This window comes from Taurulus bubalis, assembly GCF_910589615.1.
Source record: "Taurulus bubalis genome assembly, chromosome: 2".
In the NCBI taxonomy this organism is placed as follows: domain Eukaryota; kingdom Metazoa; phylum Chordata; class Actinopteri; order Perciformes; family Cottidae; genus Taurulus; species Taurulus bubalis.
This window is the reverse complement of record NC_136590.1, coordinates 5224282-5296214: the sequence shown is the minus strand read 5'-3', so window position 1 is coordinate 5296214 and position 71933 is coordinate 5224282. Positions and strand designations below refer to the sequence as shown.

Genomic DNA, 71933 nt, shown 5'->3' with positions numbered 1-71933 from the left:
AAATGTTTTCACTGAATCGGACCCGCCCGTATCAGATGTGCTCTGTGTCACAATATGCCGTTATTAGCTTCAGGGGTGAAGTACGTTTTTTTTATTTTTTATTGCAGTATGCTGGATTTTAGTAAGAAAGGTCACGTAACATTAATTTGTAAAGCTATCTGCGTGGCTACATGGCTTTGGGTGTTGAGCCTTTTACATTAGGGAGCAGGCTCCTGTATGTTTGAGTCACATGTTCAATACTCTTTCATTTCTCCGTGTAGGAATGCATCTATTATGTATCATATGTGTTTCAACAAGACTACGAATCGACAGCCGGCAGCTCTGTCAGGCTGCACCTTTGAGCTAACATGCTAACATCGGCATGCTAACATGCTGATAAAGGTCACAAGGTTCACAAGCTGTGAGTGTAGTGTGGTAGCATGCTCACATTTGCTCGATGAAACGTGAGAGAAGTTTTTTCAATTCATCCTGAGGGGAACATGAAGTTTGATAGCAATCCATCCAATAGTTGCACACAACACAGCAGCTAACGTTAGTGGGAAAAGGCTTTCACTGGATGGAAATCTCGCCACAAAAGCAGAAAAGGGGAACATGTTCAGTTCAAGTCCGCTGCAGAAGCCGGATAGTTTGCGTACTTTCCAGTTCATCAAAATGATTCTATTTACCAAGAGTCATCCTAGCGTGACAAGATGGTTAGTAGGATATGGATATCTTCACATTTCTGCTCCAGCAAACATAATACAGGACTGGAAGATTTGCATTTGATTTAATTTAATCAACACTGATGTGCCAAATGATTCTAGTCCCCGCATGATGAGGGTATTTTAGCAGCTGGAAGGCAGAACTGCACTGTGATGCTGTTATCTGCTCTAAAAACAAAATAATGGAGATAATTTCAGCATTTTTTCTTTTCTCTTGTCTTTATTTGCAAATTTGGTATCGAGGTAATCCAAAAAGAACGGAGAGTAAACATGTTATGATGCTTGGATTAGGTTACTCGCTACAGTTTTTTTACATTTAGCTAGTCATTTCTTTGGAATACATTTTTAAAGTAACGCCTCCCAACGCTGCATCTCGACCACATCTCCCACGAGAAGGTCATGGAGGACACATGATACACCTGCTCTCAACTCCAGAGAATCCTCTTGTCTAACATACGACAGGAATGTGTGGGAAACATGTACAGCCAAAGGTATAAACAATACAAAAACCAAACGTCTACGTTACCTGCCAATAAATAAACCGGTTTAAAAATGGTGTCGATTAATGACTTCCGCTGACGAGATATATAATATCTCGTCAGCGGAAGGCATGTTAAGGTGAAAGGTTCAGCTTGTAAACAGACTGTGTGTGAGATCCCGGTGCATTCCTTCCCCAGTGTTGCCAGTAAGGTGATTACTGAGTATCATTTCCTCTGGCTGTGGAAACCCATTTTCTGGGTCAGTGGACCCCACCAAAGGACTGATTGAGTCTTAAATGGGGCTCCTTCAAGCATACGTTTGCGCCCCTTGTACCCGAGACAATGAGCCCAACGGCAGCAAAGCAAAGCGGCAACGCCCTCGCGACATTACTGGGAAATGTTGTAACGTCAGAAGAATAGAGCGCTTCAGTCAACAACACGTCCGTCTCAGACAGGCTTCAGTCGAAAGGTTAGAAGAAATACCTCCACAGTTTGAACGCTACCAGTTGATTGTTAATAACATGAAGAGATTGATGTTTTATTTAAATGTTAAAAAAAGTCTGTGCTGTTCAAAATATTTTATTATATTTTTCATTATTAAATATATACAATTTAAATAAATGGATTTGTATAAATAATAATAATAATCAATTGTATTAGTGTCGTGCTTTAAATGGTACTCAAGGCACTTTACATGGTAAAACAATTAAGTTTAAGAGAGAGCGAGAGAGAGGGCGGAGTTAGAAACTGGAGTTTCAGTTTTTTTATGTTGTATTCTTTTTTTAATCTAGCGTACATTAGCTTCTCACCATTCTGGACGGCTGAAGTTAAAACAAGACAAAAAAAAGTCGTGATTACGTGAGAAAATAAGTGATTTGTGGGACAGAATTCAAAAGGTTTATAGTAAATCCAAAGGATGAAAAGTAAAAAGCCAGCCATCATAGAAAGAGACAAATGCAATACGGTTTAAAATTTGAGAATAATTATGAACTTTTTTCTTATGAGTCTACGGCCATGCTAGCGGCTGTGAGGGTTCTGCTTTGAACAGAATGCTAATGTGACGACAATGCTAACATTTTGATGTTTGCCATGTCCATCAACTAGGTTTAGCATGTTAGCATGTGTGGGTTTAGCGTGTTAGCATGCTAACATTCGCTAATAAGAACTAAACAAAGTTCAGCTGAGGCTGATGCCACGCCATTAGTTTTGCAGGTTATTTAAACATAAACCAAAGTAAAGGACAAATAAAAATCACCAAAGTCATCGGGATACATTACATTGTATGTCAATATTTAACTGGATAATGTAAAACTTTGATCTGCTGGTGGAGGAAAAATAAATAAACAGAAGATGTTTTTCAAATTCATTCTTTGGGGGCCATAAATATATGAACAACATGTAATGGTGACCCAACACAGTGACTCACCACAAGCCAGGATGTTTGTATGTGAGTCATCTATAATGAGGTGTTTATTTTTTTTATCTTTTATCATTTGCTTCCGCTTCATCTGCTCATCATTTGGCCTCAGAGTTGCTCATGCGTGGCATCGGTGATGGAGGAGTTGCAGAGAGGAGGAGGAGGAGGAGGAGGAGGAGGAGGAGGAAGGGGTGATCCGTTGCTCCCTGTGTAACGAGATTCCCAGCTAATCAGTGACCTTCCTGCCTTATCTCTGCCATCAGGACACTCGGGAGGCCGAGTAACCCAGGACGAGCTGATGTCATGCAGAGATGGGTAAAAGGGTGGAGGAGAGAGATGTGTGTGTGCGTGTGTGTGTGTGTGTGTGTGTGTAGTCCTGTTTGTTTGTAAAGAACCCGTGTGAGTGTTTTGTTTCATGTTGTTTGTTACAGTATATGCTCTCAGAGGTGTACCGTGCCCGTGCATTGCTCTTCTGTAAGCGTGTGTCAGTTACTACATGTGTTTTGTACACTTACATATATGCATGTCCTGTGTGTGTGCGTGTGCGCGCGCATGTGTGTGTGTGTGCATGTGTGTGTTTGTTTGTGCAGCAGTAGTAAGACAAGCAGGCGATCTTTGCAGTGGATGTCGGTCAGAATACCATAAAATATTATGATGTATCTTAAAATATTTAATATTATTGATAGGTTCTGCAAGACAAGACAGTTAGAATAATTGGATAAAAATACTCTTTGATATTTTGGGAGATATGCTCATTTGCTTTCTTGCCATTAGATCTTTATTGTGCGCTTTGTGCCGAGCTGGAGCCATGAGGCTAATGGACGCTAATGACGCTACTTGTATTTACTAACGATAATCATGATAAAACAATACACTGTGCAGCAAAGTGGCATGCAACATTATTTAATAATAAAGAAGCGCAAGAAACACGGGATTCTCCAACTTAACACGTGATTTTTCCAGCATGGACGTAGGGCCCTGCAGCGGGACGCCATTGATTTGTGCACCTGTCTGTGAGTTTCATTTGTCAGACCCTTTATATTCATATCATATGTGCTTTTATTTAGATTCCCACTATACGTTTAGGCATCTTGTTTGAATTGCGTCTCCATACTGAATATGGAAGGATACGTCAATAAAAAAAGGGCTACAGTAGAAATAAAGGAAAGAAAAACACGTGTTTTGGGCTGTTGATGTGCACAGAGAGACAAGCGGGGCCAGAATAAAAGCAGATAGACAGGCAGGCCGATAGACAGGCAAGCAGGCAGACATGCAACATCTCCCTGATTGCCACAAGAGGTGTCCCTTACACTGCCCCACTCTGCAGTCAATGGAAAAATGATCTCACCCCTTTCAAACACCACTGACTTCATCCCCCTGGTGTTAAGAGGGCTGACATCAGTGCAGCTTCACCTGAGCAGAGCAAATACAGCACGACACCAGACGGGAGTGTTTTGCTCAGCGTTGCCCTGCAGTACGGGTCCAAGTTTTCTCAATGGAATATTGTTTTTATTACATCATGCTGCATGGCGCGATCCCCTCGAAACATGTGCCGAGGAGGAAGAAAACAAGGGGGCATGAAGCGGCCCACACCCTGTTTCTACTTCTCTAAAGGCTGAGCCGTGCTGAAGATCATTTCAGTTTATTTCTACCTTATTTTCTTAGTTTTGCCAGTCAGTTCTATCTTTCTGTTTAGATAACCAGAGTAATTACTGTGATCTGGAAACACAGTTAGAAATGAAGTCAAATGGGAAGTGGTGGAGGAAGTATTTAAATAAATTGAAGTAAAAGTACTAATACCACCCTGTAAAATATTCAGTTCCAAGTAAAAGGCCTGCATTACAATGCAACATATCCACTCACAACGATTCCTATGATATCGTATGAAAAGTGATTTTGTTATTTTTGTACATTTTCAAAGCCCTGCAGTGACGAACCTGTTTAGGCAAAAAAGTACTAAGTTAGGTTTTGAAAAATACTTGTTACTTAAGTACTGAAGTAACGAAACAAATAAGTCAACTTAGGACACGAACAGCTGTTACCTGGATGAAAGTCATATGTTTTAGGACCCACCGGCCACTACGACCTCCTCCCTACAGACTGTATCACTGTTTGTACTACGCCGCCTGTTTTGGCTCACAGGTTCATGGGTTAGAAACAAATTAATGATGTGGGTTATATATGAATTGTGTAGGAACAATATATTGAGAACAGCTTGAAATGTTACATACATATTTCCCTCTGAACTGTTGTGTATTAGAAGTATAAAGAGGCATTAGAATGAAATACTAAGCACCTCAAATGTGTACAGTACACAGTACTTGAGTAAAGTTGCTTTCCACCAAAGCCAATGGTGCAAGAGTCACAAGGGATACTAATTCATCATCAATTCATTCATGAAGCCAGAAGGTCCAAATTAAACCAGGATGTAGCAAACTGTGGTGGATGTTTTTAACTGACTTTCGATGATGAAAGTGATAATGTTTTTTTCTATGAACCTGTGGGATCGTCTGATGGCTCATCCGGTTTCTTGTCAGCGGTGTCAGGTTTACAACTTGAGCTGTAAACACAACATTATGTATCAGAATTCAGTCCCATATTCCAAGAATAAGATACGATTTGCAATAAAAAACGGCATTGCTCGTTAAATATAAGATGTTTGATTGCATCAGCCGGCATGTGTTGATAAATACCCCGGTTTAAAGTTTTATCCAGCCTATCCTTGGAAAACCCTTTATAAGTAAGACCCCTATTTCCAGGAACTGTTTCACTACTCCTGAAATGTAAACACGTTTCATGAATCCACACTACTTGTTTATTACTTAGTACTTGCATATCCCCCCCATTTAAAAGTCCTCTTGTTCAGTCCATGACAGCTCAGGCCCCTCCTACTGTGAAATTGACAAGTGCTTGAGAGCTCCTTCTTTGTGTTTTGGGGCCCTCCGTGCACAATTTGTGCAAGAGGCAATTACCCCTAATGCGTAGCTTCATTGTGTTCAAGCCATGACGAGGAAAGTAAGTGTGTAAGTGGTTCATTTTGAGTTGATGTGATGCTTGATTGTTGTTGTTGCAGAGCTGATGTCTCTGGTCAAAAGTGCAACATCAAATAGATTTTGGTATAGTCAGTGTTGGAATGTAGTACATCTACTACTAGTACTTAAGTAAAAAATCAAGGTACTTCTACTTTACGTGAGTATTGCCATTTGAGGCAAATCTCAGATGTAAATATTGTACTTTTTACTCCTCTACATTTATCTGGCATCCCCTTCCTGTCCAATAGAAAACATTGTATCTCCAGATGGGTTGATGTTGGACGTTTATGATAAACTGAAGGATGAAGTGTTCCTTTATGTGTTGAGAAAATCATCCTACTTCTTATTTATTAAATAAAGTCTTTAAAAGGCCTTTTGCATCAGCTGAAAAAATGTAACCTTTTAGAGATACATGGTTCTCACAGGACAGACATATGATGTTCTTATAGGATATGATGCATTCATGTAGATTAAACTAGCCAACAATATGTAAAAGAGTTCAAAACCATCTACAGCAGAAAAATACGCATTAATGCAGCCGCTATATCAAGCTAGAAACATCATATACAATAGTAAAACACTGTCAGGGAACATTTTGCTGCTCAGTTAGTACGCTTTACTGTTCATAATTTAAGCACACTTTGTTGATACACAGTTTTACTTAAAGCTACTATGAGGAACTTTTATGTTGTGTTGGTTTTGGCGGTCCCTGTGGACAAAGGTGGTAGTGTTTCTGAGCACCAGAATCCCTTTAAACTAATTTTACTGTAGCAGTGGGTGCCTGCTACAGTAAGATGGGTGAGATGGGTTCTCCCCTCCAGCTGGTCCAGCAATACAGACTTTATTACGGCGGTGTAATACATATATTAAAGGATCTGAATACTTCTTCCATCACTGGGTATAGATTTTTTTTTACATTCTCAAAGTGGGAGCTTGTTGTTTGACATTCGTCCAAGCTGCCTGTGATGAGACTTTCAAATATCACACAGCTCTGCACACAAGTACGTGCTCATATCGAGGTGCCAGCCTCCGCTAAAAGGAACCCGCAATTACCATAAATGTAGCGCTAATATCCCTGAGAGGCATCCAGTGTCTGTCAAAGGATGCCATTCATTAGGGCCGCATCGCAGAGACCCGCTGGCATTTTGCACCACATCGGGACACGGCTTACGCTAATAGCCCTTTAAACCAGGTCCTCGTCGCCGTCATCGGTCCCTGCCTACAGTGAATGCACCTCCATCGAGGACGGGCGTGGACATTCCTGGCCCGGTGAAGGCCCAGATGTCACAGGATGGCACTGGGGTGTCGGTCTCGCATACCTCTACCCCCTTGTTGGCTCACTTCAAAAGGCAGCGTGGCGGCTGCCGGGCATTTCCGTGCGTGTCGGGCATTAGCTGGCGCTCGCAGGTGCGGAAGGTCGCCTTTTATCTGTTGATTCGCTTGTTTTGATTGCGTGCCTTTGGGCGGTTGAGGAGAGCCCTCTGTGTGGCGATGACACCGGAGATTTATTCAGATGACGTGTCGGTATGGACAGCATGTGTTCACTGTAATAACACCCAACCATCTCTCAATCCATTTATTATACACTGTAATCTTTGGTAAAATAACCCGGCATCTCCCTCTACAGCTGGCAGAAGCTTTGTCCCAGATACTCATGGTTCCCAGAGGATGAAGAAGGTCATCAATAGTCCAATACTTCACAACCTACCATCTACAAAACTGGCATGACTCCCATTAGCCTCGGTTGTACATTGTATTTACAGCTCTGCAACTCTTTTTCTCTGTTGCTATTGGAGGATTAAAAAAAACAATAACAAACTAAATCAAAAAAACATTGCGTCTGAAACGAAGAAACAAAAAAAAAACAGCTCATACTCCGACAGAGATAATCGCGCAAAGCTGTTAAGGTGAGTTTATCTATAACCTTCACACCCAATTAAAGTCACCGTCGCCCATGGTGGGACATCTGCAGTCAGGCTGAGCGAACCTCGTGTTATCGGGTCTCCTAGTACCGGATAAACCCAAACCAAACACAGCCACCCACTCGTTTCGGGCCTCCAAACAGGCCCGTGTGCTGTTTTGGTGGAAATATCTGGAGGCATTGTTTACACCACAGAGTTTACAAGGATTGAGAGTCATTACAAGCAGGAATCCAACAAAATTAGACAAGCTGCCTTGTGAAAACACTGACAATACAGGATTGCTAAACCATGAGTCCCCCTCTGAAAGAAAATGAAAAACAGAGCTCAGAAAAGCTAAAATAACTTGCTATTAATCTGGTTTTTGTTTGATTTCTTTAACTCTATAGTGCGTGTCGCTTTATGTTAAATTCATAAGAGACGTCTTTATCGTCAGTATGCCATCTACATATCCTGCCTTTGATTGGACAGAGGCAGTTTTGATGAAGCTGGGCCGAGCCCCGAGGCCAGGCCGCTGGTTTTCCCCCTTGTATGGACAGATAAACCAGCTGCATCACTATAAATGACATAACATGGGATTTTTTTCCTTCATGTGTCCCCCCCTCATTCCCCAAATTAGCATGGAAATGAAGTGGAAAATGGGATATAAATGGAAATGTGGGTGAAGAGGGGGCCGGTGGCAACAATAGGAGGGTTTACACAAAACCGGCGTTATGTGGGCAGCGGACATCAACAAGGCTCCTCTGTGTCTCCTTCAAGTCGTCCTGCTTTTGGAACAAAACAAAGTCTCCCTCCACACTCTTTGGTCTCCGCCATGTGCCTCCAGCTGGAAACAGAGAGCCGGTTTTACAGCCTGAACGTGTGAATACACGTGAATGTGAATACATGCATATTTGCATGTGTCTTTAGCAATGTTGACTCTAGTTGAAAAAAACAAACAAATGAGAATGTAGTCAACTCCAAAAGTGTATTTTAAAATAGATCTGTATGAATAGAGTCTTGTTTATTTAGGGTGAGACGCCCCAGGCGAAAACATAATTGTTCATGCACTGGTCAGTATTGATATTTTGGGATAATTTGCTTCCATAACATTTCTTCTTCCAGACTAGTGGATTGGAAACATCCAAAATACACATTCAGGTGTTTTATTTTACTAAATTGTTTATTTGCATCTGTAGAGTTCTCCTAAATTCATCGTTAGCGTTAGATAATGCCTAATTTATATATTTACTCTTTTCACTTCATGGGGTGTCTTAGGACTGTGTTCTTATTTCATATTATTTTCAGTAAATCCCATAAGAAAGACCAAATCAAACAATTAAATAATCCTATTAATTACGTGTTATTCATCATAAAGCAACACTGTCAAACTGGATAAAATGTTCCTTTATTGCATTAACACAGACAATGTAGTATATTTTGAGTCCTGCTGCCACAAATACTCACAAATGCATCAAATGTGTCGTCATCCACAGCTGAAATGTAGCAGGATGGGCTGAGGGACACGAACACATCGTTGCTTTTGGTCTTTTTATGAAATTTGGGGATTTATTCTATCACTTGTCAACTGACTAATAAAATCCGGAAAAGGAGAATCAATGCGAGCCAAAAATAAAGATTAAAAGGAAACCTTTCGAACATGCTGAGATGTTCAAGTTCTGATACATTGTCTCCTGTTTTGCCGCGTCGGCGTTTCGGGTGCTGGGGAGCGTTTAGAGTCCGCTTTGTGCTGCGTGTCTGGCAGCTCAGCTGGACCGGTGCAGCTGCATGGCAGCCACTTCTCTTCGGGGCTGCCAGTCCCAAAAAAACACCCCTATAAATGCTATTGTGCTCACCTGATTGATCTTTCACAGGCCCAGAGCAGGACAGACAGGCCGACTTTGGAGGGCAGTGGCGAGGAATGGCCGGCGAAACAAACAAGCGAGCCAGTGTCCGCGGCAGAGGAGGTTGGGCCGCAGGTGGCTAGGAGGCACGCTTGGGTTGGCGCACTGGCCCTCGTCAGATGCCAACAGTGACATTTCCTGACTATGGCTATACACAAGCAGGCATCCCAGCAACGGCGCGGTGTCCCGGGGGAATGGAGGACAGGGGTGGATTTTACAGCACACACCAGCAAAAGGAGGGAGGGGGATGCATGGGAGAGTATGCATTAAACATGACGCACTTTCTCATAAACACACTAATAAAGATCTCTTTCTGTCTGTTTCTTCTCTCACACACACACACACACACCTCCACTGAAGCTCATCTGTTGCAGAGAGCAGGCCCGGTTTCAACTGTCTGCTGACTGAACACTCACACTGCCAGGAATTCACCAGGGGTGGGAAATCATTCGCCGTGCCTCTCTGGGGCCTAAACCCCGGCAGGCGGTGGCGATCGCCCCTGCACAACGTCAGGAGGAGTAAATCAAAAAATCCTGTAACATCTCCGCTCTGACAGCCAAGCATGTCACCCGAAGTGACTCAGAAATCTCACTTTTAGCTTTTTAGATGTACAGTATATGCTCCCTGTTTAGGCCTCCCCTTCAATATTGAGGCACTATCAGGCATCAACCTCCAGTTCTGAAGAGTGAAGCCAATGCTGACGCGCCTTAACGCTGCATTCTCTCTAATGACCAGCAGGGGCGAATCTGAAGTCTGGTTGTATAGAAGTCTATGACAACTTCTCTCTTTTTTTAAATTGACAAACTCAAGGTTTTAAAAGGTCCACAAACCAACGTCACAACGACTACGTCCACTTCTTAGAAACAGTCCGTAGCCCGGCAGGTCTCCAAGAGCAACAAGATATAAATGACTTTACTGCCCCAAACAAGAAGATCTTTCCATGAATGTTGCAAGTTCAAAGAATCCAGCGTGACCTTTTTGAAAGGAAGTGCTCTTTCGAAAGAAAAAGCAACAAACATAGCTGGCTCTGTTTTGTCTGGAGTTATCTTCCGTTAGGTATTGTTTGCTGAGGAAATATTCTCCTGGATGTTAATCAGGCGCTTTCGCACAAGGAAACGAAGCGGCCCTGAGGTGTGTGTGTGTGTGTGTGGTCCAGATTTGGCAACGTGGCATAGTAAGGATGTGAGATGAATCAGGAAACTTACGTTGAATTTAATTTATTTTTGGTCACCGTGGAAGAGAAACCGGAGGATGAGATTTGTCTCTGGGCAGAGACATGCAAGCAAGTAACAAGGCCATGAGAAACACACACACACACACACACACACACACACACACACTCACAAAGGCTGCCCTGTGTTTCACACGATGAGTGTTTGCATTAGGAATCATTTTTCAGTTGGCATGGCACGTGAGAGAGGCCGCTCGTCCTCGGAAGCGCGATCCACACTCCAAACAAACCGGGGCTCCCTGACGGCCTCCAGCCTGAGAGTAAGTCCTGTTTGTTTTAATGCCCGGCGCTCACAATGAGAGCGAATGTACACCCACGTACAGAGAGGTTCCTGTTTTATCTCCCCTATTAGAACGTGCAATACGCACAGGACTCGGGAGCGTTTCTGTGGCCTTCCGCCGGCTCTCAACATGGCAGCGGCTTGCGGCTAACAGGCGCTCGCAGCTAACAGGCGCTCGCAGTTAACAGGCGCTCGCACTTAACAGGCACTAACAGGCGCTAGCAATTAACAGGCGCTAGTGGCTAACAGGCGCTTGCGGCTACCAGGCGCTAATGAATGCAAAAGTGCTGAGGGAGCGAACCGTATTACCTGGGGGGGGGCTAAGCTGGAGCCTAAAGGCGCATGAGAGCTAACCAGCGGGGCACGCTCACGTGCACTTAGTGTCGGCCGGCTATGTCAACAAAGCACAGAGAAGCTCTTATAACAACACACACACAGAGGGAGAGCTCATGTAGAAACCACTCCACTATATCTTTACATATAAAGACAATAGTTTGCTGCTATGTTAATGCTCTGAATGTCATATGTTGAACCTTTAAGTATGAATTAAAGCAGCTGGTGAACATTTGTATACTAACAATAGTTGCTAACTACTATGTGAAAGGGGTCTCACATACTGAATAACCCGCAAATAATCATGATATCATCAACCAGACAGTCACAGTTAGAGACCAGCTGGAGGACATAGCATACGTCAGGCATTTAGCAGCTAGAGAGACAGATATTCGTCTCTGGAGTTGGTGAAGAGAAAAAACTGACATTCACCAGAAACCATCGTAATCCAACTGTCTTGCTTCCCCCCAAAAAATGCAAATCTCCAAAATCTCCATTTTTATCAATTCTTGAACACTTAAGAACGCTTAAATGTAGCACCAAATAATAATACCCAAATAAGTGAGCATGGGAATTGTTGTTATCTACTTCTATCATCATTTTATTCAGGTTATTATTCATTTTATTTATTTATTTGCCAATTTGTATTTCAGATTTACAATCTCCCTAATTTGAACTTGTCCAGGACAACCGGACACCCATCTTGTGCCGATAAAGATCATGTGATGTGATCAAAAGCTCCACGACAACTATTTAATGCAACAATAATTTGGTTTGCGGAGCCGCAACATAAAAAAACCCATATAGATGCTAGAAAAGAATAACTTTAGTGTCAAATTGAAGAAGACTGGACATTTCGATGGTGCATGGCGCTTCCGGTAAGTCCCTGTGTGGTGTCCTTGTTTCACCCAAGGATCTGTACTTGTTATCAGTCACCATCGGCCTTATCAGGGCCGAGGGAGGAGCAGGAGGGACGAGGGAGGAAGGAGAAGCTCCAGAGAGAGGAAAGACGGAGAGGTGTTGTTGACGAGCCCCATCCCCCCCAGCAGACGCCTGCTCCTCCTGTCCTTCTCCGTCTCTCCACATCCTCTTTTTCCTTCACTCCGTCTTGCTTCCTCATTCTTTCCCTCCATTCATTCTTTAATCTTCTTTTAATATCCCTCTCCAACGTATTTCGCTCGGCCCCGTCTCCCTCCACTCTCGACACGTCTCACTCTGCCTCTCAATAGCAGCTGAGGCTATAATAACATTTCAGCCATCCATCAAGCACAGCCAGCTTTGATCAATAAGCACTTTGAGTCCACTCCACATGCACTGAACTTAAAATGTCTCCCGTCTGTCTCTGTCAGTACTTATCTCTCTGCTGACAAAGCGGTATTAGACTCAGGGGTGGATGACTATTACAGTAGATTTCACAATGCATTTCAGCACAACGTTGTGAGTGTGTGTGTGTGTGTGTGTGTGTGTGTGTGTGTGTGTGTGTGTGTGTGTGTGTGTGTGTGTGTGTGTGTGTGTGTGTGTGTGTGAGTGTGTGTGCTTCAAATGAAATACACAGAGGTGATCCATGGCAGCTGCTTATGTCCTTTACAGTTCCAATTCATCCTAAAGGATCTAAAGAAGTTGTAAATCCTGATGTGACGTGAATCAGTGTGTCGGTGTTTAACGCGGCTGTTTCTGAGCCCTTTCCTTTTTGTTTTTTCAATTTACATCTGAGTTAAAAACACTTTTCAATTTTTTTTTTTTTTTCAAATCACACGAGAGGTTGTTTTTTTTACTTCAAAATGTGAAGTAAATTTGGGCGGAAACTGACACAATAACTTGTATTTCATTCACTTTCAATCATATGATTTGTTTTCCCACATGTGAGAACATTATTCATCACAAGCGACAAAAAAAGAGAAGGCATTTTCAGAAAAAAAAGGGGAGTTTCGTGTCCCAAAAGCTCACAGGCTTTGATGTCACATGTGGTGACATTTTTTTTTTTGCAAGGTCAGGAATTTGCCAATAATGCCGTGGTAACGAACAACACAACAATGCTGAGTCATGCATTAATATCTGGGATGTTGTGGCGGAAAAATGAAGATTCATTCTCTGTTTCATTTGAAAGATTTTTGGGTGGTCTGAAGAAGTAAAAGAATCCGAATGAATGAAACAAGTGTCTGTTTTTTAAGCAACGTGGCACTTTGACCTGAACGCTAACATCAGTGTGCTAACAGGCTAATAGCATTAGCACGGCGGTGTTTACCTGTTTCCCATCTTCCTTGTTCCTCGTGGTGCACAAGGCCTTTTTTGGAAAGTTTCCAAACAGCTAGAAAAGTGATATATCACCTTCACTGTGGCTGACATTTTCTATATTTTCACAACACAAAGTTCACGCGCTTTGAGGTCACATGTGCGTTTTCATCGTTGGCATCAGCAGAATAATGTCGAGTCGTACTTTGTCATCTGGGATCAAGTGAGGTTGCACAATACAACGTCTCACCATCAGCACAAATCCGTTTATCTCTCAGTTCATACGAGATGGAAGTCTTGGTCCAGTGACAGGTTAGTGGAGTTCAACTCAACCTACTGGTTTCATTTGAAGGAGAGGAGAAGAGGTGAAATTAACCAGTATTTAACCAAAGAAAGAAGAAAAGCTACATTTAGTGTAAGCTATTATTTATTTTTTTAGACATTAGAGGTGAATAGGGTAAGGTTTTGAAGTTGTGAATATCACCATGAAATGTCCCCAGTTGATTTTGTATTATATGTTTTCTGAAATTGTATGTTTAAATGTGAAAATTATACATTATCGTTTTAATTATGTGATTCCTGGACATACATCTGAACGTTGGATGAAGGCAGGTTCAAAATTATTGTTTCATTTTGTTGACTTATTAGAGTTAAAGGTTTTGGATATCTCTTTGTATCACTCCATAGATCAGAAAATACTGTTAACAGCTATGAAAAACAATCTATATTCTCCATGTTTTTAGTAATATCATGTTGTATAAGTCAGGCTATAAATGATAAATGAACAAATCCCTCAGTGAAAACCTTCATAATATAGAGAGGAATGAAAGTGTAAAGTTTGGTGGATGTAAAGCTGCTGAAGTGGAGATTTCTAATTTAGCGAAACCAGCCTTTAAAGATATGCATCGTAAACTTACACACACTAGAGAGGCATAGGGTAAAGAAATGTACTAATAGATATCAACATGAAACTTCCCCAGTTCATTCGTGACATTAAGACAATTATTATTTGTATTGCAAGTTTCCTTAAATGTTACGTTTAAATAAGCATATGAGGCTTCATTTGGTGTTAACCGTTGGTGAATTTACGAGAAATCTACAGACTTAAATAGAAAAACAAGTTACATAAACACCTAAAAGTGTATTCTGGATGTCTTCTCTCCTCTATTCTGAAAAAAAGACGTGTTGTGGAAGCAAAATAGCTCAGAATCTCCAAAACAGACCTGTGTCTTTGCCTCGGGTGTCTCGCCTTCATTCTTGAGATGCACTGTGAGGCTGTGGTTTGGGAGCCGCTGCTCCAGCCCCATGGTTGCTGGAGAGTTTATAGAGTGGCTTGAATTGAATAACACAACTTCTAAACAACCATAATGTTTACTTCTGGGATATCCTCGAGGCCGTCCTGCTCTCTGCGGTGAAGCTGCATGCTCAGTGCCGGGGCTGATGCAACTTTTATAGCCTGAACGTGCATCTAAATATCATCAAGCAGGAAATAACATACACAGTATCACCTGCTATGGAGATTGAATTATACATCAACAAGGGAAAGAGGGGAGGAGGAGGAGGAGGAATGCTCTCAAACGGCTCGTCGTGTGCTCATCTCCGAATCACGTCCTGAAACTCAAACTCAAATCCCATCAGAACTTTGTTTCCTGTCTTCCCGGCTGCCAAGTCCCTTTTATTTATTTTTTTCAAAAACAGCTTTTTGTGGCTTCAAGTTTGGCAGTTTGGTTTCAATAAGCAGCGAGCATTCATTTTGCCATTCTGTGTACAAAGCTTTCCAGAGGAGAGCTTTAAATCCGTGCGGTCTTCTTGTGGCGTAGACTTTTTTTTTTAAACCACAAGAATGCAAGAATGCATCACCCTGAGCTGATGTCTGTCAGGTTTCTTTTATGCTAGTTTTAATGCACAGGGCTCCTGCAGAGGTGCTGCCACTTCCTCCTGCCGGGAACACCTCTTATCATATATAGGTGAAGGGTTGAGAAACGTGAAATGAAGTAAACAAAGTCAGCTTCTTTGAGTTTGTGCGGGCAGAAAAGAAGAAAAAAACATGTCAGAGCAGGTTTTTATGAATGGAAGTTTTTTTTTCTTCTTCTTCTTCCTAACTTTCCCTCTCTCTGTTTTTGTGAATGAAAAAAACAACTGGAAAATCCAGTATAAAAAGCTCGCAGTCTTTGCAAGCGAGATGATTGGCTGCCCGGGGGCGCAAGCTCCGCCCACGGTTGCTAGGATCCCGACTGCCGGGGCTTCCGATTGGCTCACGCGGGGGAACCGAGACTTCATTCATAAGTCCGCGTATTCAACCGCACAAAGGAGAGAAATTCGAGCCCTTGAAAGAGGAAATGCACCAATCACGAGCCTCGTCTGGCCCGAGCGAGAAAAGCAAGTCTCCCCATTATTCCCCCCAAAATCATGTCTGTTACAGAAATGACAGCACAGCTGGCGCTCAAAAGTCACCTCTCTTCCACATAAAGTGCTTTTAAACTCCCTATTTCTGCTGTTATTACATATCCACCCGTCGAAATAATGTTGTTGTGTTGCTTTGACGCCACTTTAAAAAAAAACAAAAAAAAACAGCTACATCTGTTTCCCGTCACAGTTTCAGGCTGGACTGTTTCCTAAAGAAACTGGAGCCATGGCAATCTGGGCAGACGTGGCAAGAAGCCCGAGGAGCAGCCTCCTAAATAACATAATAATAATAATAATTCATGCATGATGTGTGACCCCCCCGTCTGATGCTTTTAAATCACAAATAAACCACAAAAAAAACTTGCTTTATTCAGCAAATAAAAAAAATATTTAAAAAATCATAATAATAAATAACGTGCAGAAAGAGCTGCTCCAGGTGTAGAATTAACTTTACCTTAACTTAAAGGTAACGTGTCGTGCTGTCTGTCACACACACACACACACACACACACACACACACACACACACACACACACAGAAAGAGATTTGTAAAGAGGGCTGCAGCCCGCTGGGTAATCACTCGCCATCACTTCCCCTCGGCATTTTTTTGTGAATGGAGCTCATTATGCATGCAGCCTCCACGCAGCTCCATTCACAAGCAGCGCTCCCTCCTCTCTCTCTGCAGGCTGCGTGGATCCACTCCACTCAGCCCAGATGACCTCAAACGGTTAACGGATGGATTATAAAATGGATGGATATTTGGACCAGCAAGTGCCTTACACTTTAGCAAATGTACGTATGGATGAACTCTTTACGTTACTGTTTAATGCTCGTGTTTCTTTGACTCTGCTACCGTTTTATGTCTCTCTCTCTCCCTCTCTCTCTCTCTCTCCGTCTCGCGTCTGCACGAGTTTAGGCTGAAGCAGCTGTGTGCGCGCGATACAAAAAAAACTACTTCTCACCCCGCTTACAACTAACAACAACAACAACAACACACAACAAATCTCTCCACAAAACTGGAGCATGTAGTGCAGTTTGGTGGTGTTTGTCCGCGGGGTTGTGACGCGGATCCTCCGCCTGGAGAGCGCGTCACCGTGCCAAATGGTCACTTTCTTCAGACGCAAACAGCGCGTTTGTTTTCCCCCCAGATCGCCTCCACAACTGAGAAATGTGTTGTTGTATAGGAGCTCACACATATATACATATACATATATAGCTGCAGTAGGCTTTCACTCGTATAGATTATTATGAATACCTTCTTTCTTCTTCTTCTCTTTGTCAAATGTGTCTTCCCTTTGCATGCCACTTCATAAACATGGCATTTTGACACCGATGTGCTGCCCTGTCGAGAGTCTCACTTCTCTGTTCACATGTGTGGCTTTGTTTTGTGTTGGTTGCAGAAGTCGCATGGAAATGGGCCCCTAAATAGACTGTTGATGGCAGCGAAAAGGAAATACATGGACACAGAATTACCCCCTCAGGAATCCGAAGGTAAAGTAGTGGAAGTCTCTCTTTACATGACGCATGTTGACATCATATCAAACCCCAGACAGGCAGTGTCAGTCTGAGGCTTTGTTGCTGCATTTAAACATCACAAGGATAATAAGAAGAATATTATAGTGACATCCTGTAAAGTGCTGATTATTCACTCTTTCTTCTTGTCTTTTTTTGGTTCAGACCTCTTCCAGGATTTAAGCCAGCTCCAAGAGACATGGCTCACAGAAGGTGAGATTTGCCTGCAGGCTGCTTTTCTTCTTAATTTGTGCTTTTCTGTGACAAGTCTCTCATTAATGACAGTCAGGAGGGTTGATGACGTGTCTGTCGGGAAAGATTGGCAAACACAGAAACCTAAAATTCCCTCCCAAAAAAGACATTTTTTTCCATTTCATTCCACTCTTTGGGGATTATATGTCACTTTCCATCGTCGGTTGAAAGCATTTCATCACAGGTTGCTTCCAGGTTTATTCTGTCAGTCCAGCAGTGCTACAACAAACACTTATTCATGCACTTTTTTTTTTATTGAAATGCTTTCATAAAACTTTGGTGAAAAAGACAACCCTCTAAACTGCCTTTATAGCTGCTGTTCCAAACTGTCTGATGCAACACACATGCTCATAAACCATACAACACTTTAAAAAAAAAAAGAAGAAAAATGCCAGAGAGAACACAGATGGGACATTATTAGCTTTGAGCATGTCCTATTTTGGCCATGTGGCATGCGTGCCAGCCAGCGGCCAAAGCAAACAAACAGGCTGTTTGGCTTGTGTCACTCAGAGGCACATAGCGATGAAATGAGGCCCAGCCAGAGGCGATTGTCAGCTAGTAGACTTAATAAGTGCAATGATGATGTGAGTGCTAATAGAGTAATTATAATGTATGTCGAGAGGGGGAAAAAAACAACACGAGCTGTGAGTCACCGAGCCTGTTTTTGGGTGCACGACAGTGGCAGGACAGTGAGTGTGAATGTGCTTCAGGCTGTGAAGTAAAAAGGAGACGTGCACCACGAGGTGTGAGTTTAGTTTGTGTCCGTTGCTTTAATGTGGAGGCTTCACCTGATGAAACCTGCTTTTAGTTGCTCATCGTCCCTTTGTTTGAGCTCCGCTGTGCAGAATGATGGATGTGTTAACTCTCATGTTAAGAAGTTCCAACAAAGTCACTTTTTTGGGGGGCGGACGGACATATCAGACTCATTTTTAATCCAAGCAAAGTACTTGTTCTATGTCTTGAAATTAATGAATCAAGTAATGCTTCTAATAATAACTTTATTTATATAGCGCCTTTAAGCTTAAGTGCTTTGACAGACAAAGAAAACCAAAAGCGAGGCAATATAACAACAGATAAGTCCAACTAATGTGATATTTAAACTCTAATAACAGTGCAATAGGTGAAACAATAAAATCTAAAATATACAATAAGAACTACTCATAAAATACAAATTATTTTATGGATAAAAAGCAGAATTTCGACAGCGATTTCCTCATAATTCAGAGAAATATTATGTCACTTCAAAACAGCACAAGGAGTCCCAGTGTTGACTTTGAGTCACTCGCACAGTCAGCAGTCGGCCGTGGGGAAGCGCTGGTGTCTCTTCTGAGGGGCCAGACATTTAAATAGAGCCCTGCTACTGTTTATGGGACACAATGCGGTATCCTATGTTAGCTTTCTCACCTTTTCTCATGCAGCGTCTCACGCAGACAAAGACCAGAGCCAGAGCCCCATAAAACTGCAACAATGGGTGTCGCTTCAAAGTTGGAGCCTTGTTTGTATTCACAGGTTTTCACTGTAACCCCCCCCCCTTTTAAAGGTTCAGGTTTTCTCACTTACCTCACAGTGGCGGATAGCCTCTCCGGTGACTTTGGTTTTATTTGCTCAAAGCTGAGATATCGGTCTCTCCACCTCGCTGCAATGGAGTCTGTGGTGCTCAAAAACGTTGAAACAAACGGATCAAAGCATGTATTTTCTTTCAGACGCGTCTCTGAATCACAGAACTGGTGATCAGTGTTCACTGGAACTGCTTTCCCCATGACAACCGATGACAACACGTCTTGTGAGTGATTAGAAAAGCAAAGAAAAAGAGCTGGCTGTTGATATTTTTTGTTATTGAGGTGGCACTGATATTTAAAAACCTCTGCAAATTAAACAAACAGTATCTGTATGAGTAGCTACAACTGTAAAGTATGAAAAAGTATTTTTTTAAATATTATTTTATCTACGAATTGGGCGGTATCTTGTGGTCGAGTCACAGAGACAATAAATAAAAAAGCAGGACAGGAAGATGGAAGTGTAACTTTATCAAAGTGTTATTTAAGCCTAAGTACTGGCTTGTTTTCAGCTTCCCCGGCTAAGACCTCTCCTTTCCTGTTGCATTAATTAAAGACCTTATCATGACTGATTGCAGTTGTGAGGGATTCACCAAGACTGTAAAAAGCTGCGTGTATAGCTGGAGGGAGTTTTTTTTTTTCTTCACCAAAAAGCAGAGCGGAAGCGAGCGAGAGAGAGACGGAGAGGGTGAAGTACTGAATGGCAAGAGTTCAGGAGCTTGTCACATCTTGTCTCATTTTGGCCTTTAGGTTTATATGACTGGGGCTGCTTCGCTCCTCCCAGGATCTCCCACAGAGAGAGAGAGAGAGAGAGAGAGAGAGGAAGAAAAAAAAGTCATTCAAGGTGCCTGGAAGCATCGGGGAGAACATGCGTCTGCACTCATATAAACACACTTTCCTTCTTGTGCTGACTTGCATCTCAAAGCCCCTGACGAGGTGTTCCTGGAAACAAATCAGATGCACGTGCACGTGCGAGTGCTCGTGCACGTGCACGCCAGGGTTACCACAATGCCTGGTGCTCATCCTTCCCCGTGTGTGTGTCTCCTTCTCTCTCTCCGGCCTCTTTTACGAGGTCCAGCATGTTCCGCTGTGGACACGTTGAAACCAGCGCATGTGATTGATGTGATTGAACTAAATATCGGCCCCTGCTCTGTCTCACACAGCAGCTTCATTTCTCCCGCCCCCTGAGGGCGACAGACGTAAAAAGTTAAAAGGGGGCTAATATTATTATGGTATAGTGAGCCACAGGATGTGGCGTTGTATAAGAAATCGATTAAATTTATCTGAACATGCTCCAAGACGCCGTCGTCCGGCTTCCTCTGAGCAGGAAGGAGGAGTGTGACGACATGAAAGTGGATTTGAATTTCTTATTTCCTCTTTTATGTCCTCTGTCGCTCTCTCTTTCTCTTTCTCCTTTTGGTTTCTGAGTTGTGTGTCATTGTCTGGGAAACATGATTGCGAGAAGAGGCTGTTGAGGTCAGATTTAGGTTCTTGAGTGAGATTACATTCACATCCCTTGGTGCAAAGTCACCGTGGATCCGTGTCTACTTTTAAGGGGGATGCATTCTGATATTTATGGCTCTTTGTCCATTTCTAGTGAGCGAGTGGCGCTGAAGTACCCGCAACATGGTACCACTTTGTTTCGGAGCCCATTACGTCCCTGATTGAGTTCATGATATTTAATGATAGCCATCAACTTTTCCCCAGTTAGCTCGTACCGTGACGTAAGTGTGAGGAGGCCCGAGCAATGGAAACACTTTTTACATTATTTATTTTTAAACCTAGAAACCTGTGGATGGCTGGAGCGTTGCCAGATTAGAAAGGTTACTCGCCCTGGTTCTGCTCTACGTTTTGGGTGAGATCATTAATTCACAGAAAATGCCATCACGCTCGTGGTGAAAGTTGAATTTGACCTCCTCACCCCTAGCAGGGTGTTGGCAGTCAAATGATTTGAGCTGTTTGTGTGACTAAAGCTCTAGAGGGACAATTGTGAATGGGATTTAGATTCCTAAAAAAAAAGGGAGCTGCACAATAGTGTCTGTCTAGCTCTGCTGCACCTGGGCTTGGCATCCCTGACTGCTTTTTTATAATTAGATCCTCCATGAGATTCATTATGAGAGAGTGTCTGGTTCAAACTGAAACTGTACACCACTGCAAATGATTATAGATCAGCTGGAGATATCACACGTAACGCATCGCCCTATCGACTGGTCTATTTTTACAAGTCATTGTAAGCCAGCAGGATATTTGTCTGAGCGCTGCAAACAATATGATGAAGGAAAGGTTTCATTAGTGGAGCTGTCGTAGCTTCAACCTTGACTTCTACTTGAGTTGAGTTTGGTTTTCCTGGTTTCTGAACCGGGGTTTTGACGGTGAGAGCCAGATGAAATCCAGACCCCCGTCTCCATCGTTAGAGTCTCCGACACTTTGGGACAAGGTGACTCTGAATAGCTGGTTTGTCGCACCGTCTGACAGATTTAGCTTGTTTAGCCGGAACAGCCTGTTTAGTCTGTCTGGGTTTCTACAATGGGGAAAAAGGAAGAAGCTGGTTGTAGAAACCTGATTAGTTTGGGTTGTTGTCTTGAGTAGGATGTATTAGTGGAATTGCAGGGGGGGAGGATTACTTTACCTATTTAATGATTGTATATCAACCCGCCATAAGTGGGTTTGCCCTCTTTGTCTTGATTTACAGACAAAGGTTATGTGATTGTGTAATGAAGTGCTCATTGGGGAAAATAGGATTGTGAAATACAAACAATTACCTGCAATAAATGCTTTTGTTGTGAAATGCTGCAGGATGAAATACCAATTTTCCTTTCGAATTAGATTCAAGAATATTGGATTATTTCACATTTTCGTGGTTTTATTTGTGTTTCTTCGTCCCGTATCGAGCACTTTACATTACGTAAATCAAAGGGAACCAGGCTGGCAGGTTAACATCACGCCGTTCAGGAGCTCCGTGTTCTCGCGTATCGATCCACGCGATGAGCAAAGCGCTGACATGCTGCAAAAAAAAATCCTGCCTTGAATGAAGCCCAGCCTGGCTCCGACTCCGATTTCAAGAGAGAAAAATAAGACTGAATGAGGGAGGAAAGAAGAGACGGAGAATGGTCACATTTTGTCCAAAGTATTATAATAATAATAATAATAATAATAATAATGTAAAATCTTTTTTTTCCCTGTGTAATTTCAGCTCAGGTTCCTGACAGCGACGAGCAGTTTGTTCCCGATTTCCATTCTGAGAACTGTGAGTACTTTCACTTTCTGTGTCCTTTGAATGTGTGTGTCCATGCCAACAATCAGATTTTCGGACCATATATTGCAGAGAAATATCTTGTTATTAAAAAGTTTGATCACTGTATATTCAACCAGGCAACATACGTATAGCTGTGCACATGGATGGGACCGTCTCGAGCATCTTTTAGCTCCTTCCAGTTGGCCTGCTGGTGTGATTGCAGCTAAAAGTTAGCATGTCCTGAGAACATGGGGACGAAACCAGCAGTGAAATTTGGGGCTGTGAAGCCGCCAGAGGCTCATGTGGGGAATCTGTAACTCGCTGATGTTACAGTAATCTCTGTGGCCGACACAGAAGGCCTAATGAGCCGGCCATCGGGAGGGGAATTTGGGTGCCGTCCTTATTATACGCGCTGCCGTCGCCCATTTGCATGCCTTTTGAAAAGCTGAATGGGAACAGCCCAGGAAACCAGTAAAAAAATAAAAATAATGAATCGGGCCCCAGGTAAAAAGAGGGCCCTTTGTGCGTATCGGAAGGTGTAAAATGGAAAAGCAAATTCCTTGGCTGCACAACTGAGCGGCGATTTGAATGCGTTTCCCTTTCTTGTTGTGTGTCCTAACAATGGCGATTCAGGATCAGGGTGGGAATACGTGTCGCTCTGCAAACAGAGGTCTTTTTTTTGGTGTTTTTGTTTTTTCCCTGTCCCATTCAACACACAAGAGCGTCTCCATCTCTAGCAATGACGCTGAAATGCTTAAAAGAATAGGAATCAGAAGAATAATCTCATCTGACAGCTTTCAGTCCCAGTCAAAGGCGCTTTCCTCCCATGTGCCTTTTGTGTGTAAACACCCAGCGCTTTTAAAACCGGCTTCCCAAGTCACAAGCGCTCGGCCCCTCGGTGACACAACATTGTCGCCGTCTGTCGGACCAACAATGCGGGGCAGGAAGTGCAGATGAACCCCAAGGGCCCGCGGGGGTCGTGTCTACTTAACCCCGTGACCCGCCGGCCAATCAGCTGTCAGGCCTCTGCTAGCGGTTGAGCGGGGTATGATTTGCAGGGTCACGGGGGCTTCGGTTTGACGGGCAGCTCACTTATACGCGGCGGAGACACTCCCGCGTTGACAGACAGTGTCCCTGCTGGTCGCAGTCAATAGCGGCAGAGTCCGCTTTGAGCATCTCCATTCAGCGTTCAGTGATGCAAAAATCAAAGCTGACAAGCGACTATAAATATATTCATCTTTGTGTTTGTTCTAGATTGCGCATGTGGTATAAAAAGGCCCGTCCTTTTTCCTTCACACTGAGCTGAAAGGCATTCTCAGAGTCTGCTGTACTTTACCAAAACAGGTGACTCACCTGTTTTGGAAACTCGAGCACATAAAAAATAAGAGAAAAAAAAGCATAAAGCAAAGCCCTATTCCCAGGTGACGGGAAAACATAATTGAGGCTTTCAATGAAAAACGGCGCCCTGGTAAAAATTAAACGTTGTTGTTTACTGAGTCAGGTTGTTACCTGCATGGGTGTGGTGTTTAGACGGAGAGAGGGGAAACAGCAGAAGAAGAGTAGGCAAAAACACATGTAGGAATGCTAGATTGGGGAAGAGGAGGAGGGGGTGAGGGGGATTGTGCAATACCTGCACATCTGGTAAATCTATCTCATCTGGTCCATTCTCCCTCAGTTCACAGCTAACAAGCGTGCTCTGTCTGCAGGCTGCCATCGAGGGATGTGTGTGTGTGTGTGTGTGTGTGTGTGTGTCTATATGTGTGTGTTTTAAAAGGTAATTGAGCCATTGGTGATAACAGCGCACCGTAGTTCCCCCCCCCTGTTGAACTGATGTGATCGGCCTCAAAAAGCAGGATGTGATTTTTATCTGGCGCTCATCAAGAGGAGAGGAGGATTAATGTTTCATTTTTGGCGTTGACGGCACCTTCGGGGGTTCTCCTCACCCCGACGCCGGGCTGCCGGAGTGATTCCTTTGTCTGTTCGCGGCCCGCGGGGGAAGGAACACATGGAGGTGTCAGTCACTTTTATGGTGCAGAGACTTCATTAAAAATAGTTTGAACATGTCGCTGCTTTTAGTTTTTTTCCTTCTGTGTGTGTGTGTGTGTTGAAACCACCAAAAGGCCGGCGTTTGGAGCGTTTGGAGCGTTTGGAGCGTTTGCCGAGGCGCTGCCTGCGCCGAGAGCTCGTTCCTCTTTGTCCAAGTATGTTGTTTACACTTGGAGCAGCTCGAGAGATGTGACCCATTCATAAATTTTCTTCCCTGTGTGCGTAAGAGGAAGTGTGCCTCTCCCTCCCCCTTTCTCTCCCTCCCTCTCTCGCTCCTCCACTGCTCTCCCCTTCGGTCTTCATTCATAAAAAAGCCCTACAGTACTACAGACCCCCTCTCTGACACCCCCTCCTCTCCAAGTGGATACTCCAAACCCCTCCTTCCCTTCCTGTGTCTGTACAAACTAAGTCGAATTACCTCTCTCTCTCTCTCTCTCTCTCTCTCTCTCTCTCTCTCTACACACACATTGAGTGTTCCAAGATGTGAACTAATCCAGCGATTTTGGAGCTGTGTGGGACGATTGTTTAGTTGTGTGCCTTGCAGTAATTATATAGGAAGTTGTGGCTATAGAATGCCGTTACAGTTCCTCAGAAGGCAAGAACAGCAGAAGGAGAGGACGAGCACAGAAAGTCTCCCTCGTCCCTTTTTGATTTTGATTGTATCTCATAGTTTCCATCATATTCAGTTGTTAAAACTGCATTGAATCTGATCATATATGTACTGGGGTATTCTATCGTTTCCTAAAGAACAAGGTGGCATCTTCAAAAAGCTGGTTTTGTCTGAGCAGCTGCCCCAAAAACACAGATGTTCAGTTCACTGTCACGCAAAACAGCAAATCCTCGCATTTGAGACGGTAGAACCAGGTGTTTTTTTTGGCATTTTTGTGTAATAAAAAGGACTTAATAATCTAGAAGAAAGTTGCATGAACGAAAAGAGAAAAGAAAGAAGGAAACGAGGGACAAAGGACGAGAGCAACGGGAGGAGAAGGCTCCAGCGGCAGCGCTGTGTGTTCTGCTTTGTCATGAATTCACAGCCTTCCTCTTGTTTTGGGTTGTTTTTCTGGGATCAGAACCGGCCCAATCAGGCCCTGTTTTTTTGGAGCGTGGGGCGAGAACCGAGCCCCTCCCTCTCCGAAAGACAAACATGCAGCTCTGTGTTCTCCGCTTTCCAAAATACAGCTGCTATGCAACAAAGTGTGCAAAAAAACAGCCAGGTGCCTGCATGGATACCGCTCGCTCTCTCTCTCTCTCTCTCTCTCTCTCTCTCTCTCTCTCTCTCTCTCTTTTCTCTCCCTTGCTCTCTTTGTGTGTTTGTTGCGGCGTTTTTTGTTTTGCTCACGAGTGAAATGGTTGATTTCTCTTACGTGAACAGATGATTTCTTTTGACAGCCTCTCAACCACTTACTCATGCGCACACATAAACACAGTTGGTGCACACACACACACACACACACACACACACACACACAAACTTCAGCCCTGCAGTTTTATGAATGGGTTGGTTGTGAAAGACTGGCTGAGGCAGCACATTGAGTTAAGGGGAGTGAACCTTCATTCATGGTGCGGGGGAGGAGGGTGAGGGGGTGAGGGGGGGGGGGGGGGGGGGGGGGGGGGGGGGTTATTCCACCACGAACAACACCTATGAGAGGTGCAGGCCTATTTTTTTTAGTTTTTCAAGATCTAACCTCTTATCCAACTTCATGCTTTCAGTCTCTTCTGGTTTCGCAGAGAGTTTTGTTTTGAGTTTTGTTTTTCCCGAAGAAAGACCTAAAAAATGTCTGCAAGTTTACAACATTATTTGGTCATCTTTTAGTCGATCCGATCCAATGAAAATGGGTTCTTCAAGGCCAGCCGTGTGGAGTAACAGGCGTTTAACGGCTTCCAGTGGGGAGGTAAAAGCTGTTCTCCTGCGTGTTGATTCAGAACAGCCCTGTCAAAGCCGGGGGGCCGCGGGGATTTGAGCCAAGCAGCACCGCCCGAGAGTTAGCGGAGCTTTGTGAATGGACGGCAGTGTGTGTTTTATTACAGGAGAGTGAGGGCCGATGTGTGTGTGTGTGTGTGTGTGTGTGTGTCAGTACATCCCTGTGATGCTCACACGTATTTCTACGTTAGTGTCGGTGTGTTTCCTCCAGCAGGACGGCTCTGCCCTCTGCAGCCGGAGGGTTTTCGGGAAAGAAGCGGCCCTCAATGAGAAGATAGTGTCCAGTATGGGCGTGTTGTTCCTCTTGGTTGTCAGAGAGAGATCTGGAAATGAAGAGACGGGGCGAGAAAAGCTCAGACAAGGTGGGAATCAAACCAACAGGTTAGCCAAACGTATGTGGAAGAGACCAAATGGTAAAATCATGACCCAAACTGTCCGTTTCAACAATCAGTCAGAGTGTGTCTGCAGGTTAAATTCTGAAGGGATTATATGCGACATCGCTTGAGTTCTTTTGTGGTTTCACCTCCCAAAATAAAGTGCCTTAGATAATCCAGCTAAATGCTTTCTCAAGAGATCTGTACGCTTCAAATAAAAAGTGCTCGGGACTTTCCTCTCCCACCCAAACGCCTTTCCGACGGTCCAAATTGAGGGGTTTGCGCTCGACGTTATAGTTGTACCGACTTCAGGCAGCGGCTGAGCCAGGTGTGCAGAGCTCCAGGTGCAGGAGTCACCGGCCGAACGACAGCAAATGTGTAGTTTGCAACCAGTTCTGCTGCAAGGAAGTCTGTGTTTCCAGACCAGGAAATGTTTGAAATGTGGGACGGATTCTTCACAATTGAAGCAAACACACTTTTTTCGGCACTCACTCGCCGTCTCTCTTACAGCGCCGCCATGAATCAACCGAGGTCAATGTATTCGTCGTCCAGTAGTCAATGTCGGTCAGACGGTTGTTCAAAATGGCGGCGGTGTCCAGTGTAGTAGTGTAGTGTGACCAGTAGTGCAATATAAACCATATTTGACTTTTAGGAATTCACCAAAGGCCTTTTTTTAAAACGGGCCACTTGGCCACCAATGTCCTCAGCAGACTTGAACTTTTGGTCTTTATTAACTTTTTTCTTTATTCGTGCAACGCCGTCTGTCTGAAAGTGTGTGTGTGCAACGATTGTGTCTCGCCCGTCTCTATGGCGACGGGGCTTTCCACCTCGTTCTCGTCGGCTCTTAAAGCCTAAATCCTGTTCCTCGGCCCTTCAGACCGTGTTGTCGCAGCGCCACCACGTTCCCACTTCTTCCAAAGAGTCTCCAGAACCCCGAACGGCTACGGCCAAGACTATGAAAACATAACCCAGGTTGTAACAAAGCGGAATTATCCTTTTTTTAAAAGCTGTTTTCGCTCAGATCTCACTCTCCACTTTCGTAGCTTGACAGTCCAACACACACACAGGGCCTTATAGTAACCCGCTGACACAGACCGGTAGGTGTGTGGAGCGAGCTGAGAGCTGGCGTTCGGCCGTGTATCGATCCCCTCGAGCAGCGAGGGGAGATGGAGGAGGTTGATAGATGGCTTGATAAAGATAAAGCGCAGATAAATCAGCATGGAGGCAGATAGAGGGGGGGAGAGGGGGGAGAGCGGGTCAAACGTGCCGTCAAGAATTACGGTCCAGATCCTGGTAAAGAAACGGAGAGAGGGTGAAAGGGAGTATGATGTGTGTGTGTGTGTGTGTGTGTGTGTGTGTGTGTGTGTGTGTGTGTGTGTGTGTGTGTGTGTGTGTGTGTGTGTGTGTGTGTGTGTGTGTGTGTGTGTGTGTGTGTGTGTGTGTTATCTCCTTCTGATAAGGCAGATTTCGCCTTGAAAACGCCTGCTGGAAACACACATACAGGCATGCATTGCCACAAAGGAGAACAAACACTGCACACACACACACACACACACACACACACACACACACACACACACACACGCGCACACACGCACTTCCACGATACCCTGGTGGGCAGTGGGAGCTCATTATATCATTTCAGTAACAGTGCGGGGGGGATCGATCGCCACATTAAACATTAAGAGGGGACAGCTATATTGGGGGCTGAGGGATGGAGAGAGAGAGGAGTCAATATTGTGCCAGATTAATTACATCCACCCCTCGCCTGTGACGGGACGTCCCTCTCGCTGCACACGTCCCGGGACAGGGATGTATTGTCTCGGCTCCACTAAACAGCAATGGAGCGGCGAGATTTATGTCTGCTCAACGGCCATTTATAAAAAAAGCCAACGCGGCACAATTGAAAGGGAAGTGGACGACAGGGAAAACGTGGGGATGTCAGAACATTTACCGATTAATATCGTGATCCCTTGATGCTACCAATACTGTGGAAATGTGAAGTATATTATACATTTGTTGTGTGTAAATGCACTGTGAACGCTCTATTTCTATTTTCCTCACATCCTTGTTGAGGCTGAATCCTCATCTCCTCTAGGAAAGCGCAACTTAATTATCTAAACAGGGTTAAATTAGTATTCTTTACACCAACGCCGACTGATATCCAGTTAATTAGGGAAGACACAAAGCTAAAAGGTGCAGGGCTTTCTTCTGAGAAGAAAAGGAGCACTTGTTCCAACAAGAACATCCCCATCACTTCAGATAAATACCGCAATCGATTTCCAGTTGACAAACGGGAAGTGAAACCTTGACGTGTGCAGAAAAATGCCACTGACTTTCCCACGATGGGTGTCGTGCAGATCTGCATCCTGTTAGCCAACACGAGCGTTTTAACAGCCAACAATGTACAATGTTTAAAAAGAAAATCCCCGTGTGTGAGCCGTGCCACGGCGCTGTGCCGGCCAATCATCTCGTCTCGCTGATTGTACTTTCCATCAATCTCGTTAGGCTCTTTTGGCAGGTATCTGACAACCATTCTTTAAATATTCAAGGAGCCAGAAGCATTATCAGATGGGAGAGGACGACCTGTAAATCAGATAGAGCGGACACTAATGGATCCAACACTCCTGGGCTCCCCGAGCAGACAGATACTGAAGCCACTCTTGGACCTGTTGGCTCTCGTAGAGGCGAGGATGAGTTCCTCTCTCTCTCTCTCTCTCTCTCTCTCTCTCTTTATCTGTGTCTTCCTGATTGTGCAGTGACCTGAGAAGCGCACACACATGTCCAGCACATGTTTCCATGCATCAGTGGAATGACTGGATACACTCTGCAGTCGAAACGGTCTGGATCATATTGTATCGCCTCGCTTCCTCTCTCTAACTCTCTCTCTCTCTCTCTCTCTCTCTCTCTTTCTCTCTCTCTCTCTCTCTCTCTCCCTTGCTCTGAATTTTTCCACTGAACTATAACCCACAAAGCCAAAACACATTAATACACACTTCATCAAAACAGAGTGTAAACACTGTTATGCCAAAAATAATGGTATAAATGTATTTTTTTAATTCATGAAATTATTTTTTATTTTTTATTCCTAACATAGAGACTAAAGTAAAGTACAAGTATACATCAAACGTGTACTTAAGTACAGTACATTAATGTCCTTTGGTTTGGTCAACGGTTGTTAACAGCAATTTCAACTTTCGGCTCCGGAAGTCATGTGACTATGTGGAGGTCATGAGTCATGTGACTTTGTGGAGGTCATGAGTCATGTGACTTTGTGGAGGTCATGTGACTTTGTGTCGCGAAGGTAACGCTACTTTTGAATCACGCCTCCAGCTCTGAATGTATTAACTCTTAGGTTTTTCTTTTAATATTGATTTCTTTGCTACGTACGTCGCTGATTTAGGGGCAAAACGATCCGGCATGAAATCATTTATTTCTAGTTTTTCAGTCTGAAAACTTTAAATGTGTTCTTCTTCTTGTGAAGTAAAGCATTTGGTCATGCTCTCTATGTGAAGCTCAGGACATTTTATCATTTACTGTTCAAAAAAACAAAGCCAGAATCTTAGAAATCACACCTAAACTTGGTCTGAGAAAGTAAAATATAGACTATAAAATAACCACAAAAGTACATCTAACTTATATAATGCATGTTTGGACAGTCAGATACTTTCCCCCATTTCTCCTCCCTCTCACCACAATGGAGCCATGTATTCAGCCAAGCAACTAATGTCACTTTCAAGCCACGTGTGAATCAATAGCTTCCTTTTTTTAAAACCTTTTTTAAAACCATTGTGGCATAATCGGCATCCTTGTTTGTATTGATCCGTCACCACATAAGGGATCAATTGGCCGGAGTAGTGGAACCAGGTGTAGCCTGTCGCACGCTTCCAGCTTGCTTTTCGCGCGTGTGTGTGTGTGAGAATATGTGTGTCTGTGTGTGCACCGAGGCCTTGAACCGCTTCCACTGCACGTGTACGATGCATATAACGCGAGAGAAGAACCAGACCTCCAGATAGCGCTGAGATGGTTCCTGTAAGAGTACAACTTGAAATTGCATTTGTGTGATTGGACCCATTAAGTGAGTATTTACGTTACGCTCGCATGTTCTGCGCTCTAGCAGGATCCAGTCACCCGGCTTGACACCGGGGCTGATGTCCAATGAGTAATTGTGAGCGAGGCTGTCATGTTCTGCAGACTTCCAGAGGCTTAAATCTTGGCCATGTCGCGCATAAACATCCAGTGTAAGACTCTCCAGAGCCGCCGCTGTCTTCAGATTGGATTTCCCTACACAAGTGCCTTTAATGGTAGGAAACGCACTCGGACGGGGGGAGTTCACGGCGAGGTCTCGTCAGACCGCTTGAAACGGCTCATTCACAAGTGACTTTTAAAGTGTTTTGATTGCTAACGCCTGAGAGTTTAATCCTTCAGATTTGTGTCTCTTTCGATATCAATCTAGCTTTCTTACGAATAAATAAGCATCAACATTTTTAAAAGTGTACTCGTCGACTTTGTGCGATTGTAATCTTAATCCATCGCCACCTGTCATTATTCGTGCTCAAACCGAATCTTTCAGCACGAGTTGTTATAGTTTATCCCTCCGTCAGCACTGTTTGTTTCTTTTAGGAATTCGGTAGGAATCCAATAGTGTTTCCTGACATGTTCACACTACCTCCGTATGGCTCAGCTGAGGGGCCCATTATGTAGAGAAGAGTGTGTGTGTGTGTGTGTGTGTGTGTGTGTGTGTGTGTGTGTGTGTGTGTGTGTGCCATCCCTGCTCCTGCGATTTGTTTGTGGTGGGTGTCTGTTGAATGGGACCCCCCCTGTAATGATCCCTCTACTTCCTAAAGCACTCAACCATGACCATCACCTTTCACCCTGCATCCTCCCCTCTAAGAACCAACATTTACATATGTAAAAGTCCATCTCCACCCTGCCCTCAGCTGGGAGGAGGAGGTCATCAGAGTATAGGGAGTGAATGGGAGACGGCAAAGAATACCAGTAAAATAAGACAGGAGGAGATAAGAGGACGAAGTTCGGAGCGAGGAAGAGGCCTTTGACCTTATCAGTCGAGGAGGTGCTGGGAATCTGCCACATAGGCTCCGCCCCCAATGCGGCAGGAGAGAAAGTGCGCGTGAGCGCGCACGTCCGGCCACACGCGTAAATACCCATTCGTATTCTTCACTGAACGCTGTACACGCTTGTACTTCTGCGTTATCTCAAAAATTGTCTGTTTTAAAAAGGCAACGGCCAGTGTGTACCGTATCTGTCTCTCCACTTCCAAACAGCTCCCAGGTTCCTCACACTCCTCGAGTTCACGAACCTAAACTATGAAATATGAACGGGTGATGTAACATTATTTAACAAAGCAGTTAGAGAAGGTCTTATTGCCCCCAAATAAAAGCAGGAAGAGGCCGAACCCGAAGGACATCACTCTCCCCGGGTCCGTTTACAACACTGCCACCAGCGTGTAAACGGCAGCCGCACATTTTGACATCATTTGGAGAAAGTTAGATTAACTATGATGTATAACAGAGAGTTTGTACAAGTTTTTTTTTATTATTATTTATTTAAGGGATATTCTTGGAACTGGATGTTAGATTAATTCCCAAATGTGTTTTTAGCCTCTGACTTTTCCTTTAGCACCTGAACGGATGATTTGAGCAAGAGCATGAATGGAAATAAGTTTGCTGGTCCCCTGACATTGGTTTACGACCTCAGCTGTAAGAAGGTGAACACGGTTACATCCGCATGTAGATTCAGTCTCGTGTGTTTAAAAATGAACACGTCTCCCAAGTATTGTTCAAATGTGTTTCTAATCAAAATCATGAGGCCAATCGTAATCTAAATAACGAAGTGTATGTAAAGTTTGAACATTTCCTACTAATTCCGACACCTTGAGTCGGAACATCAACCTTTCTCCGTCTAATTGGAAACGCAAGCGCGACGCGACGCACAGCAGTCACCATCACGGGCAAATACACAAACACAAAACTCTGCCCGCAGCTCATTTACCAGATTAATTACTATCCCAGAAAGGTCACGCACCAATAGCTCACACACACACACACACACACACACAGCTGACGCCGTTCCCAGGCAGGACTGTTTGAAATGGAACATCCTCATAAACCGAGAGCCACATCAAGGGAAATATTCCTGCCAATCGCATTAGCGGCTCCACTTGGCTGCCCCGTGAGTGTACACTCTCCGAGGATTGTTTGCAGTTCATGACCATGGCAGAGAAAGGGGAGGGGTTGGGGGGGTTTGGGGATGTCAATAGACAAACACACTAGTATTATTAGAGCGGTAGTCATGTGCCACCCTCTGCGTACTAGCAGACGAGCTGTCGGAGACTTAAAGGAGGCTGGAATCCCATCGCGTCTGTCTGGGAAATCTGGGTAAATGCTTTCTAATCCCGTTGATCCTCCGCTAAAGCCAACACTTCCTCACCTGCCCGCCTGCCATGGGAGAGTGAGTACAGAGCCCATGAATAGGAAAGGTTACGATGATGAGCAGCGCTGTTTTTTTTATTTTTATTGTTGTTTGTCATTTGATGCATGTTTCAAGTAAAGAAATAAACGTTGGAGTAGCAACAGGAAGTAGAAATACCAGATGGATCCTTACATTTGATCACTTTTATTTGAGCACACACGATTATGTATGTGTTCATGAATGATGACCTGAGCTGTTGGATCACATAGTTATCAGACGTACTCATTTTGAATACCAATTGTAAATGTAAAAAAGTAGAAAAATGTAACTATGGCTGCAGTAAACCATTTTTATTTTATTTTTTAATCTTTTTTTTTAATTAAATGCATTTTCAGACTACTGCAAAATGAAGATCAACATTTCCAGGAATCCCAAATTTGTTTGTTTTGTCCAACTAACCACTCAAATTATTCTATTTACATTTAACTAAACAACATCTTTGAATGAAGCAAGAATCATGTGATGTTTTTTTTAAACCTTTTTTACAAATGGCTTAAACGATTTATAGATTCTCATAATTTGAACTTTTTGTTAAACTTTTTTAGTCAAGTTTTTAACAACTAATCCATCGAACTCCTGAGATTTTTTTTGTTGTCACTATAATCTCTTCTCACTTTTTGGTCACTCTATTTGTCCTCCTTTTTCTTGTTTTTTCACTTTCTATCTCTCGCCTCAGTGAAGCAATCCTCTCCCTCTGGCCTCATTCAGTCAGCCAGACGTGTTTCTTTTCTCCTCCTTTTTTAGTTTTTGTGAATGGACGTCGGTGTGTAATTACCTGGGCTGAGCTTTCAGTGTGGCCTGCTCCGTCAGTTCCACACCCACTGCACACACAGATACACATTTAAGCACGCACACACATTCCCCACCGCGCACATATAGATTCAGACTCGGCGAGATTTCGAATACACACACACACCCGTATGCATACGTGCTCGTGCGCACACATAAATACAGGCCTCCCCAGCTGGAAGTGCACAGCTGCTGCTGTTTACCCTGTCGGGACCAGAAAAACATCCTGTACAGTTCTCCGGGTGAAAACCTCCCCTCACATAATAAACACGAGCCCTCGGCACAGTTTGAAGCTCCACTTTGGGTGGTTTTTGTGGCCATCGAGGCAAAGGTCCCCTCCAGCAGTTCAGCTTGATGGACAGTTCGGTGCGCTGGAGATTGAATGAGTGGGGGGGAGGGGATTGAATAGCAGAAATGCTGCTTTAATATATTGCACTTTGATGGTAGACGTGGCATTATCAGGTTTTCCTTGTTGCTGTCTGAGCTCAAAGGCAAAAAGTAAAAGCTCACAACATCTGGATACCGACAGGAAAGAATGCAGGGACGCAGAATCGGTGTATATGCGCCACTCCAACAGAGGTGTGACATTTGCTTTCATCAGTCCACCGACGTCTCTCCGGCCCGGAGACTTGTTTAGCTTCGAGCTTCAAGCTCCACTGTGACGGAGGACGTTTTTTGGGCTGCTGTTGTGTCTGGAAGAGTGAAGAAAAGTGGGCGAGGACACTTTGGGCTTCTGGAATGCAGTCGTGTGTGAGCGTGTGTTGTTTTTGCGTGTGTGTGTGTGTGTGTGTGTGTGTGTGTGTGTGTGTGTATACGTATACGTGTCTGTCTGCTGCCCTGTGTTGTTTTGCAGCTGACAGTCACTTAAGCATTTTGGCTGGCACGTAAGGGAGATTCCTGCACAGACAGAAGTATTTGCTTTTTGCATCTGAGCTTAACGACCATATAGTATCGGGGCAGGGCTGAATGAGAAAAGAATATACAAAGCCCTGTGTGAGTGTGAGTGTGAGTGTGAGTGTGAGTGTGAGTGTGAGTGTGTGTGTGTGTGTGTGTGTGTGTGTGTGTGTGTGTGTGTCAACCTTTTTATGTCTGTTTTCTGTGTTTTGTCTCTCAGCGGTGGCATTTCACAGCCCTCCAGTCACTATCAAGAAGGAGCCGCAGAGCCCGGGCTCCGACCCCAGCCAGTCCTGTAGCCACAAGCAGAGCTTCAGCTACCCAAGCAGTGGAGAGCAGTGCCTTTATGCCAGGTAACAAGTTCTCTTCATGAAGTACATGTTGTGTCCCGAAACCTTTTGACGTGTCTTCAAAGGGGCAGTGAACCCAAACTACACAACAAAAAAACATATTTTCATAGGTTCCTCATTATATACATACATACATTTTTCTTCAAGTAGTTTTTTTTTATGGTTTGTTTTCATCCTTTTTCCCAGTTTTGCTTTCTAAGCACAATTAGGAGGTTTTTTTGTATCTCTCTGCATATTTACTGACATCCTTCTGTTCACCAAGCGCAGAACAAATGAAACAATAACTGCTTTATTTTTATACATTTTTTTTAGTGATCCAATGGCGGCACTGCTCAGCTGTCATGCACAAGTCACACTGACCACATGCTATATTACACACCAACCCCCCCAACAGAGAGCTCCCATTAGCTCTGTTTGTTGTATTGACCCTCCCCGGCGCGGCCCTGCTGTTGCATGTGCCTTTTTTTTAGACGTGTGTGCACGTGCTCATGAGTGTGTTGGTGGTTTTTTTCAGTGCCTATGAGCAGAAAAGGGCTGCAGGAGGAGCCAAGAGCTCCTGCCCAGGGACCCCCATGTCTCCTATGCAGCAGCATTACTCCCCGAAACCCGCCACGGCCGGACGGCCCGACGCCGGCTACATGAACCCGGCTGCCGCCTCGCAGCCGCTGCCCAGCAACAGTTACCCCGTCAACCACAGGTGACACGTCACAAAAGTCCCGGCGGCAGCTGTGATTTAAAACATGCACATTGCTTTTAACTAAATCTGTGCTTGTAAATATGCTTGTATATCATATAAAAATATGTTCACATCATAAAATCTATAAATGTATTAAGTTTATATACCATAAAAGTCGGGTTACAAGCCGCTACTACCTTCGGTCAGTGTCCCCGTTAGCTCCCCGCTGTAGCCAGCTAGTGCTCCAGCTAGCGCTCCAGCTAGCGCTCCTGCTAGCGCTCCGCTAGCTCCCCGACAACCACCGAAGGTAGCGGGACCAGCTCGGGCAGAGGGGACGCAGGCAGTAGCAGCAGCAGTGGGGAGCTAGCTAGCGCTGCTGCTAGCTTGCTACAGCGGCGACACCCACCGGAGGTAGAAGCTGCTTGTAACCCGACTTTTTCGGTAATGGCAATGTAAAAAAAAAAGGGTTTTGCAGCTGTTAAAACTTTAGCTCTATGAGGCTATTAGATAATTCTGAGTTTCATGAGATCCTGAAATGATCCGCTGTCTCTCATTCCTCAGCTCCAGGTACCAGGGCCCCTCAGGAGACCCCATGTGTCCCCAGTTCCCGCCACCAAGCCAGACCTTCCAGCGCATGCCCTCTGCCCCGGCGGGTCATGGCAGCAGCGGAGCTGGTGGAGGTCCGGGCGGCGGCGGCGGCGGTGGCGGTGGCGGCGGCGGCGGTGGCGGCGGTGGCGGTTATCAGCGGCAGCACTCCGACCCCTGCATGCCTTACCTGCAGCAGAGCTTTAAGCAAGAATACCTCGACCCGCTGTACGAGCGGGCGGCTCACATGGCAGGGCCGGGACACGGGCATGGACCTCACCCGCAGCACCAACAGCAGCACCAACACCAACACCAACACCAACCCCACCCACATCCGCACTCACACCCACACCCACACCCACTCAGGTTCCCACCAGCCCACATGATGGTGAAGCAGGAGCCCACAGACTACACCTACGAGCCCGGTGAGTGATTCAGGCTTTTCAATGAGACCGCAAGTGGGGGAAATATGCCAATGGGGACAATTATTTTTCTAATTGTTTAAACAGTAATTGAGTCATCAGTCTCCCAGACATAAGGTCACAATTTGAAGGTTAAGTTGCTTGTTATGTCCGAGGAACATTCCAAAACCCAAAGACATTTATAAACATGACTGAAGACGGACAAATTCTCCCATTTTAGAGGCTGGAACAAGTAAATGTTTGGCGGTTTACATCAGCAACATATCATATTCTTTAGCTAAGGAAATGGATATTCAATTAACTTGCAAGGTCACTGTAGGTTTGGTGCTACAAAAAAAGTCAATCTCACGGCAATTTGTGTGTTTTGGATCGTAGTGTAGAGAGACAGAGAAAGATGGACTGATCAGTTTCATCTCATTTGGGTACACAACATGAAGCACATCATGTACCTGTGCACTAAAGCTTGAATCTTGACAAAGGTTGAAATGATTCATGAGGAGTGTTTGGCATTATAAGCTGTCTCAAAAAAAAAGTCCCTTTTTTTAAAGGGCAAACTCCTCCCCAGTGTGCAAAGCTAACTCAAGAACAAAATGTCCAAAAGGCAAACAAACTTCTTCACTGTATCTACACCCTCACCCGGCTCCCTCCCCGCCTCCAAAACCCCTCCTTTCAACTCTCTGACACTTTGCAAAGGAAAGGAGAAAAAAAATACTTTTTTTTTTCTCCTGCAGCTACACTACTCCCTCCTTCCCCCACCTCTCTCTGTGAGAGAGAGAGAGAGAGGCTGAGGAATTTCATTGAGAAAATGGAGGGCACTGGAAAGACTAGAGTCCCTGGTGGAGTGCTCCAGGGTCTCAGGTTGCACCAGCGGCTTCCTTTTTCTGCAGGCAGATGAACTCATAATGGAAAAATGAGCGTGGCCGCAGTAACCCGAACCTCTCACTGGCTGGAGAGGGTTAGGGGTGAGGGGTGAGGGGTGTGGGGTGTGGGGGGGTACAGGGTGGGGTGGCCAGCGCAGGCGCTCTGACAACGAGCTGAACCACTCTGGAGAGCACAGAACCAGCTCCTCCACTCGCCTCTCTGAATCTAAAGCAACAGAGAGAAATATAACATGCTCACCATGTCCCCGTTCACCTGCATCAAAGCTGCAGGACCTAAACGCTGCTGTTGAGTCACACAGGTCCACGTGAACGCTAGTGGACGCCTACAAAGCGTGCCTTCCAGCACTGAAGCCAGCACGCTTTAATGCATCATCAAAACCCAAAGAAAAGCGAGCTAATTCTTTTCACTCTTGTGGTTTTATACCTGTACCTTTTCAATAGGGACTGGATAGACAGAGACAAGGAATGAAACAACCTTGAGAAAGTGAGAGAGATAGAGAGAGAGGGTGGGAAGTACAAAAGGATGTTTTTCTGTGGATAACGGCCGGGTGGAGGAAAGTTTAATTTGGTGGAGTTTCCTCAGACGGGTCTCAGATATGAGTTTGAGTGACAGCAGAGGCCGATCAGGCGCAAAAGATCAGAGTTTATCTCGTGTTTGTAGACGGCGCCGCCCACACTGTCCATTAGGTAATACAGGGGGCCTTGAACCTGGAGATCATGTGGTCAAATGAGTCTGTCTGAACGAGCTTTTGAATGAAAACAAAACCTTGAATTAGTTCATAAAGACAGATTACCAAGTTGGCTTGTTTATTTGCTGCTGATTTATGTCATTTTGGTCATTAAATTAAAAACAGAACCTGTCCCAAAGCCGTAATCATGGGCATGAAATGGGGAAAATGCTACTTGAGCGTACAAACAAGGTGGATTGACGTAAATACAACAACACCAGCGTCTTCTTTCAATGTGAACAATGAAAGCCTTAAAGTCTTGTGTCCCTGAGACTAGTTTCACACACAAATTGTCCGTCTTTCTCTTATAATCACCGCTATTGTGTTGCATGAAAAGACACATTGGAATGGTCACATGCCACTCAGTGCACAATTAACCCCGCCGCTCTCACACCCAACCTCCCGATCCCTCCCTCGTGGGAGTCTGCCGCCGCTGGCAGACGTATTATTTACAGTGCCTTCGAGTGCTGCGTGTCCCAGAACGGAGGGCTTTTGATTCTCCCCAGTGGCATCTTATCACAGCCGCAGCTGCATTCCCCAGGAGTGAGTCACGGCCAGCGCCGGAGGCCCGAGAGCTGCACCTTTTCTGTTTGTGTGCTACCCGCTTTGGCTGGTTCATACGGTTGACAGATGGCACATAAAAAAGGACAACGGCGTAGAGGAATCGACGTTACACCTTTTTTTTATATTTGTATTCACAGACAGCCAAAGCAACAAAAAGAAATCTCAGGAAATGGACCACAAAGAAAGTCTTTGCTTGTAACATAAATACGTGTCCCAGCTCGCAGAGGTTCGGGAGGAGGAATATGAAATCTATTTCTGGTGAATGCACCTATTTGACTCAGTCAATAGTGCCCAGATACAGTGCAGACACTGTATACCGTCGCACTTTTCTGGGCTTGTGAAGGTGGCTCGCTGGTGGCCTAAAAATACCGCCCTAGACAAGAGAGGCGATATGATAAATGCAGCGTTTGTCCTTGCGAATGCTCAGAGGTGATCACACAAAAATATCCCCTTTAATAGAGCCGCGTTCTCAAGCTGATATTGGCTGAGTGAGCAGTAAATTTGGGGTTTTTGTTTACTTGAATTTGTAATCTCTCAAAGGGATTATTCTCCGACAAATTTCATTTGATGGTTGATAAAACAAAGGCTCAAATGTCCAATTTTTCTTTCACTATATAGGAATTTGTGAAATTCGGATGGACATGCATCCTATCATTGTTTACCGCTTTTAACCTGATTTTAAATAAACAAAGATTTGACCTATAGCTTGTTGTGTTCCAGATGTGCCTGGCTGTCCCTCTATGTACCAACACAACGAGGGCTACCCAAACCCTCAGCACAGCAATGAAGGTAATGGGGCTTTTATTGTGAAAACGTTCATATTTCACCCACCTTGTTGGGTTGTTTTTCAGTTTAAGGAATCGTAGCGATGTCAGTATTTCAGTTGCATGTTTTCCCAATCTCCACTGCGATGCTTTATCTTCATTGAGCTCTGCGGTCATTGGCTAACCGGCGCCGAGTGTCCCGTGTTTCCATTGGCAGAGGCTCTCGCCTCAACCCCCGCCTCAAGAATCCCTAAATAAACATTACTCCTGGGAAAAAAAACACAGTATTTCCCTTCACTCTCATTGTTGCACCATTTTGTGTAATTCCACTTCTCATTCACCAACAGACTTAGTGACCCCGACAACTGTTACAATAAGTTCACTGGCCCTGAAAGAGGGAGCAAAAAACGTCAGTTATAAACGTCTTTAATATGAAATCCTCTCCCTGTGACTGAAGTGCTCTATTCTACTGTTGTATATTAAAAAAAGCAGAGTACACACTTCTTGGCTTAATGTTATTCACGCGTGAATAGATCCGTGTGTTTGTTCATTCGAAGCTTGGCTCGGATCCCAAGTGAACAACCTCGTTGTGCTGAGGATCGAGGCCCCTTGAAACTCTAACACAATTCTCCCTTTGTCTCCCAGGCTATCTGTTTGAAAATGACTCCCGTGTGGTTCCAGAGAAGTTTGAAGGTGAGCCAGCAGCACCCATAACCACCCCACCCTCTTGCATTCACACAGAATGTAATTTGCCCACCACAATCCACTTGGTGAGGTGTCAGTCAGGTGTATAGAGTTTCTCTCCGATAGACATCATCCCACTATCGTCCCGCCTAGAGGTACACAGGGCCTTCATGCACCCTAATCATATTTATTGTTTGAGTTGTGTTTAGAGGTTGTACATGGGGATTAAATATTATTGTAGCCCTGATTTTTATGTTTAATTTGATACCTAACATGTTTTTGTCTTTGCTTTTGGGATTTATACCATGTTTTTTTTCTTGATTTGTACCTTGTGACCCGATATAAAAAGGTCCCCATATTAGGGGACCCTTTTTAATTAAGAGGGCTTTGGCTCCCGTGTCACGGCGAGAAGGGAGTCGAGCTGTCCCCCTCGCGGTGTTGCCGCTGATTGACGCTAAAGGAGATTGCGCGGAGAGCCTTGAGGGCGTCGGCACCGGTTGCACCGGCGGAGTGTGCGAGTTCATTGAGAAACAACAGCGGTAACCTAGCTGAGCTTCTCGTGTTCCGTCACTTGTGTACGAGATATCCAGTAACGGGTAAACAACCCAGAACCAATCAGTGTCCACTTACCTGCGTGTTGTCCGACCCAACAGAGGCAATCGCTCGGTTTTATTTTCATCACAGGTAGTATGCATCCTTCTTCATGCTTTTAAAAAACAATTCTATGCGCTTTTGTTTTCCCTCACAGTTTTTTTTCCTCTCGGTCACCATAAAATTGTTCCTATTTCCGTCGTGACTAAACGCACTGCTGCCCTCTTTAGGGGTCAATTTGATAAGCTGTAGTTAATAAGCATTTGATTCAGTTTACGTCAGTATGCAAACATGAAACATCAAGATTAGAGGAGCTAACGATGTTCTGGCCCCGGTCAGAGACTTCTTCCAGCTGCTCAAAATGTCCTTGTTTGTGCATGTAGAATAAAAAACATTTTAGACCCCAATTTAGTGATCGACTCAGTCGGATGCAGATTAAAGTGCAGAAAATATATTAAAACAACTTAATGTTTGAGTTGCATCATGAGCCGATCAGATTCAATGACTCCCGGTCCATTTGTGGTTGAAAGTATTTGCACATTTCTGATAAAAATGACCTTGAAGGCGCTGACCTCCAGCCTCGTCTCTCCTCTCCTTCCAGGTGAGGTGAAGCAGGAGGGCGGTGGTGTTTTTCGCGAGGGCGCACCTTACCAGCGCCGCGGCTCTTTGCAGCTCTGGCAGTTCCTGGTGGCCCTGCTGGACGACCCGGGCAACGCCCACTTCATCGCCTGGACCGGCCGCGGCATGGAGTTCAAGCTCATTGAACCGGAAGAGGTTTGTCTGAAACCATCTTTTCTTTTCATCAAAATAATGTGGAAATTGTGTTTTAAACGCTAAAAGTAGAGGTGCAGTTTTGTACAATTCCCTTTGATTAATTACAGTACCATAAAAGTCGGGTTACAAGACGCTTCTACCTCCGGTGGGTGCTAGTAGCAGCAGCGCTAGCTAGCAGCAGCGCTACTGGCCACGTCCCCTCTGCCCGAGTCGGGTGTCGAGACGGGGCTGGTCCCGCTACCTACGGTGGTTGTCGGGGAGCTAGCGGAGCGCTAGCAGGAGCGCTAGCTGGCTACAGCGGGGAGCTAACGGGGACACTGACCGAAGGTAGTAGCGACTTGTAACCCGACTTTTACGGTATTTAACTTTGAGAGAGACGGTGAAACCTTTTTTGATTTGACTTTAATAGAGTCTGAGGTTTTTCCTTTTTGAAGTGAGCATCTAGCATTAGCGTCCCTGATGCATTTGTGTAGGGTCGAGTCGAACAATGAAAATGGATCTTTAGGTTATTTAAGCCTCTCTCATATCATCTTAAAGGGATGCCAGTTTAAAATGCATCGGCGCCGCTGGAGGAGTGTCGGTAGAGATCACAACGTTAAGAAGAATCTGATGAAGGAGTTGTTCTTTGAATGAATTGATGTTAGCAGGGGTTTTTTTAGGCGCTACCTAGATTAGAAGCGATTTAGAAGTGAGATTTGGCCACTTTCCTCTCGGGTCTCCTCTCTTATCCATCTTCCATTAGTGCCCCATTCATTATTCAACACATGAAACGCCGGATTGATAAATGAAGGACGAGCGCTATCGCAGAATCATCCCGACACCCCCGATGTCTCTCACCTCTTCACATCGCTTTAGTCGAGAGAGATATATATATATATATATTGTAGGCAACGAAGTCTGCAGTTTGATTGGACGAAGCAGACAGCGTCCATTTGGGTGGGTCCTAATACGGAGAGGTCTATACTGTGTTTTCCATTATCTTCTCACTGTACATTAAAAATGAATGGGGGGTAAGAGTTTTACAAGAGCAATTAGGGCTGAGAGCACACTCAGAGATCAAACCGGGCTGCTGGCTGGATGGCCACTGTGGGATTCGACCGGTCTCCTCCTGAGTCATGAATCTCAGAACCGGCTTTACGCTTTCCTCCACTACCTCGGATGTTTGTCAACATTAAGCTCCTTCGCTGCTGTGAAACGGTTTGATTCACTTCCCCTTGGCTCGTGTGGCAAAAATCTGAGTTAGAGGTCCCTCGTCAGCTGAGAGTTCACATTTTGGGCTGCGAGTGTATTTCATGGGCCGCCTCTGACAACCAGCCATGACTCTTATTTCACTGTGAACACTGTGGGACTCTGGTTGCATTCAAGTGGTAATGGGTTACATAAAAAGGAAGTGAATCCACATGTGGGGGACTCGCCCTGGCCTTGGCGTGTGTTGGAGTTAAAGAGCATGAGGAGGCTTTGGGCTTGCCACAGAGGACCCCTAGTGGTTAAACAGTGGAAATACGCACAAACTGTTAAATATGATTTTTGGGAATATTCAATTCTGGAGCAGAAAACGCTGACGCCGACAATTCTCTTTTTGTTGACGTGTCATTTGAGAAGGGCTGCACCCCTTAAGCCCTTCAAAGGCATGCAAATAAACACTGGCCTTTTAAATTAACCTCACCAAAGCTGAACTAAGCCAGAAGTGTAACCACAGCCATTTCCTTTCCCTCCGTCCTCTCCCTGGCTCAGGTTGCCCGGCTGTGGGGCATGCAGAAGAACCGTCCGGCCATGAACTACGACAAGCTCAGCCGCTCTCTGCGCTACTATTACGAGAAGGGAATCATGCAGAAGGTACACAACACTACACACTTTATTAAAACAAGGGCTTTGAGATGATACGATCTTAAAAGTTATACAGGTTTTAGGGACAATGCTGTAGCTTCCTTATGTGTTTATAATAAGGCAACTGCCGCACTTAAAATGGGTTCTTTTTTAAATTATTAGATTCCTAAAACCTTAGGCTTCCTTATGTATTCATAGTAGGATAACTATGGTACCACTTTCTTATAACACACTTTTATAAAGGGTATATATGAATATATAAATGTAACTAATGGCTTTTAATCATTTACTATTCAATTATAAGCCATAAAGGAAATACTTTTGGTTGTAAATCATCCAGTTAGCGATCATGGCAGAAATTTTATTTTACAACAATGCTCCAAGAGTGTGTAATTGTTAATAAGCTGTTAAGTTAAGTGGTCAGTTGATTCATTGGAAAGGGTCTTCATGTTAAATGAAATGGCAAATTAAAAAGAATACTATGAGTGTAGTTAAGTGTAGTAAAAAAAAATGGGTGCCATAAAAATCTCATTGTATAGTATGCCATTATTATTATTATTATTATTATTATTATTATTATTATAATTATAAAGTATGCCATAGTAAAGTACTTATAAGCAACTATATATATATCTTTTGATATATATATAATTTTGTGTACATATTTTCTTTTAAATATGTAGATATGTTAGCAGTTTTTTAGATTAGAAGCAATTTAGAAGTGTATATGTATATATATATATATCATATATGTATTCCTTGGTGACTCAAGCCGCTCCCTCTCCCTCTCCAGGTGGCAGGTGAGCGCTACGTTTACAAGTTCGTGTGCGAGCCCGAGGCGCTCATCTCTCTGGCCTTCCCCGACAATCAGCGGCCGAGCCTGAAGGCCGAGTTTGAGCGCTACGTGAACGAGGAGGACACGGTGCCGCTGTCCCACCTGGACGAGGCCGCTTCCTACGCCGCGGAACAAGCCCCCCAAAACATGGCCGCCCAGCCCTACTCCAAAGGCTACATGTACTAAAGCCAGCCTCCTTTCTTCCACCTTCAGAAAATCTTCCTGTCGTACCGACCCATCATCATACACTCCCTGAAGCCCCATGCACCTCTTGCACATGCCCACCCAATCCACTTGTATATAAGGCTATGGCGTTTTTCGTTTTAAATTAATCTCATTCGGGATTTTTTTTTTTTTTTTTTTTTTTTATGTTTTTAAGAGCTGCATTCTACTCACATCTGAGGCCTATTTGATCCATAAACATGACTGTGGTTGGAGAGATTGCGTAATAAATACCCATAATAATACCCAAATTGAAGTCGAGACTTTTCTTTCCTGGTTTTTTTTGTGATGAGGCACATGAAGGTATTCTATAACGCGTCTGATTTTTTTTTTATTCCATACTAATTTGAGAAAATGTCATTGTATAGCTTGTTTAAAAAAGTATTTAGTAGTATTTCAAAAAAGTCAGTGTACTATGTCTATTATATATAGTATTATTATCTTAATAAATGCAGAAAATAATCATAGTATTGTATGTCGAAAAAGGTTAGTGTAGGATGTTGAAAATAAAAAGTAAAAAAAGGTTAAAGCATAGCATATTTAAAAAAAAGTCCGAAAAAGTAAAATAATTATATATAATAATAACAATAAGCTCCAAAAAATGTCCCTAAATTTGGTAGCAAGTCGATTTTTGGTGGCCCAAATTAATATAAAAACACTACAGAAAAAGCAAAACTGTGGCATTACCAGAATGAAAATATGTATGTTTTTTTTTTTTTTTATTGAAAACTTTCGTCCTCGTACTGCAAACACAGCCGTACAGCCTTTTTGCAATAAAAATATACAATTTAAATTAGGAAATAAATTATTGTACTTTACTCATTAGTGTTTGCTTTGATGGGCATTCGTAGTTTAAATATAAGGCGAAAAAACACGATGGAAAGATCAGAAATAGACGCTCAAATAAATAAAAAAAAATTGAAGGAGATGATTTCACAGCAGTATGGTGTTGCAGGGGAATAATGAGAATACTGTGAGTTATTATACATGAGCGTCTAATTCTGATCTTTCCATCGTGTTTTTTCGCCTTATATTTACTGCAGACAAAAAGCAGAGAAGCATGTTTCCTGTAAGTGAATATTTCTTTAACTAAACGCCCCAACGCATTGCACACACATTAAATAATTAATTTAACATTAAGAAGCAGCAACGAATGAAAACTAATGTGCTTATCGGCAATTACGGAAAACAATTTTATTTTACAAAATATGTGGAATATTCCGTGTGTGTATATATATATATATATATATATATATATATATATATATATATATATATATATATATATCTATCAAGGCCAAATTAAGTATGACGTGTTCACAGCAGATTAATGGAGGTTGAATAAACAGACCGTCCAGGTTCGTCCAAACTAAATGAAACGTCTCAAAGTCGTTACGCACGTCCCAGTACGTCCCAGTACGTCCCAGTACGTCCCAGTACGTCCAGCTGGTCCCAGCGGCGCCAGACCCTCAGCGGCGCCTGAATGCGCGGGAGATCCTCCAGGCGTTGGGCTCCTCGTAGCGGTTGTAGAGCGGCTCCAGTTTCTGCATCCGCTTCTGCCGGCTGAGGCGCGTCGGGTCGCCGACTCGGTAGAAAGCCGGCGCGAACTCCACCAGCCAGCGCGGGTCGATGGTGGTCACCTCCCGCATGTACTCCTTGGTGGTGAGCACCAGCTCGTGGTACACCAGCCTGCAGGAAGACACAAATACGGTCGTTACGGATCAGGGCCGCCTGCAACTCATTAAACAACTAACATGCGGTGGTTCCAGCTGCTTTCCTTTGTCCTGCTTGATGCTGACTGTCTTTTGGGTTTTGGGCTGTTTGAAGCAAGCATGTGAACTCTTGTTTTGTAGAGAGAGATAATACAGTTTCCTAGAGACCAATTCATGGATTTTTGGTTGAAAAAACAATGTAATACAGAGCGCTGTGCCATCAGTGTCTGATTTAATATAGAATATATACAATTCAGTTTAAGAACTTACACATGTATTATTGAATACTTATTAAATAACTACTTTTAAAAGGATTTTTGAATTGATGCCAATTGTAAATATGTATATATTTTTAATCTCAAGTACCCCTATTTGAGAACCACTGTAATAGAGTACAATTAGCAGAATAATCAGTAGTTGCAGTACTATGATTAATAGTACTTTCCAGATTTAAAAGTCAAAAACAGTGAAAAGTGTCTATCACAGTTCAGAACCCAAACTTATTATAATTACAAGGATACAAAAATGGTATTAAATGCTCACATTATTGTCGCAGCAAACAATTAATATTTTTGAAGTTTTACTTCATTTTCTGTATATCAATTTAATGAATGAATGAATATATACTTTATTAATCCCCAAGGGAAAATTTTGTGTCACGTAGCAGCCATTTACACAAAAAATAAGATAAGATATAAAAACAACAGGGATGAAAGATATATGCAATAATAATACTAATAGAATAAAGATAAAGATAACAACAACAATAAAATAGCTGGATGAAAGAAAGAATAGCAGAGTATTAATTTAGGAATTAAATTAAATTAACTTAAACAGTAGAAGTGCAAGAGTGCAAGTATGTATGTGCATATTAAGGTGTAAATAAAAATAACAACAACAACAAACAATAGGAGAGTTCAAAAATGCAAATAATGTATGTAATATGATATGTTAAGTGTAGATAACTATAAACATTTACAGTGTTTAATTCACAGAGGATCCGGCAAGCGGTGACTTATTATAAAGCCGTATTGCCGTATTTATAAACAATTTCGACATTAATAGTGATTGATCCATAGAAATCGGTACAATGTATACACTCATTCTGCAGGAAGAAGAATACCCCCTGTGACGTCTGCGGGGTAAATGTTTAAATCTGGTCTCACCATTCCGGCTGGCGGTTGAAGAGCGTGCTGGACGGGTGGAGGTACACCACCTGCTGGTCGATCAGGGTACGGTAGCCGTCGTGCGGATGCTTCCTGGCAGAGTTCCTGAAGAAGCCGCTGCAGATGGCTTTCTGGACCCGCATCGTAGCGGGACCACAAGAGACCACGTCCAGCTTGTGTCTGGGGGAATATTTAGTGTTAAATATGTTCATACAACACTCAAAACGGGGTTTTCTATATTAAAATTGTCATGTTTGATTTAAGTTAAAAGCTGCGTGTGTGTTTCTTTAACTCTGGCACGCATGTACACACATTGCCTCATATGTTTACGTCTACAGTAATTCCTCCATTCCACACTGCGTGAGCTCAGCGTCACACATGTTTCCATTCTCAACAACACAACAAACACTGAATTGCAATAATGGAAACGTGGTGGAACGTCTTCAGACTACCTGTCCATGATGCTCATCATCTGCTTGCGGATGTCCTGAGCTCTCTTCAGGGAGCGGGCCTGGACGAAGTTCTCAAAACACCAGGGGTTGGAGAACTTGTTGTTCTTCCAGGAGTTGTAGACCGCCAGCAGGGTGAGGTGGTCGCCCTCCGGCTGGAAGAACTTTGTCTTTTTCTGGTCCGCCTGGGTCTGTTTGTCCTGGAAACGTAGAGGGGGAGGATTTCATCTTGCGTCTTCGGACGATGCGAGTTAGTTCACAAAGGTTTGAAGCGTGTTGTTGCCAATCAAAGATTTGAGGTCACAGAAGTAAGTCACAAACCTTCGGCCTGTAGAAGATGTTCTGCACAGACAGCATGGACACGATGGTTAGCATCTCCTCGCTGCAGCCCAGATGGACGGACATGATCAGCATCTTACACAACATCGGCTCCAGAGGGAACTCGGCCATCTGAACCACGCAGACGGGGGTGAATCAGACACACATGCACAACAAGGATCTGACCGAAGATCTTGCACAGATCATACGGGTAAATTAAGCAGCGTATAATGCGTAGAATTCCCCATTCTCCTCACCCTTCTCCCCAGCCGCGTGAGCAAGCCTTCGTCATCCAGGGAGCCCAGAGTGTAGAGCTGCTCCATGGCTATGATCAGAGTCTCCATGGGAGGAGCGTCCATGAAGTCAAAGGACAGGAGGTCGTTGATGCCCATGGCCTGCGTTAAAAAGAAAACAAATCTCACTGAAAGACAATCAAAAACATAACTGGGCGAAAAAGAAGAACGGTCCCTGCTTTGCGTCATCAAACCTCCCCCCCAAAAAAGATGGAGAGTGATTCCCGGAGTCAGAACACTACCTTCAGGGACAGCACGGTGCTGGCTAAGCTGGTTCTCTGGATCTCGGGCACGTTGGTGGTCAGCATCTCGTCCCGGTAGGCCCTCTCCGTGTAGAGCCGGTAACACTTCCCGGGGCCCGTTCGGCCGGCTCGACCGGCCCGCTGCTTGGCCTGGGCCTGGAAAGGCGATCATGGAGGAACCCTTATATTAACCGTATCTTAGGATGGTCGTACGATGGGCAGTGTGCAATCTGTGTGTACCGTAGGTATGTATCTTTTTGCATCTTGTAGCAAAGAGATGTCTATTCAAACATTAAATATAATGAGGGTTGCGTGAGAAATGGACGTACCTGTGAGATGGGCGTCACCACGAGCTGGTCGATGCCCGTCTTGGAATTATACACGATCTGTTTCACGAAGCCGGGGTCCACCACGTAGTAGATGCCGTCAATGGTGAGCGACGTCTCGGCGATGTTGGTGGCGATGATGACCTGCCGGTGAACGAGAGGATCAGAAATGTATTGTGGATCTTTTGTTTGTAGTTTTAGATCAAATTGAAAGCCACCAGAAAAGGGAAAATATATAAAAATTCGAGAGCAGCTTGAATGAGCTTGCAGGCTTCACAACACCTCACAGCTTTAATCTCTTCCGGTGCAGTTGGTCACCTTTCTGCTGCCCGGAGGTGCCGGGTCAAAGATCCTGGTCTGCATCTCGCTGGGCAGGGCCGAGTAAACCGGCAGAATAATCAGCTCGGGAACATCCGGACCCAGTGACTTCATTCTGTCATACAGGATCTCACAGGCGGTGTCGATCTCTTCCTGTCCCGTCAGAAACACCAGGACGTCACCTGCACAGACACAGAAGTTGGGTCACATGCGAGATCATTTAAATCCATTTTTCTCCCACGGAGGCATGGGGAGGTTTATCATTCACACGATCTGGAAGCTGTTCCCGACACAACCGTACCCGGCGGCTCCATCAGGTGAATCTGCATGACCGTGATGAGGCTGGCGTCCAGGTAGTCCGTCTCCGGCTCTTTGCAGTAGAGAACCTCCACCGGATACGTTCTTCCTGGGATGGTGAAGATGGGCGCCTCGTAGAAATACTGGGAGAACTTCACGGCGTCCAGTGTGGCCGAGGACACGATCAGCTTCATGTCTTTGCGCTTCTGTATCGTCTAAAGAGAGACAAGCGGAAGTGACTGTGTGAAATAGAGCGGTTGATATTCTTTAAAAAGGATCGTGTGGTTTGCAGAATGTAAAACAGAAATAAAAACCTTCTTGAGAAGTCCGAAGAGCACGTCGGTGTGGATCGTTCTCTCGTGAGCCTCGTCGAGCATGATGAGGGAATACAGACTCATGTCGGCGTCCAGCAGACACTCCCTCTGCAGCATCCCGTGCGTCATGTACTTGATCACCGTCTCGGTGCTAGTGCAGTCCTCGAACCGAATGGTGTAACCCACCTAGAGTTAAAAAGGTCACATAAATGCTACAGGAGGGAGGGAGGATTCTCTCGTTGTCCAGATGCAGAAGATCGCTCACCTCTTGTCCCAGACGGCAGCCGTACTCCTCGGAGACTCGCTTGGCCACGGACATGGCGGCCACACGGCGGGGCTGCGTGCAGCCGATCTTCCCCCTGGAGGTGTAGCCCGCCTCCGCCAGGTACTGAGTGATCTGCGTGGTCTTACCGGACCCCGTCTCTCCCACGACGATCAAGATCTGATTGTCGTGGACGGCCTGCGAAGAGAAAGGGTTCATGTTGATGGAGGTGTAACGCGGATTCGCAGCTCGTTTGTTCTTTTTCTCAAAGTCCTCTGTTCTCTCTTGGGCTGAAAAATGCTGATGTTGTTTTAATCGACCGGTTCTGGAGAAGTAAGTTGTGTTCATTTAAAGCCTCACAGACAACCAGAGATCCCACGATACGATATTATCACGATACGATATTATCACGATACTATCACAATACTGCGATATATTGAGTATTGTCAGATACTTGACCAAAAGGCCCCGATTTGTAGAGTTTTTGTCTAAAAAATATGAATCTCCACCACTAATAAAGAAAAGACTTTAATGCTGCTGCAGTTTATTGACGTGGAAAATATGGGTACTGATTTTAATATTATTAGTTCTATTTTTCATCTTATGCTTTGCATTCTATGTATTCAAATCGTATTTATCAAGTATGTTTCATTTATTTTCCTATTTCCTTATTGTAAAGCACATTGTGTTCCATTTCTTGTACGAAAGGTGCTAAACAAATAAAGTTTATTTTTATTATTACGTTCCTACACTTTAGGAGGAAAGAGTCAGAAATAAATGAATAAATATCACAAGGAAACTTCCCCAGCTGAGCTACTTACATTAAAACAATAGTTTTTGTGTTATAAGTTTTCTGAAATTGTATGTTTAAATATGCAAAAGAGGCATTATCTGATGCAAGTTTTTGGGGAATTAGGAGAAATCTAAAATGTATATCTGTAAATCTCTACAAAGCAGTAAAGTAAACACCTAAATGTGTATTTTGGATGTTTCTTTCCCCCACAAGTCTTAGAAAAAGACAGCAAAATATCCCCACATCTCAGAACTGGCCCATGCATGTCTTTGACCTCTGACTACCTGAACAAGCTGATCCTTGAGCTTGAAAATGGGCAGAGTCTCTCTCTGCTGCAGGATGGAGAGTTCGGTCCTCTGGCCGTACGACACCTGGTTCCCTCCGAAGGCGTATCGTTTCCACGCCGGAAGATCCATCGGCATGGCGCCGATGCCCCTCAGGTTGGCAGCAATCTGCCTCCCTTCATCTGTGGGAGGAGAGGAGCAGGACCGGCGTTAAGTTCCGGCAAGATCCCACTGTTTGGTTTAATGGAGATGAACTGCGCCGATAACTCGATATCCGAACAAGCTCTTCTTGTATTAAACTGAGTCAGGAGGTAGCGACCAGGGCGGGAAGGAACTCCCGCTATCCCCCCGGGCTACGGAAGACAGAGTCCCAGTGCATTATGGGTCAGTGTATAAACTCATGGGGAAGCTAGATAATCATCTCCAGCCGTGCCACGGTAACAATGTAACAGTGTAATAGGCCTGGCACGAGACCCGCGGTTCAATTTCATTTTCTCGATTTTGAAACACGACATATTGATTGATTTTGCCCTTGAATTAAGTTTCTGGGTGAACGTTTGTTCCGGACGGGTCCCTTACAGTCCGGCATCGGGTCGATCCAGTTCTTGTGGATCCCGGTGGGGATGGAGTCCATCTCGGCCGCGCGGGCCGTCTGCTTCAGCTCCCTCCTCTCCTTGGAGAGAGCGCTCTGCATCATGGCTGCTTGGGAGAGCGAGCCGTCGGGGTTCTGATGGGCAAAGTGAAAACAGCTGTTGGTGCCATGATAGAAAAAAACTAATGTACAGAACAAATAAACAATATATACAATATAAACAAGTCCAGACGGTCTTCCAGGTGTCTATGGTACTATATTTGAACCTAATGCATCAATTTTGGGGATATTTTTGGCTGTGTTAATGTATGACATCATATATATATATATATATATATATATATATATATATATATATATATATATATATATATTATACAAATAATATTATGAACCAGACACGATGGCGTTTGATGTTACGACGTGTGTGGGACTTCCACAACAAGTATAAAGCAGAACCAGTGGTTATTTCAATGGTGGATGGCGGAAATGGTAACTGTTTTCAAGGAGTTAAGCCACGGAAAAGCCACGCCCCCTTTCAGCCGTGAAAAAGCGAATGACGCAAATTAACCACATTAACTCACGAGTAAACTCAGGCAAAAAAAAAATTGCAACGCTTTTGGTGTAAACGCAGCATGAGAAACATTTCCGTGGCTTATTATACACCTATTGTGGATTCTTTACTGTTTTTTATTTTATTTTACTTGCATCTCTTGTGTGCACTTTACCCGTCTGCTGCTGTAATCCTGCAATTTCCCCACTGCGGGACTAATAAAGGATTATCTTATTTTATCTTATCTTAAGTAAAATAACAAACTTGCATTTAAAAAGAGCTGAAATTCGCAAAATCAATGAATATTTGGTCGTGATATTGAGGAGTCATGTTGGTAAATAAAAGATTTAACTCAGTGAGCAGTGGAAAATAATATTCATGAATTCTTTTACATATATTTTTTGTTGTGTGATGTGTGATCTGCGTAGATTCGACCGACGCACAAACAGCCCGTCCGGGTAAATACCTTCACGATCTTGACTGGGCTCATGTTGGTGCTGAACTTGGTCTGTCCCCTCAGGAACGGCGGCTCCTCTTCCACCAGATCGATCTCCAGCTCTTGATCTGCGGAGCGAGCGGTTAACAGAAGAGACGTCATTCTGCAGCGTAACTTTCACGGAGCACAAACTTCAGAAGAAAAGGTTTGAGAGAGTTTCACCTTCATCGTCGTCTATTTTGGGAAGGATCCCCGTCTCCTCGTCAAATTCTGGGAACTCTTCTTTAGGAAGCACGTTGGCGGCGATCATCTAAACGGGACACCATGTTTTTATAACTGCCAATGAAGACGTCGCTGTTCACGCTTAATCGGCGTGAACGCGTCTGATGAATGAATACCTGTTTGATTTCCCATTTTTCAAGGTCGGTGATCTTGGCAAGCCGCTTGCGTTCCAGCGGGTTCTCCTCTGCGTCCACCAGGCTGGCTTCCACGGGGCGGTCCGGGTTCCTCATGACTTCGTCTGCGGCTGCGGGGTCCAGGTTTCTCCTCCGGTTGGGGTTCAGGTCCTCCCCCGTCTCCTGGTCCACATCCTGGCAACGTGTAAACCAGTGACCACTTATTTCTTGTTAGATGCGAGTCAAACTGCTTTTTGCAAGTTAGTGTATGCATTCATTTAACGGCCACATGTGTTGTGCTTTTTAACCTGCAGGTTCCATTTTTGCAGAAAATCAAATAGTAGAATTTCGTAACCAAAAAACTGTGTGATAAACAGACATTTGAGTTCATGTCATTGTCTAAAAAACCTTCAGTTACTAACTACTCAACAGCAATGAGTCATTCAATATTTAAATTTCATGGTGAAAGAACGTAAAACCACCTTTCCCTCTGACCGTTTACACGCGGCTCACCTTCATGCTGAGGCTGGCTTTGGTCCCGGTGAAGGACAGCACTTTGACCTTCACCTTCTGGCCTTTGGTGACCACATCAGCCACGTTGGCTATTCGTCCTTCTTTGCGTAACTCGGAGATGTGCACCAGGCCCTCGAAGCGTTTCCTGCAGGACAGTTTGGCACACAAACGCAGGTCAGGATCAAGATGCAATTACCAAAAGAACATGACATGAACACATATGAATGCAACAGAACGTCCAATCTAGTGGATGACAATAGATTTTGAACAGCAGGGAGCCCTGCAGCCCTTCGCTGCATGTCGTCCCCACGCTCTCTGTCCATTATTAGTATCCAGCTGTAAAGACTCCCATCAGCTGACTGACCTGAGGCCCTCCAGCTGCACAAAACAGCCGAACTGCATAAGGCTGCTGATTTTGCCGTTGTAGACGTCGCCCACGACGGGCTCTTCCGGCGGAGGTCGATCCACAAGTCTATCACGCCAGCGGTCAGAGTCTCTCTCGTCCTTCTTCTTGTTGTCGTTGGCGCCGTTGTTGGTGGCGTTGTTGGTGGCGTTGTTGGCGCCGTTGTTGGCGCCGTTGTTGGCGCCGTTGTTGGCGCCGTTGTTGGCGGCGTCGTCTCTGCGAGGGCTTGGTGGATGGTCGCTCCAGCGGGACACCCGTTTCTTTTTGCGCGCGGGGTTCGTGTCTCCGTCTCGCTCTCTCGATCTGGAGCGACTTCGCCGGCGTCCGGTCTGTCTGTCTGCGTCTCGACTTCTGGCACCGTCCAGATTCCTGACCGCCCCGAGGAGCAAATGAGACGGAAAAAAAACTGTTATGAAAGATACGATTTGATTTTAAAATATATCATAACCTGTTCATTTTCCAAACAACAGTCACACTTTTAGTACAACACGTTTACCCGTCACTAGAGCTCGTTCCACAGAAGTCGGGCATAAGCATCTCCAGCTCCTTCATGGCGGCTGCTGCCACCTTCTCGTCATCTTTTTCTGGGTGGCACGGTGGAATCTGAAGGAGGCGGTGATAATTAGTGACAACAGCTCCATAACTCCTTAAATATGGAGTTGCCTCTGAAATGTATTATTCATGCCACTGCTGGCCTTTATAAAGAAGACAAATAAAAGAGTCTTACTCTCCACACAGGATGATCTGGTTTACATAAAGCTGGGTATTTGTCCTTCAGGATGTCTTTTTCCACCTCTGACGGATGAGCTGCAACACGCAACGGAGACGATATAGTTTAACAGAACATGAGGTATTAGTACATACTACTAATAATAATAATAACAATGCATTTAATTTATATAGCGCTTTCCATAGTAGCCAATGACACTTTACAACAACAATTGTACAAAACGCTTTACAAAACATCATAAAAGCTATCCAATAAAACAAATAAATAAAGATACAAAACAATAAGAACATAGAGCACACAATCACACATTAAAAGCAGTTCTGGAGAGGTGGGTTATAAAGAGAAGGCTCATGTAAAAGATAAACATGTCATAAAGGTTCAGTACCTGTACTTGTGGACGGTGAGGGTCGCATAGTATTAATAAGTCTAAGTAGATTACCAATAAAGGTATCCTGAAACAAGAAAAGTGGATTTAAATGTAAAGCAGTAATCATAATAATAATAATACACATGTAAATTGTTTTTTACTTACTGTAAAGTCTGCTCCATTCTGTAAAAGAGCCGCTTTGAATCCCTCAAACGTTGGGTGTTTCTCGGCCAGATTGATGATAAATTCAGCTGCAAAACATCAACTGGTGTTCAGTTACTCGCGCTAACTCAGAGAAACACTCTCACGCGGAGAAACAGTGACGTCACATTACCCAAATCCTTCTCGCTTATTCCCAGATGATTCTCCAGCTCCGTGCACACCTTCGACACCAAGGATAAATACTCGAGACGTTGTATTTCGTCCGAAGCAGCCATTTTTTTCTGCCGTTTGTTGTTATTTCTGACCAGGAAGTGGTTTCTTCTTCTACTTCTTTTCTTTTTTCCGTTTGAGCTCCGCCCGCACGTGACGCGGCGCTGCTTCCCCCTAGCGGCCAACAGGCAGATGACAGTAATGCAGGCTAAAACCAGAGGTTGAGGGGAACTAGTGCATCCGCCTAAGTACTGTATAATACAAGGTACTTGTATTTTACTTGAGTTTTCCCCTATAATGCTACAATATACTTCCACTCCACTCATTTGATTATTAATAATGTATTATTTGTATAAAGTATGATGCATTATGGGTTTAGCTGGTAGAAAAAAATCCTCCACCTTTATAAGATATTCCTTTATTAGTGATGTTTTACAAAAATAAATCACTAATTATAATTTAGTCACACAACAGATATAGTCTGAAACGGGCCATTGTGCACAAGTACTTTTCATAGAATTACAAATTATCCGATACTTCTGGTATATTTGATCGTCAATACTTTTGTACTATTATTTAAGTAAGAATTATGAATGCATACATTTTTCTTGTAACAGAGTTGCAGTTATATTACAACTTCTACTTTTTACTCAAAGAATACAGGACAAAGTATCTATTCACTGTGGTTCTGCTACTCTTAGATCTTTTACCGAAGTACTTCTTCCACCACGACAACCCAAAGGTTTTACATTTATTCCCCTTCAACCAGCTGCAACATCAAAAGGCTGCTAAATAATACAAAGAGGGATACATCTTGCTGTTTATTGAAGGCTTTGAATTGTGATAATTTGTATGCATTTAGCTGATTAATAGCCTGACATGTACTGAAGTGAAATATTTTCTTTTTGTGCAACGGACAACACCACATTCTCCGATCGATAACCTCGGTATCTACGGCACCTTCCCTTCCACTTAAGAGTTCACAACAAAAACAAAATCCAAGGGTTAAAAAAAAATCTTGTATTTAATGAGGACACATCGTCATAGTTCAGCAGAGCAAAGCAACAGTCTTCGATACGCAGACGAGTGACAGTTGTCGGAGCTACAGTACAAAATCTATCAAACATACGCCGTTCAATATTTATGGTGCGACAACTTTTGACTAGTGAAGCGTAACGACTCCGTTATGATCAGGTCTCATTCGGGCATAACGTTATGCTTTCTGTTTACAGAGTCAAAATAAATAGTCCACCGTCTCTCAGAATCTCATCACAGAAGATCCACTTTTAAACTTGACAACTGAAAAGTTGTTATTTTTGTTCCAGTATTAGTGCCATTAAAAAATATTAGATCCACGGTTCCTAAAATAATGACACTAAAATTCAGACCTAGACTTCTGGGGGGAAATGTACAACATTTTAGTTTTTTTAAGTGAACTCTGAAGTGGCGACGATACAAAACCACCAGAGCTTTTGCACGTCGACCCATCTGACTCATCATCATCAAAACATTTTTGTTTTTCATGACGTCACGCTCATCAGCGGCGCCGGAAGGCCCGAGAGATCCTCCAGGCGTTGGGCTCCTCGTAGCGGTTGTAGAGCGGCTCGAGGCGCTGCTGCTTCTTCTGCTTGCTGAGGCGCGTCGGGTCGGACACCTTGAAGAAGGCCGGAGAAAACTCCACCAGCCAGCGCGGGTCGATGGTGGTCACCTCCCGCATGTACTCCTTGGTGGTGAGCACCAGCTCGTGGTACACGACCCTGCAGGATGAGAGGGGAAGGAAAGTCATGCGGCCGTTTCACATTTGGAAATGATCACAGAGGTAAATAAAGACATGTATTGTTGGGGTTGCCGTACCACTCGGGCTGCCGGTTGAACAGAGCGCTGGAGGGGTGGATGTACACCACCTGCTGGTCGATCAGCGTGCGGTAGCCCTCCTGAGGGTCCTTTTTGGCCGCGTTCCTGAAGAAGCCACTGCAGATGGCCTTCTGGACCCGGACGGTCGCTTTACCACAAGACACCACGTCCAGCTTGTGTCTGGAGAGAAGAGAGGTTCATGAGACGCATAGAAAAACAACCTTTTTTTAGGCCCTTTCCTCGAAAATATCATACCCATAAAGGGTGCATCTCTGCAAGCACTAGGGCTATTTGAATAATGTGGGTGTTATAATAAAAGGTACACATGTGAGATATTGTTCAGATGTGTAAATATCAGTTTACATGTTACTGGTTAAGAGTAAATGAAGATGACACAGAAAAAAATTAAAAGGTTTCAGTTCCGCCGAGAAAAAAAAACACTTTCAGGATGATTATTTCTTTGAAATGATGCAGCTGGAAGGTCCAACTCTAACCCAAATCATAGCTCAATATGTGAATATTCTCTAACCAAAATCATAGCACAATATGTGAACATTCTCTCTGCAAAGGTTGACTTTGATAAAGTGAAGCAGAACAAAGTTAAAGAGGGTTTAGAACAGAGAAAATTCAGGTGAGGACTCATTTGCACATGTGTGACATTTGAATTTTCTCATGCACCAAGCCATGTATTTCACTTGTATATTACTTATGGTGTTCAATACATCCAAATACAGCAGTTTTTTCTTCATAAAACAAGCTATGATTTACAGTTTTACATAACAATCTCTCAGTCTGGGGATGGGTTTTTAAAAGGTTAATCATTCCAGATCGAGTCGCTCACGTGTCATCTTAATAACGTCATACCTGTCCATGATTCCCAGCATCTGCTTGCGGATGTCCTGGGCTCTGCGCAGGGAGCGGGCCTGGATGAAGTTCTCGTAACACCAGGGGTTGGAGAACTTGTTGTTCTTCCAGGAGTTGTAGACGGCCAGCAGGGTGAGGTGGTCGCCCTCCGGCTGGTGGAACTTTGCCTTCTTCTGGTCCGCCAGGGCCTGCTTGTCCTTTAGCGCAAGAAAAAGAGGGAAAAAGGTGTGTTGAGTCATCTGAGCGGCCTTTTGGAGAATACCAATTAAATTATTTTGGAAGCAATATAGACCGATCAACCGGTAAACACTTTTACTTTTATTAATTAAGGCCCTGTATGATTGATCTATACTCTGGGAAAATAAAGGTAAAATAAAGAGAAAAAACTATCAGAGAGGATTTAAAGACAGCAACTAATGAACAAAACTTGAGGAAATATTTTATACTTATTTTTTTAATGGGTCTACAAACAAAACAACCAAAAGCTAAATTGTCAATATGTTATTTTATGATGAACTTAATATATTTACGCGCAGGCAGAGTAAATAAACTTAGTTATTTATCAGTTTCCATGGAGTAAAACACTCATGATGATAATACATTTTAACTTCAGTTTTCAAACATAAATGCAGTAAGTCATATTAAATAAATGCAGTAAGTCATATGAAATATAAGGCGGTGGAATACCTTCGGCCTGTAGAAGACATTCTGCACAGACAGCATGGACACGATGGTTAGCATCTCCTCGCTGCAGCCCAGATGGACGGACATGATCAGCATTTTACACAACATCGGCTCCAGAGGGAACTCGGCCATCTGGAAGGGAAAGGAGGAAAAGATTAAATACAATTAAAATTGGAGCAATGCTAAAAATGAAGACAAGAGGAACGTGAAGGGCATAATAGAATTTAGAAAGAACATTGCATTATACATAATTTGTTTATTCAAACTACAAAGTGCATGAATGTGATTTGATGCAGATTTATTCTCTTCATCTTCGCAGCAGAAGTAAGAGCGTCCCTCACCCTTCTCCCCAGCCGCGTGAGCAAGCCTTCGTCATCCAGAGCGCCCAGAGTGTAGAGCTGCTCCATGGCCGTGATCAGCGTCTCCATGGGAGGAGCGTCCATGAAGTCAAAGGACAGGAGGTCGTTGATGCCCATCGCCTGGTAGAGGAAACACAAATGAGTTGAAGTTAGATGATAACTTCAAGAGTTTAGCCGACACATTATTTATCTGCTGCTCTGCTTATGCAACTATATGTTTCTATATAGGAGTCGTTGCAGAACATTGTAGTGTCAAGTTAAGAGAGGTTGAAACATTTACACTCCTTTAAAAAAACAAATTATATATATATAAAATTAAATAAATAAAAAACACACCCTTTGCTGAATTTCTACCTGGTGCTAGTCCTAAACACACGCAGATGTGTGGGATAAGAAGGCGTTAGTGACTGTTTACCTTCAGGGACAGCACGGTGCTGGCCAGGTTGGTTCTCTGGATCTCGGGCACGTTGGTGGTCAGCATCTCGTCCCGGTAGGCCCTCTCCGTGTAGAGCCGGTACGTCTTCCCGGGGCCTGTTCGGCCGGCTCGACCGGCCCTCTGCTTGGCCTGGGCCTGCAATTCAGATTTTAATTTAACAATTCAGTAATTGCTGAACTATCAGGCAACATTGGCGTTTTTTCTCTCCTGCAACATCAAATAGATGATGAATATGCGGTACCTGTGAGATGGGAGTCACCACCAGCTGGTCGATGCCCGTCTTCGAGTTGTACACTTTCTGCTTGACGAAGCCGGGATCCACAACATAATAGATTCCATCGATGGTCAGAGACGTCTCTGCAATGTTTGTGGCAATGACCACCTGACAGGAGGAAAAATAATTTAATAATAATTTAATTTTTAGCACATTGTTTTAGAAATGTCAGCCAGGGAAGTTGCTTTTAGTAGACTATTAGAAGTAGAAAACACACATTAAATAAATAAAACTGTAAAAAGGTGTCAGTTGAAGATCCAATGAGACGTCACAAGACACAAAGACTATTTACTGAATATTTCATACAAATAAGACCATTTATACAAGCAGAAAGATAATCAAGATAAAAATAGTTTTCCAGGATACAGATATATTTGGACTATTATGCATCAATAAACCAGAAATAGATAATGTGTTATGATTTTAGATAACTAATGTTCCGCCTCAAACATAACTAAAGATGGAGTTTGGTGACACGGTGAAGTGGGATCATGGGAAACGGAGACTTGCCTTCATTCAAATAATTTGTCTGTGTTTAAAATATTTGGGATAATGTAAATACACAAGTAAAAAAAGTAGTTTTGAGGCATTTCAATGCAGAAGAGTATTTGTAGTTTATTGTTATTATATGGCGGTTATGGTCACCTTTCTGCTGCCCGGAGGTGCCGGGTCAAAGATCCTGGTCTGCATCTCGCTGGGCAGGGCGGAGTAAACCGGCAGAATAATCAGCTCAGGAACATCCGGCCCCAGTGACTTCATTCGCTCATACAGGATCTCACAGGCGGTGTCGATCTCTTCCTGTCCCGTCAGAAACACCAGGACGTCACCTGCAAACACACAGAAGGGAACGTTGGATTCTGACACACACCGATATTTGGGTCCACTGGGGGAAAAGGACACTTTTAAACATCCGACATACCCGGAGGCTCGGTCAGGTGAATCTGCATGACCGTGATGAGGCTGGCGTCCAGGTAGTCCGTCTCAGGCTCTTTGGTGTAGAGAACCTCCACCGGATACGTTCTTCCTGGGATGGTGAAGATGGGCGCCTCGTAGAAATACTGGGAGAACTTCACGGCGTCCAGTGTGGCCGAGGTTACGATCAGCTTCATGTCCGTGCGCTTCTGTACAGTCTGAGGCGGACGAAGGAAACGCTCAGTGTCTCTCACAAGTGACCCGACTCATTCCACTAAATGTGTGAACACGAAGCGCATCCTGCTCACCTTCTTGAGCAAACCGAAGAGAACGTCGGTGTGGATCGTCCTCTCGTGGGCTTCGTCCAACATGATGATGGCGTACTGGCCCAGCTCAGAGTCGATCAGACACTCTCTCAACAGCATGCCGTCAGTCATGTACTTGATCACCGTCTCGGGACTGGTGCAGTCCTCAAAACGGATGGTGTAACCCACCTACGGCAAAACAAATGTGTATATTAGCCATCTTGAGATTTTGAACGAAGCTAATATACATTTCGACAAATCGCTCACCTCTTGCCCCAGACAGCAACCGTACTCCTCAGAGACTCGCTTGGCCACGGACATGGCGGCCACACGACGGGGCTGCGTGCAGCCGATCTTCCCCCGGGTGGTGTAGCCCGCCTCCGCCAGGTACTGAGTGATCTGCGTGGTCTTACCGGACCCCGTCTCTCCGATCACAATCAGGATCTGGTTGTCGTGAACGGCCTGTGACGGATTGACACGAAGCAAACGTTACAAATTGGGCCCCGTTTGTAGTATATCTCGGTTTTAAAAAGAATAAAGGCGTTGGAGAAAAACTGATTTCCTCTCAAATATATGGGGTCTTATGGCCTGGGACTTCTGGGTGAACTTCCCTTACATAAAGCCAGCTACTTGGCCCAGTTTAGGAGTCCAGTGATCCGTTATATCTGTATGTTCCTTACTGAAGAATACGTTGGATCTCTGACTCTGCTCCTTTTTTGCAAAGAATACATGTCCTGATTAATGATTTTATGGTGTTGAGTAACAATTCTAACAAAAAGTAATGATACTACAGACTTAGCAACCACTTGCACTGTGGCATTTATGCTGTATATTTTCCTTTAGCCACATTTCTGGAAGTGTTGTTTGCATTTAGACAGAAGCTTCAACACAACACACACAGCATAAATGTACTTAAGCTTCAACATCTGCTTCATCGGACTCATTCATAAACTCCCATGTGGCGCATCCCACTTTTAATCTGTGACGAACCTGAATGAGCTGCTCCTTCAGCTTGTAGATGGGCAGACTCTCCCTCTGCTCCAGGATGGACATCTGGGTCTTCTTTCCGTAGGAGGCCTTGTTGCCTCCAAAAGCATGCTTCTTCCACTCTGGGATGTCATTGGGCATCATGCCAATGCCCCTCATGTTCGCTGCAATCTGCCGACCATCAACTGGAAAAGAGGAGTAGAAGTGCGCTTGATAATGAAGGAAATGCCGCAACTAAAGAATCGTATCGCATCCGATCTGCGTGACTACGGCAGGAAACAGCCTGGGCCCCATGACGGGGACACAAAGAGCGCTGGACCGTGGCGATACTATTCCATCCGGCCAGATCTGGAGGCTGCAGGAAGCTAGATAACCATCTCCAGTGCTGGCGAGCCTGAGGGACGCTGCCTGCCATCGTGGAGCAGGTATGACTCAGACTGCGGTTTTGATGAAGCAAAGCTTCAAGACTTTATTCAGAACGGGATTGTGCAAAAAGCAAAAGATAAAACTAATTATATATATAAAATCTAAAGGGACAGGGTGAGATAATCAATATGCAAATTTCAAACTGGCAGATGGTTTTTATGGCTACACGGGGATTTGAAGAATCATTCTTCAAAATCAACTTCGGAAATCACTTAATGTGCACGTCTAATGGATTTCTTACCGTCTGGCAGCGGGTCGACCCAGTGTTTATTCAGCCCCATGGGGATGGAGTCCATCTCTGCCTCCCGTGCAGCCTGCTTCAGCTCCCGTCTCTCTTTGGCCAGAGCGCTCTGCATCATGGCGGCTTGAGACAGAGAGCCATCTGGATTCTATGGCCAGAGGGGAGAAACGGGACCGCATCACTCAAGAGCACAGGATTACAGACGCCATGTATGTTTAGAGTCCCCGAAAATGTATGTTGAACAGCTCTGTTAGATAAACAAGTTATCTTTCTCAGATGAGAACTCTTTTCTAATAATTGTTTGACTTAATATTTCCCAGAATCTTGAGCTGAAAGACAGAGCAGATGCAACTAACTTAACTGTTAAAAGAAAGTCTAAACTTTCACTGTAGTCTCCCCTCGGTGTATTCAGAAAGATATGCGATACAACATGTGCAGACGTGTTCAGTACCTTGACAATCTTAACGGGGCTCATGTCCATGCTTTGTTTGGTGTGTCCCCTCAGGAATGGGGGTTCCTCTTCAACCAGCTCAATTTCCAAATCTTCATCTGAATGGCAGAGAACACGATCAATGAGCAAGCAGTCAAACTCCCCCAAAAGTCTTTTATATCGTAAAGTAAGACATCAAAAGAGGCTGATCTTTGACATTCCCTGCTATAATTTTCACTAGGTTTGGCGTGGTAGCATACTGTCGTTTGCTAAGTAGCACTAAACACAAAGTACAACCGAGGCTTCTTACCCTCTTCATCATCAACTTTAGGAAGGATCCCGGTCTCGTCGTCGAAATCGGGGAACTCTTCTTTAGACAAGACGTTGGCAGCAATCATCTAAGGGCAGACAAAGAGCATGAGTGTTTGAAAAAAATTAAATAGCAGTTCAGTGGCATTAAATGTGCGCAGAGAGCCATGTTGTATAAAGACCCACCTGTTTGATCTCCCACTTCTCGGGGTCAGAGATCTTGGTGAGCCTCTTGCGCTCCAGGGTGTCGTCCTGCTCCAGCTCGGGGGGGTGGCCCAGTTTCAGGTTGCTCGGCCGGTCCGGGTTCCTCATGGAGATCTCGTCCCCTCCGTCTGGGCCCACGTTCCTCCTCCTGTTGGGGTTCAGGTCCTCTCCCGTCTCCTGGTCCACATCCTGGCGAAGAGAGGGGGGAGCAGAAAATCAGCCAATTTACTTGCTGACAATTAAGAGAAGAAGTATTTCACAATATACGCTCCAAATATCTCATGAGAAATTCACTTAACCGCTTAATCACTAAATCAGAAGATAACGACTCACTGGCTGAAACAATTATAGGCTCGGTTATAAAAGGGAATATCAGATTAAATTAATTAAAAACAAGCGCAAACATAATCTAGAAATCAGTTAAGCACTAATGTGCAATCAAGATCTCAATTTTCCAACCTGGGTCCCACAAAGAAATCTGCACACAATGAATGTATTCTACTTCAGACTAACTTCACAGAAATGTTTCATAAGTCATCCTCTGATGTTCTTACCTTCATACTGAGGCTGGTCTTGGAGCCGGTGAATGAAAGCACCTTGATCTTGACTCTCTGGCCTTTGCTGACGACATCAGCGACGTTAGCCACGCGGCCTTCTCTACGCAGCTCGGAAATGTGGACCAGACCCTCCCATCGTTTCCTACGAACAGAGAACAGCATGGTTTACTCACTGAATAACAGACTGATAGACGCAGTACTTTCCTGGTAACTTATGCTCCATGTGTGCACCACAAATCAGAGGAATGCACCTGCGATTCAATTTACAGACGTGATGTTAATTAGTAAACAGGAGGTTGAGCTTTCGCTCTGAAGTTAAGTCAATGTTGTATTAACGGCGCTTATGAATGAATACTAGGGCTGCACTGAATGTCTTATAATAATATAAGTGTAGCCTAATATTCAACTGTGCAGAAATAGCGTGTTTACACAGAATGAATAGACATGAAAAACATGTATATTTGGTACATTCCTACTTAATACTGACCGTAATCCCTCCAGCTGAACAAAGCATCCAAACTGCATGATACTGGTGATTTTGCCGTTGTATATGTCTCCAACAGAAGGTTCTTCTGGCGGCGGGCGGTCCACATGTTTGTCCTTCCAGCGATCAGAGTCTTTGTCTTTATCTTGGTCTTTTTTGGGACTGGCTGGGCACTCAGACCAGCGGGAAGATTTGTCCCTTCTTTTGCCGCGATCTCTGTCTCTGTCGCCATCCTTGTCTCTGTCGCCATCTCTGTGCCGATCTCTGGAGGGAGACCTGGACCTGGAGCGGTGCCGTTTTTTCCTGTCCTTCGCTCGATCTCTGTCTCTGTCTCTGTCTCTGCTTCGGTCTCGATCTCGCCGTCTGTCTCTTTCTCTGCTTTTGCTGCGACTTCGGCTTTGGCGTCGGCTCTTTTCTGATCTGCTAGTATAAAAAGTACATAAACATCAGCCACAGTTGACATGTGACCCTAAAAAGAGTTGAATTGAAAAAAGTGGAAATGCACATTTGCTGGTTGTTTCATTTGTTATCCTATAAGATAAGAAAATCCTTTATTAGTCCCTCAGTGGGGAAATTGCGGGAATACAGCAGCCTTGCATACAATAGAGACACATAGTAAAAAAAAGTAATATAAATAAAATAACATAACAATAAACAGTAGTAAAACAGTAAGAAGAATATAGTATCGATTTCCAATTAAATATACAGACGGAATAAGAGTATATATATATATATATATATATATATATATATATATATATATATATATATATATATATATATATATATAGATAGAAGTACTTAAACGTATTTATATTGCACCAGCTGAGTACAATTAAAGTGTCCACAGTGAGTAAAGTGACCAAGTGTCCAAAAGTGATTAAGTGATCATGGTTTACTGAAAGCTCAGTGTGTTGTGCAGCCTGACAGCAGCGGGGAGAAAGGACTTTCGGTACCTCTCCCTCAGACACCGGGGGTGAATCAGCCGGTGACTGAAGGAGCAGTGCAGCGCTGCAAAAAAGCAAACATCTCTTACATGTAAAATATAGTTTTAAGAATGTGACCAGCGTTATCCATCTTACCTGCTCTTGCTGCTTTTAGGCACTGTCCCGCTGACACTGGGCAAAAACATCTCCAGCTCCATCATGGCATCAGCTGCTACCTTCACATCATCTTCATCTAGTAGCTTCTGAGAAAGTCATTCAAATAAAACAATTAGCCCCACAGAAGCACACTACTTTTACTGATCTTTGTTTAGATTTCTTATCAAATTCACTTCTGGAATACTGCATTATTATAGGCATATTAGCCATCGCTGGTACGTGACTCCCTTTACTAACTTTGAGAATGCATACACAGCGAGGCGCAGACTAGTGTCAAAATTCCATTTCCACATAACTCTACTCCAGTTTCATTTTCTAAACACCACAGCCACCATCAGAGTATCTAAGGTGGTTCATTAGTATGTATTAAATAGAGTTTCATAGCCAACGTACCTTTGGTGCCGGATCATCCGCTCTACACAGTGCAGGAAACAACTCCTTCATCTTGTCCTTCCCCGTCTTCGGCTTGACCTCAGCCTCAGAGACTGAAAATGGACGGTTATTCGTTAATTGTAGTTTTGATTGTACTCCGGTGTGTGTGTGTGTGTGTGTGTGTGTGTGTGTATATATATATATATATATAGTTGCACAGTACAAATATTGACCAAATACAAGTAAATAATACACAATATTTATGGGGGAAATGTCTCTTGGGGTAAAATAAGCTATTTGATTATGTTTTTCTGGAACGTTATGCAGAGTGAACATGTTTAGTATATTGACACCTTGGCTGCTCGGTTGTCACATTAACTTACCTTTAATCGTAGAGGACTTGGGTGGAGGTCGCATAGTCTGGATGAGCCTGAGCAAATTACCGACGAGCGAATCCTACAATGAACACAAAACAGTCGATAAACTCTGATTAGTTAAGGTTAGAGTTAACTAGCGTTTAGTTGTTTATGCTAGCTGTAGCCAGTGTCTGGCTGTTAGCTTAATGTTGCGTTGAACTTACTGTGAATTCGGCTCCATTTTTGAGCAAAAGATCTTTGAATCCATCAAAGGTTGGTTCTTTCTCCGCGAGGTCGATGACAAATTCAGCTGCGACACAATTCAAAAACAAAATCAACAAGACACTCAATGCTAATGTAGCCTGCTCGTGCTAGCTTAGTTAGTTAACGTTGAAAAACGTTGAAAACTCTCGTAATACTGAGACGTAACTTTACTACAAGCCCACAGTTTACGTAACACTCTCCATAGCACAACTCTGGGATTAAAAAAACGGCCAGTTTAACATAAAACACTGTAGCTAGCTAACAACAGCTAACTAGCTACTTAGCACAAGCTAGCCAGCTAGCTAGCTATCCGGGATTCTTCTTCTTCGCCACAAAACGACTCACCTAAATCTTTGTCACTTATTCCCAAATGGTTGTCAAGCTCCGTGCAGACCTTTGACACCAAAGACAGATATTCAAGCTGCGACAGCTCGTCGACTCCACCGTCAGCCATTCTCCTCGAGTCGTGTTTTGTTTCAGAGAAGGAAGACACGAGCAGACATTATTGAACGTGGGCAACTTCCGGTTACGACTTTTTACGTCAAGTACGTAAAAAACAGTCGTGCCAATACTTGCCGCACGATGGCGCTAAAATTCCTAATATCTGAATCTGAAACGTTTATTTACCAACATACAAGGAATTTTACTTGGTGAAAGGTAATAATAAAAATAATAAACAACAAAGAGAAATAATTTAAATATAAATACGGTAAACAAACAAACAAACAAATAGATAACAGTACAACAAGTATTTTTTATAAAATAAAAGTGGCAAGTGGTATTTTAATAAAGAAAGTCGGTCTTTGTTGATGAACCCGACTGCAGCTGGAAATAAACTGTTCTTGTGGTGTGTGCGGTCTTGGTTCTGATGGGCCGCAGCCTCCTGGGAAGGGACTCGAACACTTTGTGTCCCGGGTGGGAGCGATCTGCTACACATGTTCATGCCCGCCAATATCTGTGTCTCCACATGGTGGGGTGTTTACTGTGAAATGTCAATTTGTCATCTGTGTTTTGGCAGCAGAGTGTAAACATCTGTATTTAATAAAAGGGATCCATCAAATGTATCTCTGAGGTATACCAGTTTATCAAAAAGTGAAATAAAGATATATGATAAGATATACTTTATTGTCCTTTGGGGCAATGTGTCTTGAGCTCCCAGCTGCTGCATTACACAACACACTTGCCAGCAATGTCATTACGCCCATAAAATAACATAGATCATATACAGACGCACACAAACATACGTAAGTTCACATACTGATATACCGTGTATGTTCTCTCTGTTATGGTCCTGGTCCTTGTTTTATGAATAGTTCATGGATTGTGTAAATGCATAATGCACATTTCAGCAGATTTAGGCAAAGATATGATTGCGTGCAACGTCTTATAAGAACATCACACAACTCATTAAATGGTTTATGTTTTATGATCTGTAGGCCGACAACAGATCCAGCGTTGGCCCTGGGGATGCATAGCAAGAGCTACATTATGTCTGGCGTAGCCTTGTCGCCTAAATTATTTGTTTCAGTGCAATGAAGAATTTATTAACACTGATGGGTTTAAGATATTTCCGACATGTTGCTCATTCCATTTTGCTCAGATGGGACATGAGGCGACCTCACTATAGGACCATGAGTTTGTGGACGGGTGTACTTAAGCTGCGTTTCTTTGTTTTGGATAATTTAAGAGACATGGAAGTGAAACATCTTATATTTTAAACACTGCTTCCAACTTTTTCCATTTTCCTGTTTTAACATACACAAAACAAGGTCCATGAAGAAATGCTTTTTTCCCCCCAGCTTGCAAAGAACCCTGACCTCAACCTCATCCAGCCTCTTTTTAGAAAGAATTGTACCTCGATTAAACCTGACTTTACTAATCTCTGCAACCAAAATTGTCCCAGAAGCACCGCACTGTGTTAACGCCTGCAGTTTTTGTAAAGATCTTCAATCAATCACATCTGGGTTTAATATTAGGGAGTCCACGTACTGTGTAGTAACTTATTACTCATGAGTCACACAAAAAAAACAGAATTATTAAGACATATGAACTCAGTTTATAGCGATTAATCGCACGCGTGCAATCTCGAGCACTTAGCTCAGGCTTCCAGTGCGGCTTTATCTCTGTCTCCATCTTGGCCGGCGCGCAGAGTGTCACTGCATACGGTCGTGATTCATGGTTCTGCACTCACGAACAGGACTTTGACTTACGGAGACTGTGGTGTATGGTGTTTATGTTGGGAGTAGATGCTGGTATGCAGGACATGGAGACATCCTTCCTCCCCTCGTCCTGGGATGACCCCCGTATACCTCCCAGCACATCCTCAACTCCACGACCTCATCGTATGGACCGGTCTGGTCCTCTGTGAGGCCTCCCTCATATTTTATCCTCATTCCCCAGCCATAAACATGCCACTTATTTCCCGCAACAGACCACTGTTTGATTCCTGATCAAGAGAACCTCTCTTGTATGACTTCATGCTCATACAACCCTCTGCTATTCTATCATTTTAAGAAGGAGTCAACCTATGAGATTATGTCTGCATGCGTCTCGCTGCAGTTAGTTACGGCAGATAAACTCTGAACCTCTGTAATCTTTTGGTAATTATTTTTGCTTCGCTTGCCACTTCTAACATTGCCGCTGCATCTTTAAAAGCATACATTTTACATCATTCTGATGTCTCTCTATGTTAACTCAGGCAGTAATGGATTCTCTCGGAGAAGCTTCCAGGTCGCTTTCCTCAGAAGTCCCACATGATCTTTTTCCACTCAATGCATTTTTCATTTAGTATTTTCTCCCCCGTGTTCTGTAAAAAAAAAAATACAACCTTGGATTTGTTCAGCTGTTCGGCGTTTGGGTTGCGTCGACTATAATTCATGAGCTCACCTCAAATTTAGTCAATCTGTCGGCGGCCAAGATTCATGTAAAAAATATTGCAAAACCTTCAGAGCGTATACACAACAAGGACACAAAGTATGTGGACTCTTAAAGGGGCAGTGTGCAGGTGTGTGTGTGTGTGTGTGTGTGTGTGTGTGTGTGTGTGTGTGTGTGTGTGTGTGTGTGTGTGTGTGTGTGTGTGTGTGTGTGTGTGTGTCATCTCATGGTGAAGACTGCAACCGACTGCATCGCCCTCTGCTGGCCTTGCTCAGCGTGTTGGAGAACTACGGTGGCCTTCAGCTAACGTACAAAAGCAAAAGGCCTTCTCTAGAGCCAGTGTTTGGTTTGGCCCTTCTGGGCTCCTGTAGAAACACGGCGGTGCAACATGGCCGACTCCGTGACGAGGACCAGCTCCCACTGTAGAAATGAAGGTTTTCACGAGTTTTCCTAAAAACCGTCCATCTTTATACGTCCTCTTTCAAGATTACGTGGATACAATATGAACAAAGTTCGTGGGATACGAATTACGGCCCTTTATTTTTTTCGTAGGTATTGCTGGATGAGACCAGCCTGCATAAAAACACAAAAATGGCAACATACTTTAACACAACATGAATATTATTCAATTTCTCCCAATGCATCTCATGGAGAGAGAAGAGAAGAGAGCATCTTATGGAGAAGGCTTTCCACCAGATGTTGAACCTGCTGCAGGGAATCGCTCCCATTCAGTCAGTGAGGAGGACAGATTGTTTTCGGGATGAGGATCAGGTCAAGTTCACTATCCAGTTCTTCCAAACAGTGTTGGACGGGGTTGAAGTCGGCTCTCTGTGCAGGTCAGACAAGTTCATCCACATCAAACTGGGGGGAAAAAACGGTCTTTGTTGAACTGTCTTTGTGTACAATATGATGGTGGTGACATCATCATCTATAACCCAAAACCTACGCATTAGGTACCTTAGTGTAGTGTGTGTGTGTGTGTGTGTGTGTGTGTGTGTGTGTGTGTGTGTGTGTGTGTGTGTGTGTGTGTGTGTGCGTTTTAATACCGGAGAACTTTATGCAAAGCACTAGCTCCATATATCTCTTCCAAAAATATTTTCTTTTTAAGAATTTCCCACATACTTTTGGCCTCAACGGGCACATGAAAGTGTACAAAATGTCCATTGAGGTAATCAGCCATGGACATGATGTTGAAACAGGTGTAACCATGCCGCTTCATTAGATTAGGGCCTTTAGGATTAAAACTTAATCTATTTATTTTCTCTCTCCCTCACACGTTTACGTAGGTTGCTACGGACACAGCCATTGTTGACGCCAAACGCTCCTCAAACAGCTTCCTCCCTCCTCTGTTGTCTTGCCTCCCCTGTGTGGTAGAGGCCTCCAGGATCATGTATACGTTCTCCTCGGCGGGGCTGTCTGAGGGCAGTCCGCCCGCTGTGCCGTCCTCACCTGACCTGATTGGAGAGGATGTATGGGCGCACGGGAAGGGGAGGGGCGGAGCGGGCTCCCGCTTACATAAGAGGCCTCTAATGCACACAGAGCACATGCTACATGTGCAGAGCCACGCTCGATGTTCTGTGCTGAGCGGCGATGAAACAAAAGGAGGGGAGAGGATT

At 44.0% G+C, this 71933-nt stretch overlaps 3 protein-coding genes across 4 annotated transcripts; 1 reads left to right on the top strand and 2 right to left on the bottom strand.

The window, feature by feature from the left end:
* The first annotated feature begins 16612 nt into the window (after positions 1-16612).
* Positions 16613-45118, top strand: etv4 (ETS variant transcription factor 4). The gene is made up of 12 exons (XM_079237494.1): positions 16613-16705; positions 17314-17404; positions 17591-17638; positions 22427-22480; positions 35205-35337; positions 35849-36031; positions 36572-37020; positions 39911-39979; positions 40600-40647; positions 41831-42003; positions 43738-43839; positions 44624-45118. Exons 1-12 carry the CDS (start codon positions 16649-16651, stop codon positions 44849-44851), a joined length of 1635 nt encoding a protein of 544 aa, XP_079093620.1. The 5' UTR covers positions 16613-16648; the 3' UTR covers positions 44852-45118.
* A 1042-nt stretch (positions 45119-46160) lies between these two features.
* Positions 46161-55332, bottom strand: LOC306753604 (ATP-dependent RNA helicase DHX8-like). Its single transcript, XM_079237493.1, is given in 22 exon segments — positions 46161-46576; positions 47766-47945; positions 48218-48414; positions 48536-48664; positions 48790-48927; positions 49068-49223; positions 49397-49537; positions 49712-49893; positions 50013-50223; positions 50323-50508; positions 50588-50782; positions 51662-51843; positions 52241-52388; positions 53273-53370; positions 53465-53552; positions 53641-53832; positions 54151-54295; positions 54515-54654; positions 54656-54736; positions 54739-54904; positions 55050-55156; positions 55281-55332. Coding segments are annotated over 21 exon segments (3231 nt in total). The 5' UTR covers positions 55106-55156; positions 55281-55332; the 3' UTR covers positions 46161-46356.
* Positions 55333-57417: 2085 nt separating this feature from the next.
* LOC306753603 (ATP-dependent RNA helicase DHX8) lies at positions 57418-67897 on the bottom strand (the record flags this gene model as incomplete). 2 transcript variants are annotated; one of them, XM_079237491.1, is made up of 23 exons in its annotated part: positions 57418-57779; positions 57877-58056; positions 58741-58937; positions 59428-59556; positions 59766-59903; positions 60199-60354; positions 60461-60601; positions 61139-61320; positions 61413-61623; positions 61714-61899; positions 61978-62172; positions 62701-62882; positions 63365-63512; positions 63816-63913; positions 64105-64192; positions 64290-64496; positions 64862-65006; positions 65352-65771; positions 66431-66537; positions 66845-66936; positions 67207-67279; positions 67404-67489; positions 67789-67897. In XM_079237491.1, the coding sequence occupies 23 exons, from the start codon at positions 67895-67897 to the stop codon at positions 57560-57562; spliced, it is 3690 nt and encodes a 1229-aa protein (XP_079093617.1). In that variant the 3' UTR covers positions 57418-57559. The 2 variants fall into 2 exon arrangements, with proteins under 2 accessions (XP_079093617.1, XP_079093618.1); XM_079237492.1 differs by having other exon boundaries at positions 65352-65768.
* Positions 67898-71933: the final 4036 nt, after the last annotated feature.

Coding starts and splice junctions, on each gene's coding strand:
- etv4 (XM_079237494.1), top strand. CDS start 16,649: ATGGATTATAAAATGGATGGATATTTGGACCAGCAAGTGCCTTACACT. Junction 16,706..17,313: donor TGCCTTACACTTTAGCAAAT/GTACGTATGGAT, acceptor TGTTGGTTGCAG/AAGTCGCATGGAAATGGGCC. Junction 37,021..39,910: donor AGACTACACCTACGAGCCCG/GTGAGTGATTCA, acceptor GTTGTGTTCCAG/ATGTGCCTGGCTGTCCCTCT.